The 72,089-nt window shown below is 37.5% G+C and overlaps 5 protein-coding genes, 1 non-coding gene and 1 pseudogene across 8 annotated transcripts; 4 read left to right on the plus strand and 3 right to left on the minus strand.

The window, feature by feature from the left end:
• Positions 1-8,149: 8,149 nt before the first annotated feature.
• Positions 8,150-13,447, plus strand: LOC137743415 (putative F-box protein At4g17780). Its single transcript, XM_068483301.1, has 4 exons — positions 8,150-8,342; positions 9,550-9,728; positions 11,749-12,923; positions 13,171-13,447. The coding sequence occupies exon 3, from the start codon at positions 11,824-11,826 to the stop codon at positions 12,670-12,672; it is 849 nt and encodes a 282-aa protein (XP_068339402.1). The 5' UTR covers positions 8,150-8,342; positions 9,550-9,728; positions 11,749-11,823; the 3' UTR covers positions 12,673-12,923; positions 13,171-13,447.
• A 2,085-nt stretch (positions 13,448-15,532) lies between these two features.
• On the plus strand, positions 15,533-21,274 carry LOC137741622 (polyubiquitin-like). 3 transcript variants are annotated; one of them, XM_068481319.1, is made up of 4 exons: positions 15,533-15,649; positions 16,446-17,356; positions 19,693-20,409; positions 20,925-21,274. In XM_068481319.1, the coding sequence occupies exons 2-4, from the start codon at positions 16,446-16,448 to the stop codon at positions 21,127-21,129; spliced, it is 1,833 nt and encodes a 610-aa protein (XP_068337420.1). In that variant the 5' UTR covers positions 15,533-15,649; the 3' UTR covers positions 21,130-21,274. The 3 variants fall into 3 exon arrangements, with proteins under 3 accessions (XP_068337420.1, XP_068337418.1, XP_068337419.1); XM_068481317.1 differs by lacking the exons at positions 16,446-17,356; positions 20,925-21,274 and having other exon boundaries at positions 15,551-15,649; positions 19,694-20,855; XM_068481318.1 differs by lacking the exons at positions 15,533-15,649; positions 16,446-17,356; positions 20,925-21,274 and adding an exon at positions 19,108-19,268 and having other exon boundaries at positions 19,694-20,855.
• LOC137743946 (small nucleolar RNA SNORD14) lies at positions 16,005-16,129 on the plus strand. Its single transcript, XR_011069552.1, has one exon. It is a non-coding gene; the product is annotated as a small nucleolar RNA SNORD14 (small nucleolar RNA).
• Positions 21,275-33,394: 12,120 nt separating the features above from the next.
• Positions 33,395-38,226, plus strand: LOC137741587 (putative multidrug resistance protein; annotated as a pseudogene).
• A 2,125-nt stretch (positions 38,227-40,351) lies between these two features.
• LOC137742578 (protein NDR1-like) lies at positions 40,352-41,904 on the minus strand. The gene has a single exon (XM_068482488.1). The coding sequence runs from the start codon at positions 41,291-41,293 to the stop codon at positions 40,649-40,651; it is 645 nt and encodes a 214-aa protein (XP_068338589.1). The 5' UTR covers positions 41,294-41,904; the 3' UTR covers positions 40,352-40,648.
• A 4,602-nt stretch (positions 41,905-46,506) lies between these two features.
• Positions 46,507-46,692, minus strand: LOC137742865 (uncharacterized). Its single transcript, XM_068482808.1, has one exon. It carries the CDS (start codon positions 46,690-46,692, stop codon positions 46,507-46,509), a length of 186 nt encoding a protein of 61 aa, XP_068338909.1.
• Positions 46,693-63,236: 16,544 nt separating this feature from the next.
• LOC137741660 (gibberellin 2-beta-dioxygenase 8-like) lies at positions 63,237-71,006 on the minus strand. The gene is made up of 3 exons (XM_068481356.1): positions 70,531-71,006; positions 64,014-64,335; positions 63,237-63,470 (listed from the first exon to the last, which is right to left on the minus strand). The coding sequence occupies exons 1-3, from the start codon at positions 70,986-70,988 to the stop codon at positions 63,237-63,239; spliced, it is 1,014 nt and encodes a 337-aa protein (XP_068337457.1). The 5' UTR covers positions 70,989-71,006.
• Between the last annotated feature and the right edge of the window lie 1,083 nt (positions 71,007-72,089).

Consider the following 72,089-nt stretch of genomic DNA (forward strand, 5'->3'; position numbering starts at 1 on the left):
ACCAACTCATCGGACCGTCCTGAAAGCAGCCTACTGTCCTTAGGAGTAAGGAGGTTCCTAGCTACTATCGTAGCTGTTGTTGCATCGGTCATCATGGAGTCTTCACCTGAAAGAGGACCATTAGAAGATAAAAAAGAAGGGCGCCATACATTACCTTGACGGAGCGCAACCGGATCGCTGCTGAGACTCAAATCTAAGCTAAGGTTCGATAAGTTAGTCATTTTTCAAAAGTGTTCAATGAGAAGGGGTGGATGGAGTTAAATTTCGAAGGGCCGGAGACGATTTTCAAGAATGGGAAATCTTCAGAGTGTGTATGTTGGCGGTGATCGATAGCTCTATAAAAAGCCAAGGCGACGCGTCCACCGATTCAAAGAGCCGGATTTTCCGGCGTAAGTTAGGCGACGCTCCCTCAGCTTTTCAGAAAACGCGTTCAACTTTGTCAAAAGATTTCTGATAAAGCTGAAAACACGTGGAGGCCATCATCGCAACTACACATCTTTAGCCGACAAGTGCAAAGTTCGGCGACGCTTTCTCTGCTTTTCAGAAGACGCGTGCAGCTTTGTCAAAAGGAGCCGCATCTACACTACCATGTGTCATTCAGAAAGCGAAGGGGCGTCGTTCAGAAATCGAAGGGGCGCCTGCTCAGAAATCGAAGAGGCGTCTTCAAAGATCGAAGAGGCGCCAATATTTCAAAAAGCCGGATTTGCAGGATCAAAACGTCTGTCGACAAGGGTAAAAGAATGGTACCACCACTTGTTATTATCTCTATATATGTTGACCTTCATCTTTTATGGCAAGGAAAACCTGAAGAAAATGCCCAACTCTCCCTCACCTCTGAGGGCGCACTCCCAGCAAAGCCTTTCGAAATACTCAATTCTTTCTTCTTCCCCAAAGATGATACCAGATGCCTGGAGTACAGATGACCCAGGAGGAAACGGCGGATTGAAGTGTGCTGATTCATTCACTGCTTCTTCAAAAGCAAAGGTATCTCATATCATCAAGGTCAAAAGCAAAAGTATCTCATATCATGCTCTTTCCCTATCTTTTTCTTTGTCCTTGTTCTTACTCGCATGGCAAAGTGAAAGAAGCAATCAGCCAGCACTTGGAGTCAGTCTTCTGTTCTGGAGCCAACTGCCTGGAATCTATTCCTGATTGCTTACCTAGCATTGCTCTCGAGTAGTCATCTTCAACGGTTGATACACTTCCAGAGAAGGGACCACTCATGCAAAGATTGAACAAAGAAACAGATAAAAGGGGTAAGCTCAAACCTTCGGGGAAGACCAAAAGAATCCTGCTGCCCAGTTCAAGATTATGTAGCACAAAGGAAAATCAACGATGGGCGGAAACCAGTTTAAGAGTAAGCCTGTGGAATCACAAAGATCAAAACCTCAATGCAATCACCAAGGAGAAGAGGGAATTTACACTCCATAACCAGATTTGCGTCCCTAAACTCTTCTCTTTGTTAATTACATTTTGCCATGTTTAGTATGTTTAAGTGCTTTTTGTGTGTTTACTTATGTTTTGTGTGAATCTATGCTTAAAACATTGAGGACAATGTTTGATTTAAGTGTGGGGGGGGTAACTATGTTGTTAATACAAATTCGTGGGATTTTATCACCCATAACTTCAAATGTTGTTCCTTGCTGTTTTAAGGTGTTTTTAAATTATTTTAGAGTGTTTTAGTGTGTTTTGTTTTATAACTCCGAAAATCACATAAAAATTTGAAAAAAAATGTTTTGAAAAGCCTAAAAAGAGTGTTTTAAGTGCTTTTTGTGTGTTTGTGTCTTAGGGTACCTTCCAACATAATGATAAGGATTTGGTTTGTAATTGCATGACGGTTAAAAAGAGTTATAAACATGGATGAAAGTTTGATTTACTCTTGGTATATGCTTGGTTATGGTTATAATGTATGACTTCACATGCAATCATAAAAAAATTAAAAAAAAAAAATTTTTGTGACATGCTTGAAGGAAGGAACTCAAACAAACGCTACAACCCTGTGAGACTCGAGCCATTACCTTCTTTGGAGAGTTATTTTCTGTGATTCTTTGTTTTCTAAAGTTGTTGCATGATCTCATTATTCCTTGCTTGGTTGCTACTTAGAATGCAATTGTATCATGATAGAACTAAATGCTAGAACTTATATCCATTTCATTCAAAGCATGACATTGAATTGCATAACATATATCAAGATAAAGTTGTGTAGTTGCCACCATAGCCAAATAGACTTACTTCCCATATTTCGTATTTGTTGTAAGTTTTAACCCCTTTGAGCCTTGTTTAGCCTATGTTCTTTAACCCATGTTATCCTTACCTAGCCTAGAATATGACCATCCATGCCTTTGTTCTTAAAGCATAGTAAGCATGACGGAAAATGAATTCCTTTTTGATTAATATGTTGCAGAAAATAAGTGTGGGGGAAGGATTATTGATGAGAGTTGTTGTGCCATAGGCACGGCTAAAAAAAAAAAAAAAAAAAAAAAAGAAAAAAAAATTGAAAAAAAAAAAATGAAAAAGAAAAGAAAAAATAAGAGTTGTTTGAATTTCCCCTATTAGTCTAAAAGTTGTTTTCCGTGCTCTAAAGGGAATTCTAAGTGCCTAATTCAATACTTTGCTCACTATTGCGTTAAGAATGTTTGTTTATCCTTCACCTTTCATTGTTAACCAATACCCTAGCCCCGTTACACCCCTTTGACTTCTATCTTGATCGTTATGTGTTCAATAATGTGGAGTTTGGATTTGATATGAGCTTATGGAATCACTGGTTCTCATTCTAAGTAGTAGCATTCCATTCATGAGATCATATTCATGTCATTATCGTAAATCCAGAAAATGCTTTCTTTGTTATAACATATGTGAGATACTAGTCTTTCATGTTTACATCAATCTCTCACATATAACTAGTGTAGGGTGTGTAGTCAGAAAATCTGTGTGAAAATAGAGTGCATTCTAGTAAGGAATTGAGTAAATTCTCTAAAGCATGTTACTACATTTGAAATGTGTTTTAATTGCTTAATTGTGAACTAGTATGTGGTGACTATGATTAAGAATGTACTTAAGTGTAAAGATGGCTAAAATCTGTGAGAATAATGATTTTTAACTTGTCATGTGCATTGGAAATCCCTAAGACGGTTGTTGGAAGGTTTAGGTTGTGTTTTACTTGTTTAGTGTCGTTTTGTTTATTTGTTATTATTTTGTTTTGCTCGAGGACTAGCAAAAGCTAAGTGTGGGGGAATTTGATAGGAGCATATTTAGGCGACTTACTTAGCTTGTTTTCGTGCATCTATGTTGTTAATTCATAGTTGTTTTAGTAGTTTAAGCCATTTTTGTGTGTTTTTAGGTTCATATAGCTAAGGAAGCAAAAAGATGCATTTTGGAGCATTTTGGAGCAAAATTGGGCTTGGAATGGATAGCATATGCTTGGAGCCAAAGTGTTGGACGAATTTGAAAGCCTTGTATGCACTTTGGACATAAAACAAAGGGCCTAGCCCAATCAAACAATCCTTTGAGCCATGCAAAACCTCTAGCCCAATCAACAACCCTTAGCCACATGCATTCACATGCATCACAACCCCAAAACCATCAAGAAACACCCATTGCCGTGCCTTGCACTTCCCCTTTCATTTTCAGCCATTCCACTTCATCATTACACCACCTTCTCCATCTTTATTCCACATGCATTCATCATAATTCACCCTAGCTACCACCATTCACACACACATGCACTTACTCTTTCATCATTGCACCACCATTCACACACACATGCACTTACTCTTTCATCATTGCACCACCAATTCAACACATGCATTTCCACCTTCCTACTTCATCATTTCAGCCACATATTCACCCACATGCACTTTAATCATTCAACACATGCATTCACACACCAACAACAACTCAATGCCGTGCACTTCCCTTGCCTTTCCACCAACAACCTAGCTCTTTTTCCATCATTATTTCATCCACATGCACTCTCAATCATAACAACCACATTCACTCTTAAACAATCACCCACATATTCTCCCATTCCCCCTATAAAAACCCATGCATTCATACACAAAAATCACATCTCATTTTCATACACAAGACACCACAAACACATCCAATCTTCCCTTTGCCGCAAGCTCCCATTCCATTTCTACACAATCTCTTCTCGGCTTCATTCCATTCCATACACTCTCCCATTTGCAGAAACTGTCCATACACTCTCCCATTCGCAGAAACCATTCAACCTTAGCCGCTCCACCTTCATTTACAACACACTTGGAGCACCAACACCGAAGGCAACTCTTAAGGGATTTCGACATCAGTTTTGCTTCAAGGGTTCTTTCTTCTTAATCCTATGTTCACTCATGTTATATATTTTTATGTCAAACCTTTTGTAAACATGAAGTGTAACTAATCTCTCTCTAGGGATTCGATGTAGCCTTGCAAGATTGCCATGTAGTTAATTCAGAATTCTCATTTAATCTATCTATTTCTTGTTTCATTCTCCGATTTAATTGTGACTTAGTGTGTTGATTTTAATGCTTGATCATCATTTGAATTAACCACAGGTTGTTTAGCCAAGATTAAAGCACACATCTTGCATAATCTTGGTGGATATGTGAATGAATGAAGGGAATGTTTTGCAAACATCTTGCCGAGTGTTCCCTTTGGTTTTGTGAAAGTTTCTTGTGCACTACATATTCTTGATTAGGAACCAAAGTTGCACATCACAATTAGGCTCATGATTAGAGACATTTGATCAAATCCACACATCATATGGTTTATCATATCTAAGTGAAACAAACTCAAGAAATAGGTAGATGGATGAGTATAATCTGATTCAACAAGCATGGCCTTGGGTTAGCAATGGTAAAATCGAATCCCTAGCTTCATCTCCATTGGTACTATCTCATTTTATTAGCTGTTGATTCATTCATTTTGTGTTTACTTCATTTCCTTATGCTTTCAAGTTACAACAACAAATCTGCCTACATTGATTAGTTTTATTTCTCTAGTAAAGAGTTCTTGCAAAACAAGTGATTATATAGGTCCAATTAGTCCCTGTGGATTCGACACCCTTACTTGTGCCATTATACTAAACCTATTTTAGCACTAGGAAGGAAAACAACAATCACCTATATAAAGGCTAGTAAAAAAATATTGTTGACCAATGTGGGACAAGAGAGTCTCAAACTCCTACACATTCGGCACCCTGAGAGCCGAATTTGATATTGAACTTCGCAGAACTAGCAGCCTCGTCTTCAGGCTCTAGAACCCGAAGGCCGAGAGGTGTTCGTTCCTCGGCCGCAATCGCTAGATCAAGAAGTCAGCAACACGCTCAACGCAACATGAACAAATTGTACTCCTTGGCCAGGCTCGGCCAACGAGTTGGCACGCTCCGCATCAACCGAAGGACGTAGTTAGCTCATTAGTTACTTGACTTGCGCGCCACGTAGACTTTGTAATTTTTAGAGTCAACACAAACACGCCAATGTTCGTGTTCACGAAATCTTCCTGTGACATTAATTGAATTTCGCGAACCAGATAATACACAATAGAGAAGGATCTCTCCCCTTCTCTTTCCATCCCTTCTTCTCACATTTTCTATTTTGTCTTTTTTTATTTATAAAAAATTAATATAAGATGTTAACGTAACTTAACTGTGACCGTTCAAATAAAAGAAAAGGGAAGTTAGGAGAAAAAAAAGGGGAAATAATGTTATTCCATGAACTACACCAGAAGCCTTGCTAAATCTAACCATCACAATCCATTTGGAAAATCAGACTTTCAAAGTCATGAGCTGCATTAACTTTGTGATGTTGATAGTCATAATTGCTAACGCGTTTGTGGGAGTAACCAAAGAAAGGAAAACACCAAAATAAGCCTAAATTGTACGCCCATCAATCATGACCACTATTTAATGCAAGAGAAATGTTATTGACATTTCAAAAATTTTATTCCACACTCCTCATAAATGTATTTTTCTTTCTAAATATAGAAAGTTTGAAGTATAGAATGAGAAATTTGGAGTGCTAATAACAATGCCCTTGATGTAATTGTAATTTTTGTTTATTTCTTTTGATACAAGCTATATTCTAACTAAATTCATTAGAACTACAGGAATAAGGATTTGAACAGGTGTGCAAAGACGAGAACACATTGTTTTAGTTAATCTAGCTAAATCCATGTCTTAATTTAGTTGTAAGTTTTATACTCTTTTTCTCGACATTCATATTAACAGCAGTGTATATATAAAATAATAATAATCCGACTGAAGATAAATGGATCTATTAAAATAAAGGAAAACTAATGAAAAAGGTTTGAAAACTTTGAGTTTTAATGAGATGTTGACGTGGTTTAACCATGACCGTTCAAATAGGAGAAGAAAGAAGGAAAGAGAAAAAAAGAGGGAAGAAAATCCTAATCAAATTTTGAGAGCCTTTCATGTTCCTTTTTCTATGTTGTTCTTGTTTTTAAGTCTCTGTGTTTGTTTTGCTTCTATCACATCAGTAGTCAGCTTGCGACTTCCAGGCCTACTTCTCATTTTCTTCTTCTTTTGAAGATCAACAGGATCCTCTCCGGATCATTTTAGTGAAAATTTTAGAAATTTGTAAATTATGTCCATTCATCGTATATTGTACGATTATTTTTTACCAGGTACGGTTTGTATTTAATTTTAAATAAAAATATTTAAAATGATTTATTATCATATAGTGTACAATAAACAGATATGATTTATAAATCTCCTGAATTCTCACAAAGAGAATCAGACGAGAAAACGAATTCTATCGAATAAGCAGATCTTTCCCCTTTTAAGTGTTATTTTTTCTCCTTTTTGACTCTGGTTCTTCTCCTATTTCTATTTGACTGCCTCTTCTCTCCACGATTTGCGTATTATTGAGCGACCAAAAGTTGACTCTGGTTCTTCTCCTATTTCTATTTGACTGCCTCTTCTCTCCACGATTTGCGTATTATTGAGCGACCAAAAGCCTATCAATTCAAAGCGTCCACTTCACTTCGTGCATATAAGTAATAACATCAAGGAAGTTGATTTTTACATTTTTTTAGCCGTCTTTCTAGCATTTGGAATGAATAAAGTGAAAGATGAAATATTTGTTTGGATCTAAAAAAATAATTTGGGCAAGAATGGATTACTTTGAGTTAAAAAGCCATGATTCTCGACGCAGTAGTGATTTTCAAGCTAGTGGGCTTTCAGCCCACAAGAAGACTGATACGACCTAGTCCTTTCAATACAAATAGTTTCTGAAATTGTCTAAAAACTTCATTTTTGTTCCTTAATTTCAAAATCAATCAATGTCATTCTTGAAATTTACTATTTGACATCAACTTTGTTCTTATGTTAGGATTCGGTCAACTATATGATTAGTGTGTTGGCATTGCATACATGTGGAATCTACAAGTCAAATGATATGTTAACACATGGATTACAAATAAAAGTAATGAATTCTTTCAAATTCTAAAATTTATAAAAATAAAATAAAAAGCAAAAAGAATCCTTAATCTTCCTCCACCTCCAATCCTTAATCTGCCACGTGAATACACTAACAACATAGCTGACAAAATCCTACCAGAAGGATCAAATTGATGTCAAGTTATAAACTACAAAAAATACTAAATTACATATCAAAAATCCCGAAAATGAAAGTAAAAATTCGTCCAAATTACACACCAAAATCATAATTTAAACACAAACCACTTGTTTAATTGGATTGTTTTAACTTTTGACCCACAAAAACCAACCCTCATGCTCACTTTTTTTGTTTGGGTTGAAATTTTTTTTATCATTGTATTTATACTTAAAATCTTTTTTTTTTTTTTTTTTGTCAAACAATAAATTTTGTTATATGTATGTTAAATTAGTATCGACGAAATTTAAACTCACGTCGTCATATAAGGGTTTACCACGTTTTTACCACTGTAATAAAAGACCACTTGTTACTTAAAATCTATTTTGATCATCATGTTTTACTGTACAAAATTCACACAGTGGTCAAAGACTCAAAGCGTGGTCCAAATTAAAACTAACCCAAAATCAGGTTGACCCGATCCAATAACTAAAGGACCGGGTTCGGACCGAGGGAAAACCCAACCCAATGGTGTTAACAATGGTGTTTTCAATTGTTTCTGGGCAGCGGCGGCAGCAGCAGCAGCCGCAGCCTCCTGCAGCTGCAGATACTGCTATTTGTCTGCTACCTCCAATGTATGTCTCCTTCTCCACCTTTTTTCAGTAAATTCAATGCTTCAGTTCTATGCCTATCAAAATTCTCTGTGGTGCCCTCCATGGCAATTTTGTACAGGCCAGGGGATACCATTTTCACCTTTTCTTTGCACAGGTAAATTCAAAATTCAATTTATTTTTTACCATTTTTACCTGCCGTTTCTTCAGTTACTGCAAAATTCTGCTTTTTTGTGAAACGGGGAAGGTCTAAACTTTATATTGTTTCTCAATTTAAATTTATTTTTTTGAATTTGATATTTCTTGTAATGTATATTGATCTTGTATGATCGTCCAAAGCAGAAAATTGGAAAGAGAACAAATATATGAACAATGGGAACCCACAAAGTTTAGAAATTTTTTACCATTATTAAATTTAATGGCAGTGTTTAATTCATATGAATGGATTATACCCATTTTTCTTATTTCAGTTGGGTCTGTTTCTAAATTCTACAGGATAAGAGGATTCGGTTTTGGTTGAGTTAAGAGGCTAGTTATTTGGTTCCTAAGTTGAAAAGACATATAGGGAATGAAACAGAAAGTCATTTAGAGTAAAGAAATGGATTTTTGTTAGGTTGGATGAAAATTAAAGGATTCGATTCAAACTTCCCTTTTTGAAGAAAATGTACATTCAAAGTCCTTATCTTTTTTATAATCTATCATCCAGTCTAACCGCGGGATTCACTTGACTGTGGAAGGCTTTATGAGGTAGCGATGTAACATGTAATTGCGTTTGAATGAGTCCTGTTGATTTCTGTGACGCGTCGATGAGTTTATGAGTTATAAGCCATGGATGTCAATCTTACTACTAGCAGAAACCCCTTCGCTACTTTATAGTCATGATTTGATGCCTCTCCTACTATGACTTCAATTGGCTCATGCCAAGTGAATCGTATATTTATCATGAGCAGTTGATTTGTTGTAAGCAACCATGTATGAACAGAAGCATTTATTTCATCAATTTTGTTTCTAGGGTTTGTGAAAAACTGATCATTGTCTTTTATAGGAGGCGAATAAGAATTGATCCATGTTTGATTACCTAATTTCGGTACATCATTACAAAAGATATGCCTGTTACTAACATGAATGGTCATTTTTCTTTTGTTCTTTACAAGGATGTAGAGAAATTTTTTGTTATCCCAAATTTTTCATGGAGAGATATTTCAATGGTGGCAACCTCTCCATGTTTATTTCATCTGTTCTATAGGTCATTGCATATGGACATTCCTTTCAATGATATGTTCGGCCTTGTGGTGTGTGGTCTTTTGTTAGGTGAGGCCAATGGTGGAATAATTTTTTTTGTTGAATTTGTTTTATTTCTGTAGAAATGAAGGAAATAAAAGAAAGTTAAAAGAATGTGACTTGCAATGGCTTATGAAGGCAATGATCACGACAGAAAAGTTCTCTATGTGATTTGTGTGAATACTAAATATGAAGATGACAGAAAAGTTGAAATTCAAGTGAAAACATCAGCATAAGCCCATGTCCAACCAGGAAGTGAATGGTAATGTTAGAACTTTGTCAATAAAAAATTAATTTAGCAATGAACATAGCTTACAAGCATTTCATTTCTTAGCAGAAATTATCTCGACCTTGGCATTGGTAAAACCATGCTAAGATATAAGTATTAGTTACACAGTATAAACAAGCATTGCATTTCTTATACATAATACTTGAATGAATAACTATTACAAAATATGTTTTTGCACAATGTTAAAGTATTCATCGTATTTAGAGTAATTTGTTGGATATATTAGTCACTATTATCACAAAAGGTAACAAGTTATTTACTGGGTAAATATTACAACTAGGTTAAGAAAAGAATCCAAAAGATTGGCTCATTATGGGAGCGGGATAAATGAGTAATATGGAAATGTATCAGTACCCTTTATTTTCTCGGGATTCTCACTACATAATCGGCTAATCTTGTTTCACCTACCACTTGTTGCAATGCATGAAAGCTTCGATTGCCAGGTAGTGAGAAACTTTGTTGGTTGATGTGCTTTATAAGTTATCTGCTTCTTTCTCCCTTGCTCAGGAAAACAAATTTTCCCGTCTCTTTGCAAAAAGTGGCCTGAAGGGTTATTGTTATTGGCGAGTTCTTTCTAGATCTATCATTACTTTTACATTGTTTTAATTATTTTCACTTCATCCAGCAAGCAAGATTATTACTTATGAGTCAACAAAAGATTTATTCTGAAAGAGGGAAAAATTCCAAGGAATTTCATAATGTAATTGCGAAATTGTGTCGTCTGAAAAATGATTTCCATTCCTTCACATTTTTATTAGAATGCATAATTTCAAGCTACAATCAGACTTGATGTTGGTATGGAACGAGGGTGCTCTGATTTCGTTGTTGATCCCCTTTACCTATGAGTGCTGTGATCTTCCAAATTTGTGCATGAGGTCATACCTTTTCTTGCACCAATTTAAGAGGGATTTGTATCATATGTTTGTTTCTGATGTAACTATCTCTTCGTAAACACTGTCCAGCTCTTGGAATTAAAATTGTCAGTTTCATATTCTCTAGATATCTGAATTGTTGTATGATTATAATTGGATCTGGTTGACCACATGAATGTTCTTAACGCATTGGTAAAGAAAATTTCAGCGTTTGATGTTTATGTCCATTTGTATTAGTTTTACCCTTCCTTTTTTCGTTTGTGATAGAGTTCCCGGTTACTTTGTTTTCTTTTGACCTTTTTTGTCTGTCAATATAAAGCTAGGAAAAGTTGAAATAATTATCAAAACATCTACAAAAAATTAAAGGAAATAAGTGGAAATGCTTCTGAAACCATAACCGGCTGATAAAACAAGCAACTGAGGACATGGTCAGGGATTTAACCCAGGTTGTTCCCTTGGAAAGCAAAGGTACCACAGAGCTGTGCTCACAGCCTCACAGGTTCTTCCTGCGGATGTTTGTATCCTTGTAGCAACAAATCAATCTCACCTAATAGCTGGAGTTCAAGCTACTGTAGTTAAACTAGGTATATATCTGGATATGTCAACAGATAATTGCAAGAATTTTTCAAATCAATGGTCATTTCCTGAATTCCAAGTTTTGGTAAATATTATATGATAAAATTGTTGACTCTGAGAATGATATGTACAACCAGGAGAATAACTTGCAAGATGCAGTTCTACATGGCACTATGGCTTGCTCAATTTGATAGTTTAAAATGACTATTCGTTACTGTGAATTTGTAAGTGAGAATTGGAACGGGTTTCCCAAGATGAAATATGGTATTATTTTTGTCATTTGTAAAGACTGATATTACTGTAAAAAGACAAATGTTTGTTAACAATTTTTGTTAAGAGATACTACTATCAAAATTTTGAGATGCTCTCCATGTATAGTGTGTTTATTTTTTGGTCCAGATTTTGCAATTGCTTTTGAAATAGAAGTTTGGACAAATAAATAACTTAGCTGAAGTATATCTCTCTGTTTTTCTGAGCTTCGGATGTTGTCATTGTTTCTCCATGATAAACATATGAAACAAAAGATTGCCCTATTCATGCTGCAGACGGGCTCATTTGGAAAACTGTCCAGGTGGTATAGTTTATTACTCTTGAAACAAAAGCCCTGAGAGCAGACTGAAATGGATAGAGCTGTTGCACAACGTACCTCAAATGTTCTGCTGAGAAATCACAGTGCTTGGTCTCATGTGGAATGTCTGGAAGAATTTTTCAGGGACATTCTGTCAAGGCTTCCTGTTCATTGCCTCTTAAGTTCCAAGTTTGTTTCTAGACATTGGCGTGGACTGATTCACAGAGCACAATTGGCTGAATTGCATTTTAGCCGATCAGCAGAAGATGTGCTCTATATAGTTTATTCTTGTACGGATGCTGTGAAAACTTTGCATTTGATTGATGGTAATGGGGTAATCACTGAAGTAATAACTCTTCCTCATTCTGAAAATCTGTCATCTCTTAGAATGATTTGTTCCTATAATGGGTTGACATGTTTCACCAACTATCCCTGGTATATTCACTCGAGAAGGATTCAATGCAATCCTGCGACTCATGAAACTAGGGCACTTACAATAGGTAGTCCATCAGAAGCGGAACTAGGCATGGGGGTTGCCTTTGGCCAAGGAGTCAGTAAGTACAAAGTATTTCACTTTTTCTCCTCCAACTTTGACGACGATGACAAAGAAGAACTCAACCCTGAGTGTGAGATATTTTCATCAAGCACTGGAGCCTGGAGAGGCATAGGTCGTGTTCAGCAAAGTCCTCTTGGTGCACATCACATAATTTGTAATGGAAAAGTTTACTGGTTTATGGCTGAAGAGGAAGACCGCGAAACTGTTGAAGACGTTCTTTCAGTGGATATGGAGGGGAATTTTAAAACTATCGAACTTCCGGATGATACAACTGACTGGTCCTACCTAATTGATCTTGATGGTTGCTTATCATTTGTTGTTGTAAACTGCGATGATCGTCTGTAGATGAAGGTATGGATTTTAAAGGATGAAAATGAGTGTTTGGGAGTTGAAGTGCTGGGATTATACTCCATTCGCAGATGATTATGAGTTGCTCAACTCTGTAGCTGCTAGAAAAAATGAAATTATTTTCATGACTACAATTTATTGTTACATTCTTAACACCGACAGGACTACCTGGAAGCGAATTTATTTTGCTGAGTTCGTTGAATGGGATTTTTTTATTGTCTTTCCATACAAGAAAAGCCTTCTCCTTTGTAAGTACTCTAACTGCTTTCAATTTATATGTTTTTGGAATAGTTATTCATTGATTTTTGTGTCTCTTCTGCTTTAAATTAGTGGGTGTTTATCGAAAAGTATTTTGAATTGCGATCTTTACCCAGTAGAATCCTATCTTGAATTGAACCAACTATTTACTTGTAGTGCAACCATTTTGATAGCTTGGGCTTGGCTTAAACCAAGCAGTTTTTGATATCTATTACTTGTGAACTTTTCTTAAAACAGGTAACTGATTCTACATTCATCAAGAGGAGATGGAAATAAAGCGAGAAGCATGATGCTCGCTCTGGTGGGTTTCTTTTCAGTTTGAAAACATTTCTGGTGGGACTCTTATTCTCCAGTTTTAAAAGTTTATTTTACTTTGGTTATTTTAGTTTCCCTGCTCTGTACTCGAGGAGTAACAGTTGTTTATGTATTTCTTTTGTTGCATATCCTGGATATGTTGAGCGTTTTAACTTTATCCCATATGAACCCGTAGAGTAACAGTTATGTATTTCTTTTGTTGCATATCCTGGTTGTGTTGAGTGTTTTAACATTATTGTCTTACCCTTATAATTCTACCTTGTGTTTGATTGCTGTCTTCCCATTGCTGTCTTCATTGGTTTCACAACATAGTTTTACATGAGCCATAGGCTGTTCTTCAAGAATCTTTTCCACAATTATAATAGTATACATCATTCTAGCACTGACTACTAGTAATTCAAGTTCACTTGTTTCTCTATGATCCCGTGAACTTCATGGAAAACTGACTCTTCTTTTACACATCGATGCTTCTTGCCTGTAGTCGTTTGACGTTTCCAGTCCGTTGTACCAAATTTACATCTCCTTTGTTGCATTGTCTAAAAGCTCACCCTCCTCTTGTTGTTTTCACATCAACAATCTCATTGAACATCTGAATGCACTTCCTAATATGTTTCCTCTTGATTACATTCAAAGCGTATATCGAATGGAGCTCGGTTTTGGAGAAAGAGGCGAACTCTGGGCGTTTTCTTCTTGATCTTATTGCTCTTTTATTTGATCTGCCTTCCAACAGCTCCTCACCTTTCCACTCTCAATTTATCTTTCTTTTGGCCAAACCTTGTTCTCTCTCTTATCTCTCTGCCTTAATGATTCGATCTCATTAGATAAAGGTTCCGCTCGTCCCATTTCTCCTCCTGCACACTCTTGTTTATTATTGTCCGTTGATTTCTCCGTTAGCTTATCTATCAAAAGGCTACAAACAAGGTGTGCAGGGAGAGAAGCATGGTGTGCGCAAATTACTTCGCTAGAAAAAATCATTAAAATGTTCAATGTTAGTCAAAACTAGGGAACATTTATCGAGTAGTATTCGACATTAGCTAGTGTTGTTGGAGATGCGCTATGATATTTGGAGGGACTACTTTGTTTCTTGGTGCTTGATTATTCGACTTATATATACAATATAACTCGAGTTAGCTGTCAATCTTCTTTTTATTCCAAACTTGAGTTTTGTTCTGCCTTCTCAATGTTGAATTCAATTTATGGGTTTTAAGAATAGACAGACGTACAAATGTTCAATCTATGTAGTGAAAAAAATGCAAGCTGTTCTTGTGCAACTAAGCGTAGACTTCGTTTGTTTCTTTCACAAGCCAAATTTTAATGAGTCAAAAATAAGTCGAATCCGATACAAACTCGAGTTGTTTTGAGCAGTCAAACATGATAAAATCATAATTTACAATGAATACTTTTCTAACGGAAATTAAAAGAAAAAAGGTGAGATAAATTGCTTGAATTTGTGTAATCGACTAAGAACAAAAATTGTACTTAATGGCTAATGGATTCTTGGTACGTTATCATGGCAATTTCCAAATAAATTGTAAATCAATACATGTTTGACCTATATATGTATCTTTTCTTAAAACAAATGTATTATTGGAAGAAAATTTAGATTTAGTCAAGTTGGATAGAGCAGTGCGATCCACTTTATGCATTCAAGTTTGAATCTCTTTGCATTTAGTTGACATAAATTTAGTGAAATTATCATATTGTTTGTGAAAAAAAGAAAAACGTTGTGTATTGTTGAAAAAACTATCCGACTAAAATTTAAAGAAAGATTAAATTCTTGGAGATGGCACTTTACGTAATGTCGGAATGTAATTATGTTTATGCACCTTGTTACGGATTTAATCTTCATTGATTCTCCTCCTCACTAACAGCTAATTACTAAAAACAAAATTCTCAAGTGCAAAATTAGGAAAAAAGTAAAAATATATTTATTTTTATTGCTTTTTATGTAAATTTATTTTGTTTGTTAATTACTTTTGCCAAGTAAAGGGAAAAAGAAATCCCCTCTAAATCTGTCCCATCAAATCCTAAAAATCTGGATCCTTGAAATTTGATCAAATGACTACAAACAGGTGCCCCTCTAAAAGTTATAATAATTGTAGTCGTTTGATCAAATTTCAAGGGTTCGGATCTTCGGATCTCTAAGATTTGGTAGAAGAGATCCGGAGATAATATCTTCCCATACTATTTGACTAATCCTGGCGTGCAAGAATAATCCCAACACGTGGCGGTGTTCCATTGGATTAGTCCTCGAAGGAATCCCTAATTAAGTCGGTAATCGCTCTATAAAAACACGACTGCCCCGGTCCTCATGCGCTCCATCGTTGAGAATTCAGAGAAAAATCAGACGCACGCCAATTCCTTCAACCTCTTCAAACTACTCTCTCGATTCGCTTCCTAGGTTCGTATTCTGTTATCTTAAATTCCTTTTCGCTTTTCTTTTTGCTGTTGATATACTATTTGCGGATGAAAGTTCTGATTTAGGGATGCTATTAACCGAAATCTGCTTGAAATTATTGTTTAATTTGCCGAGAATCCACGAGTCTGTAGGGAATCCTTTGATTTAATTATTTATGTTTTTGTTTGATTATTTGCCGCAATCCAAATTTGTTTGTATGAATTCCAAGAAATACTACGGATTATCGACCGATGTTGGATGGAATTCGGTCAATTTTGTCTAGATTTCCCAAGGTTTTGATTATTCTGTTGTGATTTGAGATTTTATTGTGAATTAAATTGTGTTTTTTCATATATATTATCGATGATGATGAAATCTAAGGCTTGTTTCTCAAGAACATTCGCAGTGGCCGCCTAAGAGCTTTCGCCTTTTGCCAGGCTTGAGAGCTAATGCTGCTTGACTCTTCCTTGGATGTCTGCGATTTTTTAAAATTTAATGCTAATCTGTTTTGAGTCTATTAGTATGATGATTTTTGTTGATTTAGATCTTAAAATATACGGTGTGGAATTTTGGGTTTTGATTTGTGTTCTGCTATTTACTATTGTTTTAGTCATTCTTTAGTTTTTGATGCTCGCGTACTGGTATTCATCAAATTTTGAAAGGAACTCTTTAGGATCTTCAACATCTTTATGAATTTTTTTTTTGATTAAATATTTGTGTGATTAAATCAGTTATATTTGGACATTCAGTTTTGCTTCAAGAATGAACACTGATTTTTAGGGATGTTATATGTGAACAGATGCAGATCTTTGTGAAAACCCTCACAGGCAAGACGATCACCCTCGAGGTTGAAAGCTCTGACACAATTGATAATGTCAAAGCCAAGATTCAAGACAAGGAAGGCATTCCCCCAGACCAGCAGAGGCTGATCTTTGCTGGCAAGCAGCTTGAAGATGGCCGCACACTCGCTGACTACAACATCCAGAAGGAGTCCACTCTCCACCTGGTGCTTCGTCTCCGTGGTGGCATGCAAATCTTTGTCAAGACACTTACCGGAAAGACCATCACCTTGGAAGTTGAAAGCTCGGATACCATTGATAATGTGAAGGCAAAGATCCAGGACAAGGAGGGTATTCCCCCAGACCAGCAGAGGCTCATCTTCGCTGGTAAGCAGCTGGAGGATGGTCGCACGCTTGCCGATTATAACATTCAAAAGGAATCGACTCTCCACTTGGTTCTCCGACTGCGTGGTGGTATGCAAATCTTCGTGAAGACCTTGACCGGGAAGACCATCACTCTGGAAGTTGAAAGTTCTGATACAATTGACAATGTGAAGACCAAAATCCAGGATAAGGAGGGCATTCCCCCAGACCAGCAGCGGTTGATCTTTGCAGGTAAGCAGCTCGAGGATGGAAGGACACTTGCTGATTACAACATTCAAAAGGAGTCCACCCTGCACCTGGTACTTCGTCTGCGTGGTGGGATGCAGATCTTTGTGAAGACATTGACTGGGAAGACGATAACGTTGGAGGTAGAGAGTTCTGATACCATTGATAATGTGAAGGCAAAGATCCAGGACAAGGAGGGCATTCCTCCGGACCAGCAGAGACTCATCTTTGCCGGTAAGCAGCTGGAGGACGGAAGGACTCTTGCGGATTACAACATCCAAAAGGAGTCTACCCTTCACCTTGTCCTTCGCCTCCGCGGTGGTTTCTGAATTCTGAATGATGCTTGTGATCTCAACCTGCACCGAACAGGGAAGAGTTTAATTTTGGGATCTTCAACATCTTTGTGATTCGTACTCCAACTTTGACCAATGGATGGATCACCCTAATACTACGTAGTTAATGAATAAAAGTAGTTTTATATGCATCTACTGGGTTTCCGTTTCCGTTTGCATTAGAAATTTCTATTTTACGTGCCTCTGTATTGCTCCTTGATCTTGTGTTTGGGTGTTTGGAACTGAAGATGTCGATACCTCTTCACTTTTCCTGCCGGTCCTGAGAATTTGGGGCCCTAGGCGAGCTTTCGAAGTGGGACCCTTAAATTCTCTGATTTTCGGTTATTTGTATATTGATTTGTATAAAAAAGAATTCGCTAAATACATAAAAGGTTCTATTTTTCACATCAAATGTCATTAAAAATTAATATCAATAGAAGATAAATATACAAACATTATTTAAATATTACACGATTCACGTTTTTAGACACAAATGTACTAAATGTTTGAAGTCAATTGTTTAAGATTGAGAGTGAAAAACAATAAAACTTGATTGACGAGTGTAATAAATTCAACGCCAATTGTTTCTCTTGTGTTTTTTTTCTTCTTCTAAAATCAACATCACACTAACGAATTGAATATTAAAATAATTCATTGAATAAAAACTTATTGAAAAGAAAAATATATAATTCAAAGTTTTGATTACCTTAAAGTACAATATTTAAGACCATATGATAGTTGGTTTAAACATACAATAGAAATGGAAAGAATGAGAAGTTGGTTTAAACATTCGATAGAAATGGAGAGAATGTTGAAAGAAAAAAGATTTCAAAAGACTTGAGTTTTATAACTTTATATGCATTTGGACAGATGAATTGACAGTAAATTTGAAAAACAAGAAAAATTAAGAAAAATCTAGTGATTGAAAGGCAGCTTCGTGCTTCGAACTCAACGTTTCCACTGCACTAGTAAATGAATTATGATATTTCTTACTTTTTTTAATATTTATATATTAATTACAGGATATAAATTTTTTTTTGAGGCCCTTCCGAAGTGGGGGCCCTAGGCAGGCGCCAACTTGGGCTACCCTCAGAGCCGACCCTGTTCCTACGTGACAGCAGATGATTTCATTTGGGATCTGCACAAGTTGTTTGCCAATATTCTTTCAAGTATCTGTTGTTCTACTTGGACCTTGGTGTTTGCTTGTACATTTCATTAAAAATAACGTAGTTTAGTAGACGAAAACAGTAGACGAAAACGTTGTGTATTATTAAAAAAAACCATGCGACTAAAAGTTAATGAAAGATTAAATTCTCAAAGATGACTCTTTACGTAATGTCGAAAACTTGTACATTTCATTAAAAAAAACCGTGCCTCTGTATTGCACCTTGGTACATATTTAATCTCCACTGATCTCCTCCTCACCAACAGCTAATTACTATAAATAAATTTAAAAAAAAAAAATTCTCAAATGCAAAATTAAGAAAAAGTAAAAATATATTTATTTTTATTGCTTTTTATGTAAATTTATTTTGTTTGTTAATTACTTTTGCCCAGTAAAGGGCTACTATTTGACTAATCTTGGCGTGCAAGAAATATCCCAACACGTGGTGGTGTTCCATTGAATTAGTCCTCGTAGGATTCCCTAATGTGTAGAGACTTTTAAAAAGTATTTGTAATCCTCAATACATCTAAACTTTTATAAAACCTTTTAAATTTCTAACTGAATACCCTGAAATTATTAAATCCTTGAAACACCCTCAGAATCTCAGTCGGTAATCGCTCTGTAAAAACACGACTGCCCCCGTCCTCAACCCCTCCATCGTTCAGAATTCAGAGAAAAATCAGACGCACGCCCATTCCTTCAACCTCTTCAAACTTCTCTCTCGGTTCGCTTCCAAGGTTCGTATTCTGTTATCTTGAATTCCTTCAACCCCTACATCTAAGAGCTTTCGCCTTTCGCCGGGCTTGAGAGCTAGTGCTGCTTTATCCTTCCTTGGATGTCTGAGATTTTGTTAAAATTCGAGGCTAATCTGTTCTGACTCTACTACCACCTGGATTTTGTGTTGATTTAGATGTAGAAATATATCGGATGGTATTTTTGGTTTTGGTTTGTGTTTTGGATTGCTTGTATGTCTATGTGTTTTCACTTTTCACTCAGTTGTTTAGTAGTGGATGAAATTGTTAGTATACTCGTATCAAAGTTGAACAAAACTCTTTAGAATCTTCAGTCTGTCTTAAATAATTTATATTAAGAAGCTAAAGCTGATGCGATTCGAGAATCTTCAACTTCTGAAGCATTCCCTAGGGATTTTTTATGTGAACAGATGCAGATCTTTGTGAAAACCCTCACAGGCAAGACCATCACCCTCGAGGTTGAAAGCTCTGACACAATTGATAATGTCAAAGCCAAGATTCAAGACAAGGAAGGCATCCCCCCAGACCAGCAGAGGCTCATCTTTGCTGGCAAGCAGCTTGAAGACGGCCGCACACTCGCTGACTACAACATCCAGAAGGAGTCCACTCTCCACCTGGTGCTTCGTCTCCGTGGTGGCATGCAAATCTTTGTCAAGATGCTGACTGGAAAGACCATCACCTTGGAAGTTGAAAGCTCGGATACCATTGATAATGTGAAGGCAAAGATCCAGGACAAGGAGGGTATTTCCCCAGACCATCAGAGGCTCATCTTCGCTTGTAAGCAGCTTGAGCTTGGGGATGGTCTCACGCTTGCCGATTATAACATTCAAAAGGAATCGACTCTCCACTTGGTGCTCCGACTGCGTGGTGGTATGCAAATCTTCGTGAAGACCTTGACTGGAAAGACCATCACTCTGGAAGTTGAAAGTTGTGATACAATTGATAATGTGAAGGCCAAAATCCAGGATAAGGAGGGCATTCCCCCAGACCAGCAGCGGTTGATCTTTGCAGGCAAGCAGCTTGAAGACGGCCGCACAATCGCTGACTACAACATTCAAAAGGAGTCCACCCTGCACCTGGTACTTCGTCTGCGTGGTGGGATACATATCTTTGTGAACACATTGATGTTGAAGATCAACACCAGCCCATTTGGTGTTTGGATTCTAGAAGATTCTAGCAGCAAGTCTTCCATAAGGCTGCAATGGATCTAGATTTTTCTAGTTCAAATATGCATGGAAGGTGGTCAGTGAAGAAGCATTAAATATAGAACTATCTAAGCTAAGTAGTCCTTTGTAGAAAGGACTAGAAGGTTGTTTCTTAAGTCGGTGGAAGGGTGTGTGCATGATCAATGCACTAGCAAATTCTAGGATAGTATAAGTCGGCAAACATGCCTTATAAATATGTATGCATGAGTGTTGTAACGCAACCAAGTAGCCTACAAGTGAGAGTAGTCTTGTGAAGAGTGTGAGTGGTCTGGAGTGTCTCTAAAAAGAGAGTGTCATAGCTTCTAAGTTGTGTCTTTGAGAGTTCTTGAGTTGTAATATTTTGTGAGTGTAATATAAATGATTTGTTTACTTGTTTTGTCTTTCCAACGCTTGTGTGAGAGTTGTGTACTCAAATTTTTCCTCAACAATTGACTAGGAAGACGATAACGTTGGAGGTCGAGAGTAGTGATACCATTGATAATGCGAAAGCAAAGATCCAGGACAAGGAGGGCATTCCTCCGGACCAGCAGAGACTCATCTATGCCGGTAAGCAGCTGGAGGACGGAAGGACTCTTGCGGATTACAACATCCAAAAGGAGTCTACCCTTCACCTTGTCCTTCGCCTCCGTGGGGGTTTCTGAATTCGGAATGATGCTTGTGATCTCATCCTTCACTGAACAGGGAATAGTTTAATTTTGGTTTTGGATTTTCGTCCTCCAACTTCGACCAATGGATGGGTCACCCTAATACTATATAGTTAATGAATAGAAGTACTTTCATATGCATCTGCTGGGTTTCCGATTCCGTTTGCATTTGAAATTTCTATTTTACGTGCCTTTGTATTGCTCTTTGATCTTGTGTTTGGATGTTTGGGACTGAAGATGTCGATACCTCGTCACTTTTCCTGCGTGACTGCAGATGGATTCATTTGGGAGTGTTTGTTAATATTCTTTCAAGTATCTGTTGTTCTACTTGGACCTTGGTGTTTGCCTGTACATTTCATTAAAAATAACTTTGTTTAGTAGACGAAAACAAAAAGGCTTGTTTGGTATCCTATCCAAAAGCGTTCATCATTTCTCAAGAACCCATTTGGTTTAAAATGTTAGTCTACTTAACATTACTATTGAAAGAAATAGAAAGAAGAGAACAGCTCCACGAGCACAAGTCCAAGAAAAGCAAATTAATTTTGAGTTTTTCGGAGTAGGTATTCTTTGTCTCCAATTTAGGACGATCATATGTTGTTCCAATAGACTCTAAAAAGACCGTCTTGCACTTCAATTGATTTTTTTTTTTTCCTTTTAATTTTTGCACATAAAGAGTGCACCAATGACCTTTTAGGACACCAATTGTAACATCCCGTCCCGAAACTAACGAAACGTACGTGTGAATTTACAATTTTACCCCCTAGCTGTTATTTTACGTGTATTTTTGTGTTGTGTGGTGTTGTAGGACCACACACAATCATACATTTTCTTTTTCTTCCCGGGATTCCCTCCCTCATTCCCTCACTCTGTCTTTCTCTGTCTCTCTCTCTCTCTCTCTCTCTCCCCGAGTCCATCTTCTTCTTCTTCTCTTCTCAACATAAGGATATACACACAAACACATTCAAATCTTCACCAATCGAGAAACCAAGACCACCCTCGTGCTCGTGAGGCTGAGAGGAGTCCAGTGGTGCCAATTCCAGGTAAGAACTTTGACGTTTTCACGTCGTTTCGATGAGGTCCGATTTGAACACTGTTCATGCAAACCTAAACTAGCTTGTTTTTGCAATTTCTAAGCTTGTAGATGTGTTTGTGAGGTCCCAAGGAGCCTCGGAGTGGTTCGTTGGACGAGTTTGGACGTCGGGATCGTCCTGTGCAAAGTTGGCCGAGTTTTGACCTTGAAGACAGGTGAGATTCCTTAATTTTTAGGCCTTAAAACTAGTCTAACGTTGTTCTACTAGTCCTAAGCTTCATTTTGGTATAAAGAACGTGAAAAATGGTTGAAAAACGAAGGAGAAAACTTAGTTTGAAAATTACCCAGTTTTCCGGCGCCGGAGTCTCGCCGGAGAAGACAGGGGAATATTCCGTTAAGTTTAACGGAATATTCTTAACGGCAGTGACGGAATCTGGTTAGATTTAACAGAATATTCCGTCAGTTTGACGGAATATTCCTGACGGCGTCTGTTGACACCGTCAGTGTGCAGTGCACGTGGCCGCGCGTGGGGGCACGTAGGTCCGTGCCTGTTCAGGCGCGTGGGGGCGCGTGCGTGGTCCAAAAATTATTTTAAAAATATGGGTGTGATCCTGAGGTTGTGTAGGTCACGTTGGTATATTCAATTGTCCAATTTGAGCAATGTATGAGAAGTTATTACGAGAAGTTGCTTAGGTGCTTTTAAATTAACGTTTTCGTAACTTTGTCGCGTTTAGGTGATTCGTATTCCGAGGACGAGCGTACACACTCGAGGCAGGGGGGCTACGACCCTTCTAATTATCAGTGAGTGGGCTTTTGTTTTCCGTATATACCTATATGCATATTAATTCCCAGAAATAGATTAAAAAGAATAATTGTTTTATGCCATACATTTTATTATTAATACTTATGCATCATCACATGCATTAGTAACGGCATACATTTATATATGTGTATTGGTGCTGTGGACGCACAGGTAAGTGCCAGGTAAGTGGTATTTATGTTTGTATGCAATAGTAGTTTGAGATGCTTAGAGAGCTCATAATCTGCACCCCCGGTGTTAGTGCTCCCGCCCAGAGAGGGGCAGAGTCCTTCACGTGATGTTCACCCGCACCACACGCTCGCCTTGGATCCAAGTTAGGTGCAAGCCTTGTCGTGCAGACCACATTAGGTGGTTCCGACTCGTAGGTGACCCGCGATTATTCGCATAGTCTTCACGTGATCGTAGCACTAGAGCGTATGTATTACACCCAGTCCTGTCGTACAGACCACGTTAGGTGGTGCCGACTCGTGTGCAGATTCAGATGTTGAGTTGAGATTGGAGCTCTATAGGCAGCGGTACATGTCACGTTAGGTGACTCCCGGCTGCCAGATTATATGTTATTGATGTGAATTTACGCTTGAGCATTCATATTTGATTATGAGATTCTGTTGTGGCATATTCTCAAGCATGAATGGCATATTGTGAGCATGAATGGCATATTGCAGAGCATGATTGACATATCTATACATACGTATATATGTTCATTTTCTGGGAAGTATACAGGTTTTACGGCGAGGGGTTAGAATGTATTTTGCTAAAGAGTTTTCAAAGAACTTTGTTTTTGCCCACTCACGCTTTTGTTTTTGCGCCCCTCCAGGTTCTAGTGGTCTAGCAAGTTCGGTGGTTTATCCCAGAGGGCGTCCCGGCATTTCTGACAGACATTCACCATTGTAGGGTCACCTTCGGGTGTATATATGTCGTATCTTTCCTTTTCGACTGCTGTAGACTTGCTCTGAATTGTGTCTCACATACACTAGTACTTTGTATGCTATTAGGATTTTAATTATTAGTACTTTTATATTACCTTCTCATTAGCTTCCGCACGCGCACATGGCTACGTCACCTTCGTGCGACGGCCAGCACGCCCTGATCTCGGTCGGGGTGTGTCGGCTTGGTATCAGAGCCTAGGTTTGGCAGTCCTGTGTCTTTGTGAGTATTCTAATAGTTGGTGTCTTCTGTCAGAATCATGCCGCCTCGTCGGGAACCACGTCGCTCAGATGAGTCTAGTTTCCCCGATCTTACTCAGTTGGGGGAAGTGATTGCCACAACCCTTCAAACAGTGATGCGCCCTCCCCAGAGGACTCCTCTGGAAACTATTTATAACCTGAAGTTAGAAAAGTTTAAAGGTAATGAGGGTCACGAAGGCGCAGAGCGTTGGTTGGAACACATAGAGAAGACTTTCCGTGTGTTGCATAACCAGGGGAACCTTCCGATGGAAAGGTGGGTTGAGACAACCTCTTGGTTTCTGGAGATGGAGTCTGCAGCTTGGTGGGAGCAAGAACTTCGTAGGTTGACTCCAGCTCAGAGGACCGATTGGAATGTTTTCAAGGACGTGTTTCAGAGGAGATTTGTACCCCCTGAGTATATCGATCGTAAGAAACAGGAATTCACTGAGTTGAAACAGCGAAAGATGACGGCTAACGAGTATTATCGTAAGTTCACTGATTTGTCTCGTTACTATCCTGATGTCGCTGGTAATCCGGCGGAGATGCTTCGTCGTTTTCGCTTGGGCACTAGAAAGAGATGGCGTTCTATGGCCACTACTACTCACTGTGAGTCCTACCAGGAGTTCTATGAGATACTGTTGAGGGTAGAGGACTCAGAGAATATGTCGAGTGACAGTGATGAAAAGAAAGATGACAAAGGGAAAAGTCAAGTGTCGCTTGGGCCTCGCCAAACTCAGAACTTCAAAAGGGGTGGTGCCAGTTCGAGTTCGTCTAGTGGTGGTTTCAGTGCCTCTGGACAAAGACGTGGAGGTAGGTTTTATGGAGGTGCTCGAGGCCAGAGACAAGGTGATGGTGGTCGAAATCGAGTTCCATTTTGCCGTAGGTGTAATAACCGACACTTCGGCGAGTGCAGGCAGATTAGCGGTAGTTGTTTCACATGTGGACAGGTGGGACATAGAGCGGTGAATTGTCCCCAGGGTCAGCAGCAGAAGCCGCAGCAGACCTTTATGCCGCCACCTGCACCGATTCGACAAATCCAAGGTCCGAGTAATTATGGTCAAGCAGGTAGAGGTGGTGCCTATCACTATCAGGGTGATGTTGTTCCCTATGCTCCGGGACCGTATCAGTACCCCCAGGACCCGTATTCACAAGGTGGTTATCCCCCGTATTCCAACAACTACATGCCGTATCCTCCAGCTCCAACGGGTGGTTCTCAGTGGTACCAAGGATGACAGTATCAGCAGGGTGAGATTGCCACTAGTAGTGCAGGGTCTTCGAGACAGATGGGTCAGCACAGTCAGGGGCGTGGAGCTCAAGGTCGCGGTGTTCAAGCGAGCAGAGGTCGTGGCGGACGACAGCAGGGCCAGGGGCGTATTCACAATATTTCCCTGCAAGATGCTCAGAACAACCCGGACTTGATAATGGGTACGTTAAACATTCTTGGTTATTTTGCTAGAGTCTTAATTGATTGTGGAGCTACACATTCCGTTATTTCTCATACATTTGCTCAAGTAACGCAACCTCGCCCCACACCTCTAGGGTACGATTTAGAGTTCGCTATGCCTAGAGGAGAGAGATGTGTTGTAGATTGTATGTACCCAGGATGTCCAGTGATAGTAGAGGGTGTTGTTATGCCCGCGGATCTTATCCCGTTAGATATTGTCGATTTTGATGTGATTTTGGGCAACGATTGGTTGCACTTCTATCGTGCCAACATTGATTGTTACGGGAAAGTAGTTACGTTTCACCGTCCTGGATTACCTGAGGTTACTTTTGTGGGTGAGCAGAGTGGAGTAAGACATGGTGTTATTTCGGCTTTGCGAGCAAAGAAGTTGTCTAAAGGTTGTCAGGGATATCTAGCTCATGTGGTGCTAGAGGAGGCCGTTCCTAGCAGAATTGAGGATGTGAGAGTGGTTAGACACTTCCCTGATGTTTTTCCTGAAGATTTACCTGGTTTACCCCCAGATCGAGATGTGGATTTCACTATTGAGTTACTTCCAGGTACTAATCCTATTTCATTAACTCCTTATCGTATGGCTCCTGCTGAGTTAAGGGAATTGAAAGTGCAGTTACAGGAATTAGTGGATAAGGGATTTATTCAGCCTAGTACTTCACCTTGGGGCGCTCCAGTGTTGTTTGTGAAAAAGAAAGATGGGACTTTGAGGCTATGTATCGACTACAGGCAATTGAATCGGGTGACGATTAAAAACCGTTATCCATTGCCTCGTATCGATGATTTGTTTGATCAGCTGAGAGGTTCTTGTGTATTTTCTAAAATAGACTTGAGGTCTGGGTACTATCAGCTGAAGATTAGTAGGGATGATGTTCCTAAGACGGCGTTCAGGACTCGTTACGGTCATTACGAGTTTCTGGTTATGCCGTTTGGGTTGACGAATGCACCAGCAGCTTTTATGGATTTAATGAACCGGGTATTCCAGCCTTACTTGGATAGATTTGTTATTGTCTTCATTGACGATATTCTGGTGTATTCTAAGTCCAAAGCAGAACATGTCTGACATCTTACTTTGGTGTTGAAGAGGTTGAGAGAACACCAATTGTATGCTAAGTTTAGCAAGTGCCAGTTCTGGTTAGATCAAGTTGCATTTTTGGGGCACATCATTTCTGCTCAAGGTATTCTTGTTGATCCTCAGAAGGTTGCAGCTGTGGAGAGTTGGGAGCAACCACGAACTGTCACTGAGGTGAGAAGTTTCATTGGTTTGGCGGGATATTATCGGAGGTTCGTTAGGGATTTTTCAGTAATTGCCTTGCCACTGACGAGGTTAACAAGGAAAGACGTTAAGTTTGAGTGGAATGATAAGTGTGAGCAGAGTTTCCAGCAATTAAAGCATTGTCTCACTCATGCACCTGTTTTGACACTCCCGGACGATAGTGGTGATTTCGAGGTTTATAGTGATGCTTCCTTGAATGGTCTGGGATGTGTATTAATGCAGCATGGTAGGGTGATTGTTTATGCTTCGCGGCAGTTGAAAACCCATGAGATGAATTACCCTACACATGATTTGGAGTTGGCTGCTATCATCTTTGCGTTGAAGTTGTGGAGACATTATCTTTACGGAGAGAAGTGTAGGATCTTCACAGATCACAAGAGTCTTCAGTATCTCTTCACCCAGAAGGAACTTAATCTTCGTCAACGGAGGTGGTTGGAGTTGCTCAGCGATTACGATTGCACGATTGACTATCATCCTGGTCGTGCGAACGTAGTAGCCGATGCACTTAGCAGGAAGTCACATGGCCGTATCAATGCGTTGTACGCTAGTCGTGTTCCTCTTTTGGTGGACTTGCGTGCTACGGGAGTAAGGTTAGAAGCAGAAGATCGAGAAGTGGCATTGCTTGCTAATTTTCAAGTTAGGCCAATCTTAGTTGATCGGGTGCTTGAAGCTCAGGTAGCTGATGAACAGATTCAAGAACTAATTCGAGCTCGAGATCAAGGAAGGAGGCGAGATCTCAGAGTTCGTGATTCTGATGGCATGTTGATGTTAAAGGGTAGAATGTACGTGCCTAGTAATGCGGATTTGAAGAAGGAAATTCTCGATGAAGCACATATCTCGGCTTATGCCATGCACCCAGGGGCAACTAAAATGTATCATACTATTCGACCATTTTACTATTGGCCGGGTATAAAAAGGGAGATAGCCGAGTATGTGAGCAGTTGTGCTGTTTGTCAGCAGGTTAAAGCAGAAAGAAGGAAACCGTTTGGGTTGTTGCAGCCGCTTCCCGTTCCAGAGTGGAAATGGGAAAATATCACTATGGATTTTGTGTACAAGTTGCCGCGTACACATAATGGCTTTGATGGCATTTGGGTGATCGTTGATCGGCTCACTAAATCGGCACATTTCATTCCAGTGAGAGAGAAGTACTCTTTGAGCCGGTTAGTGGAATTGTTTATCTCAAAGGTTGTGAAATACCATGGTGTCCCTGTAAGTATCGTCTCAGATCGTGATCCACGGTTCACATCGAAGTTTTGGGTAGCTTTTCAGGAAGCTTTGGGTACGAGACTACTTTACAGTACAGCATATCATCCACAGACGGACGGACAGTCCGAGAGAACTATTCAGACCTTGGAAGATATGCTACGAGCATCAGTGTTACAGTTCAGTGATGCTTGGCACCAGCGGTTAGATTTGATGGAATTTTCTCACAACAACAGTTTCCATTCGAGCATTGGCATGGCACCATTTGAAGTCTTGTATGGTAGATCTTGTCGCACTCCGTTATGTTGGTCAGAGGTTGGCGAAAGAGTCTTAGTAGGTCCGGAGATTGTCGAGGAGACTACTCAAAACGTTCAGGTAATTAGGTCTAACCTGAAAGCAGCTCAGGACAGGCAGAAAAGTTTAGCAGATCGACATGCTACGGACAGAACGTATGAGGTCGGAGATTGGGTATTTCTGAAGCTTTCACCGTGGAGAGGTGTTGTGCGGTTTGGAAAGAAGGGGAAGTTGAGTCCCAGGTACATCGGACCGTACATAGTCACAGAAAGAGTTGGTGAGGTAGCTTACAGGTTGGAGTTGCCTCCGGAGTTGGCTAAAGTGCATAACGTTTTTCACGTGTCTATGCTCCGACATTATGTTGCGGATTCGTCGCATGTGATACCTCCTCAACCGTTAGAGATAAATCCAGATTTGACGTACGACGAGGAACCGTTAACGATCTTGGATTGGAAAGAAAAGGTTCTGGGGAACAAAACGGTGAATTTGGTGAAAGTTCTGTGGAGGAATCACTCGGTTGAAGAAGCGACATGGGAGACAGAAAATAGAATGAGGGATTTGTATCCTAGATTGTTCTTTGACCGTTAGGGGTGTAATTAGTTATTTTGAATTTCGGGACGAAAATCTATTAAGGTGGGTAGGTTGTAACATCCCGTCCCGAAACTAACGAAACGTACGTGTGAATTTACAATTTTACCCCCTAGCTGTTATTTTACGTGTATTTTTGTGTTGTGTGGTGTTGTAGGACCACACACAATCATACATTTTCTTTTTCTTCCCGGGATTCACTCCCTCATTCCCTCACTCTGTCTTTCTCTGTCTCTCTCTCTCTCTCTCTCCCCGAGTCCATCTTCTTCTTCTTCTCTTCTCAACATACGGATATACACACAAACACATTCAAATCTTCACCAATCGAGAAACCAAGACCACCCTCGTGCTCGTGAGGCTGAGAGGAGTCCAGTGGTGCCAATTCCAGGTAAGAACTTTGACGTTTTCACGTCGTTTCGATGAGGTCCGATTTGAACACTGTTCATGCAAACCTAAACTAGCTTGTTTTTGCAATTTCTAAGCTTGTAGATGTGTTTGTGAGGTCCCAAGGAGCCTCGGAGTGGTTCGTTGGACGAGTTTGGACGTCGGGATCGTCCTGTGCAAAGTTGGCCGAGTTTTGACCTTGAAGACAGGTGAGATTCCTTAATTTTTAGGCCTTAAAACTAGTCTAACGTTGTTCTACTAGTCCTAAGCTTCATTTTGGTATAAAGAACGTGAAAAATGGTTGAAAAACGAAGGAGAAAACTTAGTTTGAAAATTACCCAGTTTTCCGGCGCCGGAGAAGACAGGGGAATATTCCGTTAAGTTTAACGGAATATTCTTAACGGCAGTGACGGAATCTGGTTAGATTTAACGGAATATTCCGTCAGTTTGACGGAATATTCCTGACGGCGTCTGTTGACACCGTCAGTGTGCAGTGCACGTGGCCGCGCGTGGGGGCACGTAGGTCCGTGCCTGTTCAGGCGCGTGGGGGCGCGTGCGTGGTCCAAAAATTATTTTAAAAATATGGGTGTGATCCTGAGGTTGTGTAGGTCACGTTGGTATATTCAATTGTCCAATTTGAGCAATGTATGAGAAGTTATTACGAGAAGTTGCTTAGGTGCTTTTAAATTAACGTTTTCGTAACTTTGTCGCGTTTAGGTGATTCGTATTCCGAGGACGAGCGTACACACTCGAGGCAGGGGGGCTATGACCCTTCTAATTATCAGTGAGTGGGCTTTTGTTTTCCGTATATACCTATATACATATTAATTCCCAGAAATAGATTAAAAAGAATAATTGTTTTATGCCATACATTTTATTATTAATACTTATGCATCATCACATGCATTAGTAACGGCATACATTTATATATGTGTATTGGTGCTGTGGACGCACAGGTAAGTGCCAGGTAAGTGGTATTTATGTTTGTATGCAATAGTAGTTTGAGATGCTTAGAGAGCTCATAATCTGCACCCCCGGTGTTAGTGCTCCCGCCCAGAGAGGGGCAGAGTCCTTCACGTGATGTTCACCCGCACCACACGCTCGCCTTGGATCCAAGTTAGGTGCAAGCCTTGTCGTGCAGACCACATTAGGTGGTTCCGACTCGTAGGTGACCCGCGATTATTCGCATAGTCTTCACGTGATCGTAGCACTAGAGCGTATGTATTACACCCAGTCCTGTCGTACAGACCACGTTAGGTGGTGCCGACTCGTGTGCAGATTCAGATGTTGAGTTGAGATTGGAGCTCTATAGGCAGCGGTACATGTCACGTTAGGTGACTCCCGGCTGCCAGATTATATGTTATTGATGTGAATTTACGCTTGAGCATTCATATTTGATTATGAGATTCTGTTGTGGCATATTCTCAAGCATGAATGGCATATTGTGAGCATGAATGGCATATTGCAGAGCATGATTGACATATCTATACATACGTATATATGTTCATTTTCTGGGAAGTATACAGGTTTTACGGCGAGGGGTTAGAATGTATTTTGCTAAAGAGTTTTCAAAGAACTTTGTTTTTGCCCACTCACGCTTTTGTTTTTGCGCCCCTCCAGGTTCTAGTGGTCTAGCAAGTTCGGTGGTTTATCCCAGAGGGCGTCCCGGCATTTCTGACAGACATTCACCATTGTAGGGTCACCTTCGGGTGTATATATGTCGTATCTTTCCTTTTCGACTGCTGTAGACTTGCTCTGAATTGTGTCTCACATACACTAGTACTTTGTATGCTATTAGGATTTTAATTATTAGTACTTTTATATTACCTTCTCATTAGCTTCCGCACGCGCACATGGCTACGTCACCTTCGTGCGACGGCCAGCACGCCCTGATCTCGGTCGGGGTGTGTCACCAATAGCAGCTCCCTTAACAAAAGAGAAACTCTAAAATTCGAAAGATGCTAGCTTTTATTAAGTGTAAAATTCTTCCACCCCAAGAGATACAATTTTAATAATAAACGTGTACACTATCACATAACATTCCGTATTAACCAAATAAAAATATATATAACATTGCATCAATATATTTTATTATCATATAACACTGTCATGAGTTGTACCAGTGTCCTGGAAGCCATTCTCTTATCGACATTTGCTATGTGAAAGGAATGGTAAAGACTCATTATCGAGCACAAATGTCCTAAAGACTGAGATACAAGGGCAACATTCGTCCGACCCACCTTTGAGAATTACAGCAAAGAAAAAAAAATAAAGGGAATTGTTATTAACACGCTAAAAATCTCATTTAGCACTCCAAACTTTCTATAATTAGAAAGAAAAACACATTTGTAAGAAGTGTAAAATAAAATTTTTAGAGTGCTAATAACAATTTCCAGAACAAAACAATGAGATCGCAGATTATTTATTTTAATAATAATTGGGTTGCTTTTACAAAGGGTAATCTTACAATTAATAAAAGAATCTAAAGTCGAAAACAAATTGAATGGACTTCGTGAATGAGAGATCTTTTTCAATGTCAACGGAATACTAGGTAGTACATCATGTATTATTATATAAATATTGAGATATGTGTGTTAAAAAGTTAATAATTTGAAAATTATAATTTCTCACCACTTATATAAAAACACGTGATGTACCATCTATGTTCCAGTTACAATAAAAAATTTCTTGTCTTTAACCTAATATTTGAGATTTGGATTCCATCCGGATTCTCTTTGTGAGGATCCCTAGATTATTATATCTTATCCATTTATCGTACATTGTACGGTCATAAATCATTTTGAATATTTTTTACTTAAAATTAAACACAAACAGCACCTAATGATTTTTTGCCGCACGATATATGATAAACGCATAGAATGTGAGGATCTCTATGATGGAGAGAATTCTTATCCTAATATTTGGACTTAATTAATTTGAAAATTGTAGACTTTGGTATCTAATGATTGAAAAAGAAAACAAACCATATAGTTGTTGTTAACCGAATTGAAGTGTGTGACTTTTATACCCATTTGTAATAATGCAAAAGGCAAAAGAATGTTACAAAAAACGATCGAAATCCTTACTTATTGTTAATTGGTTTGTTACTAGATGTGATGCAGATACATAAGTTGGCCAATTAAACTTTTGCTCCTTGTCGATTAGAGAATCTTTAACTTTGGTTCTCGTGGTTTCGACTTTAGAAAATTTAATCATGTAGTTTGCTTACTTTTACAGTTATGATCCATAATGGTTTACCCCAATAGAATTGAAGACAGAAATATGATGTTCTACCACGTGACCATTTTCAACATTTCAAGTGTGTTGTTCCATGTTAGAAAACAGAGAATTTTATGCTCATAACGTGAAGCTTTCTGGAATGATGGTTCAAGCATGTTCTCACAAAGTCTTTGTATTTTAAAAGGGGATAACTGGTGATAAATCACGATTATCTACTTTTTTTGAGGGTCGAGAAAACTCACAGAGGTATTTCAGTCTTCCCTGGTGCACTTCAAAATTTCAAAGATGCTCATACACGACACACACACATCTTGTCACATCAAACTTTCGTCGTCGATTCTAAAGGAGTTAACGGTTGGGACCGAAATTGTAAAGTAAGCAAACTATATGACCAAAATTTAAAAAATAAGTAGACTATAGGGCCATAGTTGGTCAAATTGAAAACTCCGGGGAACAAAAGTCTAGTATGTCATTTTCAAATTCAGCAACTCTAAAGTGGAATATTTCTTATCATATTGAATGAATGCATGAAGACAAATTAAGCCTTGGATTATGAACTAATTGGAATTATACCAACAAACATTCATTGCTTACCAACGTACAGGATGGGACTGCCGGCTTGTTTAAAAAATAAAAAAAATATAACAGATAACAAGCTGCCGATATTCTGCCAAATTAAATTACTAAAATACACATTATATTACGCATTATAAATCTTTCTTCTTTATATCTGTGGTTAAATAGGTGATGAAGTTGTATAAAACTCGATGGCCTTGAAAGTTCTAACGTTTCAAATCCTACAACAAAAATGGGGCTCAAAAACAGCATGTTTCGATACGCCGATGGCACCGATAAGTTGTTGATGTTCTTCGGGACGTTAGGCAGCATCGGTGACGGGTTGCAGAACCCTCTCATGATGTATGTTCTTAGTGAGGTTATTAATTCTTATGGAAAGAGTCAGGTGACAAATGCAGATGTGGACAAGGTAATTAAGCATGGTAAATTTTCTCAGCAACTCTTTCAGTACAAGGCATTTCACTGTGTTGAATATTTGCAGCACTTGCTACTTTCGATTTTTTTTTTTTTTCTTCCAGTTTGCACTCAGGTTATTCTATGTTGCAATTGGAGTTGGATTAGCAGCATTTGTTGGTACGTAAATTCGAACTTTTGTTAGTAATTACTACTTTTCGGGTTATCTGCAACTTTTTCCAATAATCTGTCTTGAGTTTTCTTGCTTGAAGGAAAGAATGAAAGATTGAACCTAATGCTCTTGTGGTGATTACTATTTCTGCAGAAGGGTTATGTTGGACACGAACGGCGGAGAGGCAGACTTCTAAAATGAGAATGGAATATCTGAAATCTGTTCTTAGACAAGAAGTTTCCTTCTTTGACACTCAGACTGCTGGTTCTTCAACAGCATTCCAAGTTATCTCAATCATCTCCTGTGATGCCACCGCAGTCCACGTTTCCCTGTGCGAGAAGGTAAGAGTTAATTTCATCATAAATCCAACTAAAAATTAAAAACTCTATGAAAACTACATTTTCCTGCACCGAATTGAAGAAAATGCGCATGAAGCTGGGGATAAATTAAATGTTTGATGTTTTCTTTGATGCAGATACCTGACTGCTTGACTTACATGTCAACTTTCTTCTTCTGCCATATTTTTGCCTTCAAGCTGTCATGGAGGCTGACATTGGCAGCTATGCCTCTTTCAGTCATGTCCGTAGCTCCGGGACTTATATTCGGAAAGATCCTGATGGGGTTGGTAATGAAGAGGATTGAAGCTCATGGAGTTGCTGGGGGACTTGCTGAACAAGCAATTTCTTCAGCAAGAACCGTGTACTCATACGTTGGAGACAACCAAACGCTAAATAGGTTCAGCACTGCACTTCAGACAGTTACTGAACTTGGAATAAATGTAGGTTTGGTAAAGGGATTGCTGATGGGAAGCATGGGAATCATCTATATCCGTTGGGGTTTTCAGGCCTGGGTCGGGACTTATTTGGTTACTCAGAAAGGCGAAGATGGCGGTCATGTTTTTGTAGCCGGGTTCAATGTCCTCATGGGAGGCCTGTGAGTTAATTTAACACAGCATTTCATTTCAATAGTTCACTTTTGATCTTGAACTTATAATCTAGCTTTGCTATGGCAGGAGTATTTTAAGTGCACTCCCAAACTTAACTGCCATCACGGTGGCATTAGCAGCTACAACTCAAATCCTTGAAATGATTGATCGAGTTCCTAGTATTGACACTGAAGATAAAAAAGGGAAGGCTTTGTCACATGTCAGATGAGAAATAGAATTCCAGGACATTTATTTCAGTTACCCGTCGAGACCTGATACCCCGTCTTACAAGGCTTGATGAGTCAAGATTCCGGCTGGTAAGAGTGCAGGTCTAGTTGGGGGCAGTGGTTCTGGAAAGTCAACCACCATTGCATTGCTTGAAAGATTTTATGACCCCATTGAAGGAGAAATTCTTCTGGATGGACACAAAATTCGAAGACTTCAGGCAAAATGGTTGAGATCTCAGGTCAGTCTAGTTAATCAAGAACCTGTTCTGTTTGCAACTTCCTTGAAAGAGAACATACTTTTCGGAAAGGAAGTGGCATCAATGGAAGAAGTAATAATCGCAGCTAAAGCTGCAAACGCACATGACTTCATTGTTAAGTTACCAGACGGATATGAAACTCAAGTATGCTATCTTCCATTCTTGGAATCTATTTTGGTTTCCATGCTTAGTTCTTAAACCTTGAATTATATTTCAAAAATGTTATCGTAATAAAAAAAAAAAAAAAAAAAAACTGTACAAATTGACCTGATATGAACTTTGAAACTGATCTCATTGTTAGACGAAGTCAGTATTGGAAGAAGGACAGCAGGCCAAACTGTACAGACAGCACAGCAAGCATTTGCTGACTCATGAACAGCAAGTATTCCCATGCGTGCTTGGTTACTGCTAAAGCTTTTTCCCATGTGTGCTGTCAGAAGACAGCAGATGGTGCTGCTGCATGTGTGTGTAGTTTAATATGTAAAGGTGTATAGATGGTGGTGAGGCATGGGTGTGCATGCTGTCACCTAGTAGTTTAATATGTAAAGATGTTGTTGTAATGTACATATAAAAGCCTTCCCGTAAGGCTTGGAACTGCGTGAGATTTTGAAGTATTATAATTGAGATCAGAAATTCTTTCACTCATCACATGATTACTGCTCATAACATCATTTTTATGGTTTCCCCAGGCTGGTCAATTTGGATTCCAACTGTCTGGTGGGCAAAAGCAGCGAATTGCCATTGCGGTTGCTCTGCTTAGGGATCCAAAAATCCTGCTTCTTGATGAGGCAACTAGTGCACTGGATGCGTAGTCCGAAAGAGTAGTGCAGGAGGCAATTGATCAGGCATCAAAAGAGAGGACAACAATCATCATTGCCCACCGCCTGTCTACAATCCAAACAGCAGACTTGATTTTTGTTCTTCAAGCTGGGAAAGTAATTGAGTCAGGCTCACACAATCAGCTAATGCAAAAGAAGGGACAACAGGGAGGCGAATACTTCAAGATGGTACAAATGCAGCAGACAGTGGCCCAAAACGAGGCTTCTGATGATTCCAGTTCTCAAATATATGAAAAGCCTCGCCGTAGGAGGAGTGTTGCACCAAGCCCCATTAGTTTCAGATCGGTTACTCCTTCTCCAGCCTTCAACCCCACAACAATGTCTATGTCCATGGGAACACCCTACTCATTCTCTGTCCAATATAATCCTGATGACAAAAGTGACGATGAAGACACCAAGCGCCCCAATTATCCTCCTCCATCCCAATGGCGCCTGCTGAAAATGAATGCACCAGAATGGGGACAAGCCTTGCTCGGATGCTTGGGTGCAATAGGTTCCGGGGCATTGCAACCTATAAACGCCTACTGTGTTTGATCACTTATATCAGTCTACTTCCTCCAGGACAAATCTGAAATTAAGAGACAATCCAGAGTCTTGTCCCTCGTTTTCTTAGGAATCGGTGTTTTCAACTTCTTCACCAATCTCCTCCAACATTACAATTTTGCGGTCATGGGAGAAAAGTTGACGACAAGAGTAAGAGAGCAACTGCTTGAAAAGTTGCTGACTTTTGAGATCGGGTGGTTTGATCAAGATGAGAATACAAGTGCAGCTATTTGTGCAAGGTTCGCCACCGAAGTAAACACGGTTCGATCTCTTGTTGCCTTGTTGGGGACCGGATGTCATTGCTGGTCCAAGCAGTTTTCGGGGCTTGTTTTGCTTATGCAGTAGGACTTTTGCTGACATGGAGGCTAGCATGATAGCAGTGCAGCCACTAGTCATCGGGAGCTTTTACGCAAGAAGCATCTTAATGAAGAGTGGTGGTGAGAACGTACAAATAGCTGAAAAGCAAGGAAGCCAATTGGTGAGCGAAGCTGTCATTAACCACAGAACTATAACCGCCTTGTCTTCTCAGAAAAGAATTCTGGGGCTGTTTGGTGCAACCTTGAAAGGTCCGATGAAGGAGAGCATCAAACAGTCCTATGTTTTGGGTGCTGGCTTGTTTAGCTCCCAACTCTTCAACACTGCTGCTACAGCTTTAGCATACAGGTATGGTGGACGAGCTGATAACTCCAAAGGAACTTTTCCAGGCATTTTTGATACTGCTATTCACCGCTTATATCATTGCAGATGCCAGAAGCATGACTTCTGATCTATCTAAAGGAAACAGTGCCATTCAATCAGTTTTTGCAATGGTAGACAGGAAAAGTGAGATTGATCCGAATAACCAATGGGGTTTGGAAATCAAGAGGAGGATAAAGGGTCGGGTTGAGTTCAGAAATGTTTTCTTTTCGTATCCAACAAGACCTGACCAGATGATCCTTAAGGGATTGACCCTCAGAATTGACGCAGGTAAGACAGTGGCGTTAGCTGGGGGGAGGGGTTCTAGAAAATCCACCGAGAGGTTTTACGATCCAATGAAAGGAACGGTATAAAAAGATGAGCAGGATGTCAAGAACTATAACTTAAGGATATTGAGGTCACATATTGCATTGGTCAGTCAGGCGCCTACTCCTTTCGCTGGAACTGTCTGTGAAAATATTGCATACGGTAAACAGAATACAAAAGAATCTGAGATAAAGAGGACTGCAAGACTGGCTAATGCTCATGAATTCATCAGGTATGAAATTACAGCTGACATTTACATACGAAAAAATATTGTGTCGTTTTGCAGTTTCATAATATGCTGACATTTCTCTCTTTTCATATATTTTGCAGTGGAATGGACAATGGTTATGATACGTATTGTGGAGAGAGAGGAGTTCAGCAATCAGGAGGTCAGAAACAAAGGATTGCAATAGCTCGGGCAATACTCAAGGACCCGTCAATCCTTCTACTGGACGAAGCTACCAGTGCGATTGACAGCATGTCGGAAAAGGCAGTTCAAGAAGCGCTTGAAAAGATGATGGCTAGCAGAACATGCATCGTCATCGCTCACCGGTTATCTACAATACAGAAGGCCAACTCCATTGCCGTGATCCAGAACGGGAAGGTTGCGGAACAGGGTTCACATAACGAATTGATTTCTTTAGGGAGCAATGGAGCCTACTACAATCTGATAAAACTACAAACTGGTAGCTCACCTCCTAGGTGAACCAGAGAAATGGTGACATAATATTTAAGGATGTTGCATTGTGATATTATGCAGATTTGCTTTGAATTAGTTACCTCATTTTTTGTTAAATATGAGAAGGAATTTGATTGTAGGTTGTAATTTTTAAGGTTTAACATGGCAGATGGAGATTAATATATATAGGCTTTGATATAAGAAATCCTATTGCAATTAGTATATGTGTTACGGGGAATTATACTAAACTTAAACCTGACCCATTAACTTATCGTGTTCAAATATGTAAATACAAACTCATTTGCAAGTTTAAAGCGTCGTGTCTCGTTTGACCATTTTCTTTCTTATTAACTAAACTAAATAATATCAAGTTCAGTATAAAATAAAATAAAAATCTTACAATACTAAAGACTTACAGTACTGGTGTAACACATTACATAACCAAATATCCGAACATATTCCACAAAAGAAATGCGTCCAAAAAATTGGAAGTATATACAACATAGAGATGGGGGACAAGGGAGTCGTTCTATTGGGAAGCTAGCCCTTTCTAATCACTCTGAGTGGGAAGTAAGTAGCCTACTTTTATAGTTCAGCAAGCCTTATGGGTAGTTCGACTCTCCTAATCCTTCAACGTCCTCATTAATAAAAAAAAACTGTTAAAAAAAAATGTGACTATCGTGCGGAACCGTGTCAACCCATCACAAAATTGACTCGTTTAACTCAACTATTTTCCATGTGTATTTGTATCATATTAAATTATTAAACGTGACCATAACTAAATTCGCTCCAATTAAACAGCTTTTGATGGACTCTCTCTAAAAAGTCTTCCCTTTTCTCTCTCTAATTTTCTCTTTGTGAAAACCTCCTACCAACTTCGCCGCCAGCCCTAGCCTTTGGCTTGGGTGCCGGAGGCATCCTCCTTTCCTCCCTCCCTTCCTTTCTTTCTTCTTTTCCTTGCTCTTCTCCTTTTCCTTCTGAGTTTTCTCAAATTCTCCTTCCCTTGCCCTTTCCCTATTTTCCTTCCCCCCTCTTCTCCTTTGCTCCTCCCCCATCCCTGCTTCCCTCCTCATCTTTCTTCATCTTTTCCAATTTTCTCCCTTCCTTTTTAATTATCGGTTCTCCCCTGGGTTTATTCTTTGTTTTCCTTAAGCTGAGTCTCAACTATATGGGGCTGCTTGCCTCTTTTCTAGCTTTTTTTCGCCTACTTTTACTGCTTTTCGGTCTTTTATTTCCCTTCCTCCCTTCTCTTAGTTATGATACTTCATCCCCATCCCACCATGTACTTGGATCGGCAAGCTCTAATAAGAAATTGGATATTAGATCCACTTCCCTCCCTCACTTTCCCTCTCCCAACCGGCATGCTGGATCCCCATCGAGGCCGTGTTGGGTATCTTACATACCCGTTAGCCTCATCCTCTTCCCATATGTTACTTTCTTTGTATATATTTGTGGGGGTTCGTGAAGGGGATTTGGATCTAATGTTTACTCTCTGTTTAGAGTTTGGCTTCTTCTGAGGATATGATGGCAAGGGCGATGCGGTCTTTGCGGCTAGAGATTAGGGTTTTTTATTGTATATTTTTGTTGCCTTTGAGCCTAAACTTTGTGGGCCTCCCTTTGTATGTTGAGTTGCTGCTCTTCCCAATCATTTTTGGACCTTGTATTAGTTTTTATTGTAATAAAAGTTGTCTTGTGATAAAAAAAAAGATTAAAAAAAAATTAAAAATTGGAAGTGTCATGATTTTGCCAGATCCACTAACAAGAACATAAATTCATGGTCTAATGCCAATCTAATCTTGATACTACCATTTCAAGTATTTTAGGCTAATAAAGTGGTCCAATGGCTCCATGTCACAGCCTTTACAGCCTCAATTGAAATCTGATTCCGAAAGCATCAGAATTGGTCGCCAATTGAAATCCAACCACGTTTTTTTTGTGGGACTACCTACTTTTGCAAAACCGTACCAGGAGTTCTTCAAAAATGTATTTTTCTTCGTGGCATCATTATTTCCAACCCGTTTAATTTTCCCACCCACACACACCACTCATCAACTCCAAAATTTAAAATAAATGGTATATAAAGAGAGGCAAATTTGATGGTGCGGTCGCAGATTTGGGTTAGGCCGATTAGTCAAGTCAGTGTGTTTGAAAAATAAACGTCACGGTGTGAAATTTTCGGTCCTTAGGCAAGCGGAATTGTGATTTGACTAATATTACATTGTCTACAGTCCATCTAAACAACTGCCAAAAAATTTGAAATGCAAATAACAAGAATGAATATCCAATAATTTAGGCAACCCAAATAAATAGACACCAAAAATTTGAAATTCCAATTCAAGTAGAAAATATTTTGGGCACAAAAAGTTAGCACTAATTTCTTCCCAAGTTAAAGAATAGCACTAAATGCAAATCAACATATGGAATTATAAAATAAGAAAATATAAAAAAATTACAGAAAAATAAGGAAAATCAAAACCAAGAAATTGGACAAAACCCCCACCCGTCCGGAAAAGAATCCAATCAGGTGATGATCTGGTGCAGCAGAGAGCTTGATATCCTTCCTGTTGACTTTTCCACCAGAGTCATTGACCAGCACATCAGCCCCAACGTCCAGCCTATGCCTCTTGGTCCTCCAAAACATGATCTTGAACCTCACAGCAGTGGCCAAATCCACCCTAAAAATCACACTCCCATTGGCGTAGACCCCACTGGACACCGCCGTCCAGTTAAGCCACTCTTGGGGCCCCACGACCGCTGGCTTTGTGGCCGTCTTCTTGTGCCCCTGGTAGAACTGGGGCACAGCATAAGTTGCCACCGGTATGCCGGTGGCGTTGGGCTGCAGCCGGAAGGTGAGGTTGACGGCGTCGTAGTAAACGCCCTTGTCCTTGTTGGTGTTTCCGAGCCGGAGGGTGACGACGAGGGTGTTGTTTTTGGTGTCGTTTAGGGTCCGGTTGAGGGCAGGAAGGTAAAACGAGCGGATGGTGCACTTGGGGTTGGAGGTGCGGAGGCTCAGCCACACGAAGAGGGCTGTGAGGCCGAGGGTGAATATGAAGCTAAAGCAGCACCTGCAGCACCCGCCTGGTTGATCCGGCATGTTTGATTTCCACACTTTTTTTTAGAGAGAGAAATGTGAATAGGGTTAGAGTGAGAAAATGTGCGTGCGAAGGAAATGATTGGAAAAGACATTATTGATGTTCTTATTTAATATTAATTGAAGTCTTGGCACTGTTTTGGTTTTTGGATGCTTTTACTTTTCTTTGAATGGTTGGTGCCTTCAGAATACTCTCCACTATGTTGTAACTTATTAGAATTTACGGTATCCGATGTACATGCTCTTGTATCAATCTCACTCGTTACATAGACGAGTGAGATTGACACAACAGAGCATTAACTTGAATCTCGAGTGTGATAAAATCTGTGGTATCCGATGTATGTGCTCTTAATCAATCTCACTCGTTACAGAGAGGCAAGTGAGATTGATACAACAAATCATTGACCTGAAGTCTTGAGTGTGATAAAATATCCGAGTAAGATTGACACAAAAGAGCATTGACTTGAATTCTTAAAGTCATTGAACGTAAAAACTTGGCAATTTGCTTTCTCTATTGGACGTTTTATTCAAATCTCCCATTATTTTGAAGGAAATAGCTACTTCCACCAAAATTCTTGGAACCTTCCTTTAATCTTTTTTTTTTTTTTTTTTTTTTCCTTTCTTCCGAAGTCCTTTAATCCTGTTTTTAATTCACTCCAAAACATCCAAGTACTATTTGATATTTTATTTGAACCTAAAAACAATTCTCTAAATTTCCTATAAACTAAAAAAAAAAAAAATAGAAGAATGTAATAATTTCTTATAAAGAATAGGAAGGTGTGAGTCGCGTTATGAACATTTTTTGTGAAGCTTCTCTAAGGTTTCACATGAAGCGTCTAATTTGTTGGAGACTTAAAAAGCACCGAGTTTAGTTTCTATGGGGAGAATCCAAACGAGCACTGACGATGAAAATAATGCACGATGAATATTGAACATTGTTTTTCACAGTAAGGGTTACCTTGTCCTTGGCTACATTATTGCACAAATAAAGGATCAAACCTTTGATGCCACGCTTGCTTCAGCCTCTATTGACCTTTTTCCTCCTCAAACTTGTTTATAGCCACTTGTAGTTCATCTGTGCCTCCAACAGCTCTCATGGTGTAGAAATATACTACGAAAGCAAAAGCTGACAAGCCCCCTGCAACGATAGCATTCTTTGTTTTAGGTGCAAGGCTCCTAAATCCCGAAATCCCAGCCATTTACAGCTAAATTCTGCATCAACTTCTGCTTTATGCTTCCATCTGCAAATCCGAAAAGAGAAAGAGAAGACTAAACTAAATTTGTCTGCCCTCTGAAAGAAAGATGTTGTTCAGGCTAAAGAAAACACTGTAGTGCAGTACCCTGTTCTTTTTCTGTTAAGTATGGAAGAATGATTCCGCCGAGCAATTGAAAAGGCAGAGAAAATATAGACACATCAAATATCAAACGGTTGGGAACATTACATACAGCAGCCCAAATTACTCCCTTATACCCCATTGCTAATAAGAAACCCAAAACAAGAAATTAAGATTAAAGGGGCGCAAATAATGATCAATATCAAGCACACTGAAAATATATTTTCGAATGACTAATGCAAGGAAAATGTAATGAAGGATCTAATGGATATGCACTTTCAAGGCCTATGTTTGTGAGTCAAAGTGATTTTATGAACATAATGCTCAATGATCCAAAAGACGGGATAGAATAGCTAAAAAACTTTTGAACTATCCTTTAGCTCATAAAGTTAAACAACTTTCAACCTAGACTTCCACAGTTTTCCAACGCTTCAGGAAACTGGTTGAGGAAGGGCTGGACCTCTCTTGGTTAACCGAAGGCCCTACTTCTCTTCCCGAGCTCATGGACTGTTCATGGAGGGTAATAGGCAACCGCGAAGTCACAAAATGAATTGCCAAAAGAATGTTTCACATTCCATACCACTGGAAAAAGATGGAGCACGGGGAACAAGTATTTGACTGCCCCAAAGGCTGCTATGGCCTTCTTGCCATGGTTAGTTAGCGCTTGCGCGAATGAACAAAGAATAGATAGGGTTGACGACAGAATGATCAACTCCTACCCTACTAATTTAGTGTATAGAAGGTGAGCGAGTTAGCATCTTACTTGGATGAAGAAAGACATAGCTCTTTAGCAAAGACGTGTCGAAAACCCCCTGGGATTATTGAACGTTAACCCATCACTCTTGGAGGGCGGTGCAAAAGCTCTAATGAGGGGAAATCTCCTATTTATATCTATTGATGAGACAAAATGAATGCACGTAGGTAAACAGCAGGGAGTTGTCAAACAGAAGTCATGTTGCTTCCTCATCCACTAATAATAACATTCTTTTGAAGCTTTAGACCACATAACAAAGCATGGAATCTGGCTTTCATGGAGTGGTAGTAGGTATCAGCCAAAAATCATACCAAAATTTAAAAACACAAAAAATATTATATGCAAGTTCATTCATAGCCTTGTTAATATAAGCCAGACTTTCTCTACCCAAGTCCTTTATTGTGTTTACGGTGTTTACAGAACATAAGAACAAAATGCAATATCCTTATAGCATAAGCTTAACCAGAAGTGGAACTTTACATAGATATTTCTACTTATATCCCTTTTCTTTCAGTTTCTACAAGCTTAAAGGATAGTAGTTTGTTAAAAAAAAAAAAAAAAAAACTACCAAGAACACCTAACTTCTTGTGACATTCTTAGCTCATGCTTCTGCCGAAACAATAAAGGGATTCTCATTCAAAAAACAAGAAAAAAAAAACACTATATTATCAAATTCCAAAACCTAGTTGCGATTTGCCTAACTCGTGCTTTTGTGGAAACAGTAAAGGAAATCTTATATTTATATAACAAGAAACGAACATCTAGCTTTTATCTGCAAGAACAATTATAAGCATAAACCCTGTATGGTTTGCTAAGTCCATAAATCCAGTTTGATCCAACTTGAACAGATAGAAGAAGCACTTCAAACCCAACTTCCAAAAACTCCCAAGAATCGAAGACTTAATGACAACAACAAGAATTCAACTTGCCCATGATTACATTTACTTTCACCAAAAAGCAATCAAATTTTGCAAATGAGGATTGAAACCTTCACTTTTAATGCCAAGTGTCAAATTTTCAGACAAACAGGCAAAGATTTCTAACAATATTGATCACCATTTTCAAAATTGATTCAAACCCAAAATTTGAAATCAACACAACTAGAGAGAGAGAGAGAGAGAGAGGGAGAGTACCTGAAAGTAAAATCGACCCAGATGGGGAGAGAGGAAATGAGAATGTCTTTCTGCTGTGTTCTTGTTTTAGGTTCTTTGGTTTTGTATAGTGTGGTTTTCCATTTCGAATTTGGGCTTTTCATCTTCGGTTTCCATTTGGGCCCGTTTTAGTTCCTTACGTTTGGGCCCTGTCAAGAAAATAAATCCCTAAACAAAAATTAGAAAAAGATAAAATGAACTATCATGTAGTAGACTAGTAGTACGATTTTACACAAAATTTTCCCTTTTTCCGCACTTAAAACCAAAAGTATCACGAAAAAGCGGGCTTTTTTTTCACGGTTAAATATAGAACGATTACTGTCAAAGCCTCCATGACCAATGTTTCTTAGCGATTAAAACTAAAAGGATCACGACAGAACCATCACTGCAATTTTTTTTTATTTTTTATTTTTTTTTTTTTTATCAGCACTTGGGTTTTAGAGATGTTGGAAGATTTCTATTTTGGACCTGAGGCATCCACAACAAGACGTCAAACTGGACTCGATGATTAAGAGTTGTTTCATACTTTTCTACATTGTGGTTTTGCCTTGATTAGTTAATGGAGATCAGAATCTTTGTCAGTTACTTAATTCTCAAGCTAATCAGTGTTTGGACTTAACTGTTTGGTTTCGATAATTATTTAGTCTGATAAATTAAATAAAAAGGTGGACTTTACTGTGCGTGCGAGTGTTTTATGTTTTTATACAACAATGTAAGTAGTGGGAGAATAAATGGGTTGCAAATTTATCATTCACGAGATTCAAATTTAAGGTTTCTTACTTACAAATAAACAAAAATATCATTAGACCGCTATAGTCAATGGCGCGTGCATGTGTTTATAAGAAATGTAAAAAGATAACAATAGCTATTTTTCTGAACATATTGGATTTGAGGTAGGAACGTCCATGTTCAATACCTCCAAGGAGTTTCTATAAATGCATGCTTGTTGCAATTTTTGTTTCATAATCATGAAATTTTTTAACTTTACGAAACTTCATTTTATGATAAAATATTATTGTTATACAAAAATATTATTGCTAAGGATGAGGAATTGCACTAAGCCACACTGTGGACAAATAATAATTTGTTATCGAACTAGTCAATCGTATGAATCGAACATAGAACGTCACACTCATAAGTGGCAAAGAATACTACTAGATTGTTTGAATAATTGAAGAAATTATAGGTAATAATTTGCAACACCTTATTATGTTATATTTTACATGAAACTAATGCACACAAATGCATAGGAAAATGGAATCCTTTAACTTCTACCGTTAAAAAGCCCAATGAAAGAAGTGGGAGAAATGACCACATTCAATAGATTCAAGAGGTACCCTTTCAGTTTGGAGTTTTCCAACCATGGGAAAACAAATGAAATTCAGAATAGATTACAAACACTGGATCTTGAGAGATAAATGCTCCTTATTTCTTGAGTTACAAGTCCCCTGCGATCGGTATATATACTTCATTGCTTACCAAACAATAAACTAACTTGGTCAACTCATGTGACTAGAGTTGATTTTTTAGTACAATCGGAGGTATTAGTTGAATGTATGATCACATGTATTGTCAGATTTTCTTGATCACTAGAAAAAAATAATAATAATAATAATCAAAAGCAAACACGAGACTAATTGAATAGCCATCAAAGTTGAAACTTATTATATTTCAGTTAGACAGAGAGCAGGAACTATCATCAAGATAAAATAGACAATACCAATAACCATTGCAAGCTCTTAGGAGTTAGGTCTACCTTTAAACAAAGTGCTTACAGGGAACAAAAGAAAGGTGGACATTAACGAGTACATTAATAATATTGCACTCGAAACTTGCTCATTTCATTTTGGGAGGTGATTTTATGCACTTTTTCTAGTTTCTCACACACCCTCTTTATTTATTGCAATCAATCGAAGAAATCAAAAGAAAACAATGGACAGGATTAAACATGAATGTTTGAAAAGGTAGAAAGAGTGTTTATCGTTTTGCGTTCATTTTTGCTTCTCTAAATAGAACATGACGATTTACCCGAGGGTCATATTTTCGGAACTCAAGCGCCTCTTGCAGCCTTTTCGGCTTCTTCTTGACATAGTAAAATCCAGTGTCAGCCGCTAAGAGAAGTCGGATGAAAAAGTGGGTAGCCTTCTTCTTTTTCTCACTCATTCCTAATTTAAACAACAGAAAGAGAAAACCAATAAAAATGACAGAAAACGCAATGTTTCACTACACAATAAGGATGAAAAGATGTGTCCAACTAAAGTTGTGCATCTTAAGGGAAACGTGAAACTCCTACCTAGATTTTGCTCTTCACATGAGATCTACAAAAACACATAAGAGGAATTTTGCAAATGACTGCATGGAATGCATCATTTACCAATCTCATATACATGAGTTGTAATGTTCATGAAGTGCATTTCTAATCACTTTAGTTGACTATTTCTTCCTTATCCAAAATTTCTTGGGAGTTGGTACTTGGAAGCCCCTCAAAAGTATGGTAAATGTGATCACATAATTTCATAACTCTAAATAACATCCGAAAAGTATGTTGTTATATTATGTAACTTGCCTCAACTGGTATGAAATTTTATATTTTGAAATTATGATCATATGATGCTTACCTCTAAACAAATGCACTACTACCAACTATAAATCAAAGACAGACGTTGATTCTGTAACAAAAAAATAAATGCTCAAATGGTTTCCCACCCAAATTTCACAATTTATTAGGAACTGTAAATTTACGAAAATAGAAAAAAATGACATCTTCAACAAGCCGGATGCAAAAAATGATGGTTCAGTTTTTCTATCTTCCATCAGTACACACCACCATCCAATTACAGTTACTTTCAGTAAAAAAACAATCATCTAATTAATTTTGGAAATCAGGATTGGAACCTTCACTTTGGATGCCAAAGTTCCAAATTTTCCAACAGAGGAAAGATTTCTAAGAATACTTCAAAACCCTAAACCCTAAACCTGTTGAAAACAACAGTAGACATCCCAGTAAGAGAGACAGCATACTTGAAAGTAAAATCGACAGTGATTGAGAGAGAGAGGTAGTGAGAATGTCTTTCTACTGTTCTTGTTTAGGTCGTTTGTTTTTGTATTGTGTGATTGTTTGGCGTGAAAGAAATCCAATAAAAAAGAAAGAGGCGATAAAATATTTGGAGAGTTTTTTCTTGGCATCCAAGTCAAAGAATGTCCTAATAATCCAATAAAAAAGAAAGAGGCGATAAAATATTTGGAGAGTTTTTTCTTGGCATCCAAGTCAGAGAATGTCCTAATACGGACTAAATAATCTCAGCAAAAATCTGCACTATCGGCTAGCTATTTAATTATTTGATTTGCCCGCAAGGTAAATCGTCTTGCCTTGCAAGTAAAGCTAAGTCCACGAAATTCGAATAATTAAAGAGTCACGACTAATGTGCCAGATGCTGTCAAGCCCCATGAATTTCTAGGGGATGGTACCCCGCCAAAATTGAACCAAATTCACTTTGAACCGGTGCTCTCTTTTGCTCCTCCATGCCAAGAAAGAAAACGTCAGCTTTCTTCGTTTCCGCAAGCTGGATTCTACAAGAGAGATAGGGTTTGAATATCCTATGCGCAGAAGCTGTTCAGAAGAGACTGTCTTCTCTGTTCCTGTCGAGCCTCCGCAGTCAGAAGCTTATTTTCGTTCGTCAAATCCGTTGCAAACCTGGTTGTTGAGAAAGTCAAAGATTATATGAAGATACTCGTATCAATTAGTATTATAGGGCAAGTATTTTGTATTGATTACCTTCCTATCATGTAATATAGCAAATCAATTAGCTAGTCTTTAGGAGCTTTCCAAAATTTACATGGCATCAGAGCCCCTCCTGGGTTCTTAGTTTTTTTCCTTCTCTTTTTTTTTTTTAAGGCTATGGGAAGGATTCTACGTCTGAATACATTTCCAGCGTTGAATAAAAATCAACGATGTTCAAGCCTCTAATAGTGATCCCACCAGGCTCTGATACCATGTAAAACTTAACCACTTGTAATATTCACTTCAATTGCATACCCAAACAATGGTGGGATGCATGTATTTATAATAGTTTCATGATTACAGACTGGGTTTGAAAACCCTAGATACAAGGAAAGGATTACAATCAGAAAACTAAGGAAAAGGATTACAACCACACGTTCAGAGAATACAACAGAAGAACAAATACTAAACAGCCCTAGAAACTAGGAACGGCTGGAACGATAAGAGTTTGAACGAAGTCAAACTCCACAAGTTTCGGCAATAAGCTTAGCATGCTGATCCTGTCTAACACTACATTCATCATTCCGATCACTTGGTGCCGCTCTATGTCTATTGCATTAAGTGTGAAGAACAAATTCGGGTTTGTTGATGGAAGTATTGAACAACCATCCGCAGAGAAGAAGCCCAAAGAATCTGCTATTTGGCAACGGTGCAACGACATGATCCTTATGTGGATTCACAATGCGCTTTGCGGAGACCTCGCCACCAGTGTGGTGTACATGAAGACAGCCAAGGCGGTTTGGGATGATCTCCGAGAACGTTTTTCTCAAAACAAAACGTGTCTTGTCTCTTTGAAATTCAGCGTGACCTTGCACGCCTTTTACAAAACCAACAGCCCATCAACGTGTATTTTACCAAGCTTAAGAGTTTGTGGGATGAGATGGATTCCTACCAAACGTTTGAGCATTGTTCTTGTGGAGCCGCCAAGTCCAACCATGAGCGGGCTGAGAGAACCAAGGTGTTGCAGATTTTGATGGGATTACACGATTCATATTCAGCGTTTCGTGGCCAAATATTGTTGATCCAACCTCTCTCTTCCATAAGGTTTGTTTATTCCATGCTCACGCAGGAGGAGAAACAACGGTGTATGGCTGCTGGGCAGGGCCGATCCTGAAATTTTGAAGGCCATGTGCGAGACTCAAACGGGGGCCTTACATGATTTAAAATTTTGATTGCTAAATTTTCTTTTATATTTTATATTATGTATACATTGATATAAGGCAAAAAGAAAAAAAAAAAAAAAAAAAACATGAAGCATAGTGTGGTGGTATGCACCTATCTGGAATCCTATATTTTTTTTTGTTCAAAACTCCTTACTTTTTAAATACAAAAAGCATGAAGTGATGGCCATATAGTTATCATATCACCGTACAAATACCATAATGATAACCATTAATGCTCTTTATTATCATCTAGAGTTCATCTCATGAAAAATTTGTGTTAAATGAATCACTGGTTATATTGATAGCATCTTATAATGAAGTGTTATTTTTTAGGGGTGTGATATCCACACACCCCATTTTACTTCTCACACACCTTCCTCATTTTCGGCCATCAGATCGGATGAATTGAAGAAGATCAACGGACATAAATTAACAAGAGGTGTGTGAGGAGTAATTTGGGATGTGTAGATAGCACATCCCATTTTTTATTGCATTTTTGCTCATGCCCCAAAGCAAGGATTATTCTCACCACCCCCCTCGGTTAACTCCTGTTAGATTAGTTGAAAATTCAAGATTCGTGACTTCAACAATTAAACCAAATAATCTAATGGGAATCAGGATCCTCTTTGTGAGGATCCTGGGGATTTGTGAATCATATCCATTCATCGTACACCGTACGATCAGAAATCATTTTAAATATTTTTTATTTAAAATTAAATACAAATAGGTACCTGACAAAAACTAACCGCACGATGTACGATGAATGGACACGATTTACAGATCCCCAGAATCCTCACCAAAACGATCCGGAGAGGATCCTGTTGGATCTAACGATAGGTATAAGCAAAGTTGTATTATAATTTTCTTTTGATATATGGAAGACTAAAGTCTTCAAATGGATGAAAATTATAATTAGATAACTTTTAAACGGTGACCAAAAGAATAAACGATTCTTATTATTACATGTATTCTATTAAATGATGTCATATAAGAAAATGAGCTTTTAAAGATGATATTTTTAGACTTTTAAGAATTTTAATTTATTATGATATTCCTAATTACAGGTTTATTAGCAAAAGTTATGTTATATAATCAAAGAAATGTGTTTTTTTTTTTTTTTTGAACAAACCTAATAAATGACAGTATCCGGGCTTGACAAATAAATATGAGCATGTGAGGATTCGAACCCGTGCGTTAGTAAATGACAGTATCCGCACTTGACAACTCTGCCTAGAAAGCATTGTAGTCATGTCTACACTTTTACGTGTGTATATATAAAGTTTATTAGAATTTGAGGGCCCCAAAAAATCAGGGGCTTATGCAGTTGCACACTTTGCACCCCCTTAGGGCCGGCCCTGCTACTGGGCCAAGTCTCCTCGAACCCGCGACCATGGTTGTCCAAATTGGACACGGTAACAAGAGCGGGAAAAGCCAATCCTCTGAGAAGAAACCAATGTACTGTTCGTATTGTGATCGTGACTACCACACCATCGAAACATGCTGGAAACTTCCTGGCTATCCACCGGAGCATCGCCTTCATGGGAAATTAAATGGTTTTGGAGGTTTTGGAGGACGAGAGAAGAAGGATGGCAAAAAGCCTAATCTCACGGCAGGTCAATTTCAACAACTTTTATCCCTGATGAGTCAAAAATTACAAGTTGATGCTAAGGCCAATGTTACAGGTGGGTCTCTTACAAGTTCTCCTCAATGGGTGATAGATAGTGGTGCCGCTGACCACATATCTTGTCTCATGTTGACTTATGCCATCACAAATCCGCCTTTGCAGCCAATGGCATTGCCTAATGAGACCGGGGTTCCTATCAATTTTATTGGAACTTATCATTTTGGATCCAAAATACCACTTTACAATGTTCTCATGATAGCTTCATTTTTTATCAATTTAATTTCCATTAGTTGGATAACCCAATCACTACGATGTTTAATAACCTTTTATCCTGATTTTTGTATTTTATAGGACCTGGAAACGAGGACGATGATTGGTTGGGGGTGACAACGTAATGGGCTCTATTATATGGTGGATTCTAAAGGACGCACGTCATCTCCAACTACCTCACAACCCAAGGTATTCTCAGTTACTTGGCACCGCTGACTTGGCCACCCTTCATCTTTGTAACTACAATTGTTAGCTAAGTTTTCCATAAATTTCTCATTCATCAAATAAACCTTGTGATGTTTGCCCTTTGGCAAAGCAAACTCGATTGTCCTTTGGATTAAGTCGTATTAATACAAAGCATGCTTTTGAACTTATACATTGTGACACTTAAGGGCCACATAAAATTCCATCTCTTTCTGGTGCCCCTTATTTCCTTACTATTGTTGATGATTTTACATGTTGTGCTTGGATCTATCCTATGCATCATAAATTAGATACCTAAACATTACTTAAGTCTTGTATTGCCTATGCCGAAACACAATTCCACCACCAAATTAAAACAATTCGAAGTGATAATGGGAGTGAGTTTGTTTCCATGCATGCTTTTTTTTTAGTGATAAGGGTATCATTTTTCAAGTTCTTGTGTTTCCACTCCTCAACAAAATGGGGCCGTGGAACGTAAGTATCGACATATTCTTCAAACCGCACGGGCTTTACTTTTCAATCTCATATACCTTTGCACTTTTAGGATGAATGTATTCTTGCAGCTGTGTACCATATAAATCGCATTCCTACCCCACTATTGTCAGGCCAAGCCTCATGAGAAATTATTTGGACATCGTCCTTCATATAAACATCTACGTACTTTTGGGTGTTTAGCTTATGCTACTAATCTTCACCCTACACACAAATTTGATATATGGGCTACAAAATGTGTTTTCATTGGTTATCTTTTCAGACAAAAAGCATATAAATTATATGATCTTAATTCCAAACAAGCTTTTACAACGAGATGTCACATTTCATGAGCATATTTTTCCCTAACCTTAACCAGATCCCCTCCATTAGCTCAAACACCAACCCAACCAAATCATTTTCCTAATTGAGCAGCAATGCCTATAATTGCTCCATCTAGCACCTTTAATAGCCCAACACCACTCCAAATGTCAACCCTGCCTGCTGCACCTGCTAACCTTTCCACTGACCCTCCTGATCAATGCATGTTGCCTTCACTGATCAGTGCACTGCAACTAATCTTACTGCTACAAATGATCAGAGCACTGTTGCTGATTTTTCTCCAGCACCTTTGCGTCATTCTAGTCGCATTAGAGTCCTGCCAGCTAAACTGCAAGACTATATTTGGTCCAATAATACGTTGCCCCGACTACTGCATCGCCCTTCTGCCCTAGTACAAGGTATCCCCATTCCAATTACTTATCTTCTAAAGGACTCTCAACTCAATATCAATCTTTCATTGCACAATTATCTTTTGTTCCTGAACCTATCAGTTATGGAGAAGCTATTAAACATCATCAATGGCGATAAACCATGCATGAGGAAATTCAAGCTCTTGAAGCCAACAACACTTGGACCCTGTCTTCATTAGCTCCCGACAAGGTGCCTATTAGTTGTAAATGGGTCTATAAGATACAACGAAAATTCGATGTTAGTATTGAGCGCTACAAAAATCGTTTGGTGGCTAAGGGTTACACTCAATTGTAAGGCATTGACTACCATGACACTTTTTTCCCAATGGCCAAACTTGTTACTTTTCCGCTGCTTGCTCTTGTTGTTGCTTACTCATGGTCTCTTTATCAGCTTGATGTCCATAACGCTTTCCTTTATGGTGGTATCATGAAGGAATTTTATATGCTCCCACCGCCTGGTCTTCGGTGACAGGGGGAGGATCTAGTTTGTCGCCTTAACAAGTCACTTTATGGATTGAAACAAGCTTCCTGACAATGGTTCTTAAAGTTTTCACAAGTTATCCAGTCCACCGGGTATGTTCAGTCCAAAGCAGACTACTCGTTTTTTACTAAGCGAAAAGGAAAGTCATTTATTGTGCTTCTTATTTATGTCGATGACATTTTAATAACAGAAAATGATTTGGTAGCCATTAATGATCTCAAAGATTTTTTAAATACCAAGTTTTGTATCAAAGATTTTGGTAATTTAAAATATTTTTTGGGAATCGAAGTGGCACAATCAAAGCACGGTATTTTCATTTTGCAACGAAAAGATGTACTGGACATTTTGAATGATGTGGGGTTTTTGGGTTCACGAAATGTAAGTTTTCCAATGGAGCAAAATCTTAAATGCTTCCAGATGATGTTGATGCACTAGATGATCTAGCCAAGTATCGACGATTGGTTGGCCATTTGATATATCTTACCATTACACGACCGGATATTACGTAGTTCATTCATTTATTAAGTAGATTCATGCAATCTCTGTCACATCCCGGCCCGGGGGACCACTTCCCGGGCCCGGTCCACCACCGTAGCACGATATTGTCCACTTTGGGCCCTAACCACGCCCTCACGGTTTTGTTTTTGGGAACTCACACGAGAACTTCCCGATGGGTCACCCATCCTGGGAATGCTCTCGCGCGCTACTCGCTTAACTTCGGAGTTTCCATGGAACCCGAAGCCAATGACCTCCCAAAATGCCCCGTGCTAGGTAGGGATGGGAATATACATTTAAGGATCACTCCCCTGGGCGATGTGGGATGTCACAATCTCCCCGAAAACCTCACTACAAAGCAGCCTTATGTATTTTGAAGTATTTGAAAGGTACACCGGGGCAAGGTATGATGTTTCCATCTCATTATTCATTAAAATTAAAGGCATATTGTGATTCAGATTAGGCAGATTGTCTTACTACACGATGCTCAACAACTGGCTATTGTGTTTTCCTTAGAAATTGTCTCATTTCATTGAAAAGCAAACATCAAAAGATGATATCTTTATCCTTCATTGAAGCTGAATATAGATCAATTGCAGTAGCTTGTTGTGAACTCACATGGTTACAAAGTCTTTTTCGTGATTTACACATTCAAGACAAAAGGCCAACCACCTTGTTTCGCGACAATCAAGCCATTCTTCATATAACAGCAAATCCAGTAGTTCATGAACGTACAAGACATATTGAGATTGATTGTCATTTTGTTTGTGATAAGATTATGGAAGTAAAGGTTATAACAGGATTTGTTCCATCTATTTCTCAACTAGCTGACTTGTTCACCAAGGCTCTTGGAAATGAGAGATTTCATTCTTTGCTCGGCAAGTTGGGTGTTCACAATATTCACTCACCAACTTGAGAGGGAGTGTTGAGAAAGTCAAAGATTATGTGAAAATACTCGTATCAATTAGTATTATAGGGCAAGTATTTTGTATTGATTACTTTCTTATCATGTAATATAGCAAATCAATTAGCTAGTTTGTAGGAGTTGATTGTATAGTCTTACAACTATTTATACTTGTAGTTTGTAGAAAGAAAATTATCAGTTAATGAGAGGAAATATTCACTCAAAGCTTTTCAAAATTTACACTGGTCCCTGTAAAAAGGCAACCAGGGAGTAACTGGAGCGAACAACCAAAGCTCTATGTCGGAACAGCCAGGGAGCAAGCGGAAAACAGTAAAAGAAAATAAAGAAGCTGCAAAAACAAAGTGACCTCTAGGAGATGTCATTTTACAAACAATTCCTTCAAAAAGTCCACAATTTTGAACGAGGAAGCACTAACAAAGGCACCAGATCCAAGTTAACCTGTCAACAGTGGTATTCCATTTCGATTTGGGTTTTGATCTTCTGGACTTTTATTCATTCTCATTCTTCAATTCCCAATTGGATCCATTTCTGATCCTTGCATTCAGGTTTATGAAGAAAAAGAAAACCCTAAACAATACAAAGTCTATGCTCCATCATCCTCAACCTTAATATCACTAAACCATAGTACTAAGTGAGAGTTTTTAGTCCATTACTAGTAAATACAGCTTGCCCTACAATATTTTGCGTGATGGAAGAAATTCTTTCAAGTCAAAAACCTTTACGTGATGGATGTTTGAGTTGTTAGGGTGAAGACGGTTAACATTTAGAGTTTAATGAAAATCTTTAAGTAATGGCACACCGTTGTTGGGCAAGTAATACGTCGTCGGGCAAACTTTTAGCACAAAGATGGAAAACTTTTGCCCGACGATGTGGGGAAATGTTGGCTAAGAAAAATTTGCCCAACAAAACAGTTCGTCGGCTAAGTGTAATGTCGGAAATAAAAAAAAGTCTAAAAATGGTGGTGTGTAATAAATATCCTTTGACAAAACTTTTGCTCAACTCTTACCTATTCCTTGCCCAACGGAGGGTTCATCGAGCAAGCCCTTATGCATAAATTTATAAGTCTGTGCCTCCCTATTTATGTTTCTCCCTTCTCCTGTTCTTATTTGCTTCAATACCCTCTACGTCATGAAAAACACCAGCAACAAAAGCATGACTATTGTGGCCAAAGGTTTAGGAAGTAAATGGAGATGATAGTAGGATACCACCGTAGTGTCAAAGAAGGTGGTGAGCAAAAGTTACTCGGATATATTGCATATGGAGTGTTGGAAATATTTGGCGATATGAATGCTACTTCTCCTACAATAACACATAAAATAAATATTAGTACATAGTAATTTATAATATTGCCACAACTGATTAGATAAAACAAACAAATACTTATCTTTTATAGGGTAGAAACAGCTCTTCATCAATACTTGATTAGAACAAGATTTTAGGTTGAGGCGTGCAAGTTCACTATCATTACGAGTAGATTTCACCCCTTATGGCGCCCTACCCTCCAAGTTAAAACAACATGTAATTCTTGTAAGCATACACTCACAAGACTTGGGTCGAGTGAACAACTTGATTCCTCAATTGGTACAAAATAATTGAATACATATCAACATTTGAAAGAATGAGGAATCCATAGACAAGAAATGAGAGAATTCTAGAGAAAGAGAAATAGATGATAACAAATATAAGAAATAAAAAAATAAAAAAAAGTTCTAATATAGGATAATGGGTAATTAAATATTAGACATATAATTACAAATTGAATGAGGAAAACGTTACTATATAATTGCCCAATAATGAGTTAATCAGTGGCATCTTTAAAGACAAAATGTAGTTAAAGCCCTAACATTATAACCCTTTTAACGCATCAATTTTGGTTTGCAAACAAAACTGAAATTCAGATTAAAAGAAATCATTAAGAATGATATTAAGTTATTAACATGATCAATGAGGAGTTGTATTTTGAAATACCTAATTAAAATTCCAAAACTCACATATTACAAATTACAAATCGAATCATCAAAAGGGAATTGGAGTAACACAAGTTTAAAGAGGACAATGAAGTACCAAATGAGAGTGAGAATCCAATGCATCAGGTAGCCCGAATTGCCCAGGTAGCCACCGACGTGCCACTACGACCGAGTCAGCCATCGACGTGCGTTCGTCTGTGCCATTGCCCAGGTAGCCCGAATTGCCAGGAGACTCCACAGCAATCGTCGCCACTAACCGCCCCCACCATCCGCCTCGATCACTTTCCACCCTTCCCAGGATAGGGTAGAGATCGAATCAATGCCCGTGGAGGAGGAAGGGCACCTCCCTACAGACTAAGGAGTAACAAGGCTTGAGGCATTTGTTAGGGCTTGAAGACAAACCGAATCACTTGGACCACGCAATAAAGGATTCGGATTGTATACCTCCCTAACCACCGTCGAGCAAGTGCCAATGTTAACAGTTTGTTGACTCATGACTACAGTGCCCTCATTTGCAACAAATGCCCCATAGACACCGAATCATGGATTACGCTTAGGGATGAGGTTTGTAAGGAGATGAACCGCCAACTTTTGGTAAGTGTACTATTACTTGCTTAATTTAATATTATTTTTTCTTTAATTTATTTTATGTGGTTTTAAACTAACCATTTATTTTTTTTAGAAATTGCAATCTGACTTCGACTTGAACAAACAGGACAAAGGTTGTGTCGATTACATCAAATCTGACGCCTTAGGCAACGCTGGCAGAACTACCCAAGGAGATTGTGGAGAAGATGCCGAGTGGGAGTGGCTGTGTACTCATTTTGAGAGTGAAAAGTATCAGGTAATCAAATTTAATTGAATTTATATTGTTTTTTACTTAAGTTAAACTATATATTTGTAATAAACAGAAAAAAACGGCGGCAAATAAAGGAAATCAAGACAACAAGTTGTAAGATCACCACTCCAATTCTTGACCTCTATCTTACCGAGTTGAGGAACAATATGAGACTGGGGAGAAGTTCCCAGAAGTTGTGGTTTGGGTGGAGACGCACGTGATTATAGTAACGAGGTCACAGACGGAGTTTATATAAGTATTTACTCTTATTTTTCAATTATAATTTTCATTACAATAATTATGGTTTGACTTAATATTGATATCCCTTGTTTATATGGTACAGAAGAAGGACGAGTAACTCGCCAACCTCTCCTAGCAGCATCTAAACGTTCCTATAGAAAAGCTGACACTAGGCTTGGCAAATGGGTTGTGTTTGTCGTGTTTGTCGTGTTCGTGTCGTTTTCGTGTAACACATGTTATCTTAACGGTTCCTTAACAGGTCCGGTCACTTTACCCACCTGACCCGTTAAGAAAAAAAAAAAAAAATCTTAAATTTGCACTTGCCATACACTGCCACATAAAAATATTGCTTCAAAATATTATAACACATTTGTTGTTTAAGTACTACATCTACACTGGAAAATAAGAGTCTAATAAACAAACATCCAAACACTACTAGTCTATTACAAAATATTAAATGTGCAAGGATATGCAAAATGAAAGAGTTTTTGTTTTCAAGGTTGTGAAGCCTTACTCAAAAGTTTAAACCTTGCCAATGGAACTCAAAACTTGCATGTTATTCCTTTTACAAAATCCTCAATTTTCATCGAACATCATGACATAAGATTTTGTGGTATCCACTAGTATAAATATTTTAAATTGAAGATCGAATTTATTCATTATATTCATACAGGGTCAAGGAGTGTAGCTGTAAAAAAAATCATCAAAATCGGAGTTAAAATAACCGTTAAATCGTAATTTTTCATTGATAACCGTCGAAATGTTTTGTCCCGTTACTTGATCTCTGAATATTTGTTTTTGTGATTTTTGGTGTATGTGATCTTGAAGTATATACAAACAAGTTTGACAGTTGGATCGTTGAAATTAGTTTCATAGAATGCGTATCCCATCAAAACGATAGATTCACTAACACTTAGTGTTTATTTATACTTTCATTAAGTATAACATAAGATTTTATGGTATTCATTAGTGTAAATATTTTAAATTGGAGATCAAATTCATTCATTATATTCATATAGGGTCAAGGAGTGTAGCTATAAAAAATCATTAAAATCGGAGTTAAAATAATCGTTAAATTGTGATTTTTCGTTGATAACCGTCGAAACGTTTTGTCCGTTACTTGATCTCTTAAAGTTTGTTTTTTGCAATTTTTTGCGTATGCAATCTTGAAGCATATACAAACAAGTTTGATGGTTAGATCGTTAAAATTAGTTTTGTAGAATGCGTATTCCATCAAAATGATAGATTCACTAACACTTAGAGTTTATTCGTATTTTCACTAAGTATAACATAAGATTTTGTGGTATCCACTTGTGTAAATATTTTAAATTGAAGATCGAGTTCATTCATTGTATTCATATAGGGTCAAGGAGTGTAGCTATAAAAAAAATCATCAAAATCGGAGTTCAAATAACCGTTAAATCATGATTTTTCGTTGATAACCGTCTAAAAGTTTTGTCCTATTACTTGATCTTTGAATGTTTGTTTTTTATGATTTTTAGTGTATGCAATCTCGAAGTATATACAAACAAGGTTGATGGTTGGATCGTTGAAATTAGTTTCGTCGAATGCGTATTCTACCAAAACGATAGATTCACTAACATTTAAAAGTTTATTCATACTTTCATTAAGTATAACATAAGATTTTATGGTATCCACTAGTGTAAATATTTTAAATTGAAGATCGAGTTCATTCATTGTATTCATATATGGTCAAGGAGTGTAGCTGTAAAAAATCATTAAAATCGGAGTTAAAATAACCGTTAAATCATGATTTTTCGTTGATAACCATCGCAAAGTTTGGTCCTGTTACTTGATCTTTGAATGTTTGTCTTTTGCGATTTTTGGCGTGTGCGATCTTGAAGCATATACAAACAAACTTGACGGTTGGATCGTTGAAATTAGTTTCGTAGAATGCGTATCCCATCAAACGATAAATTAGCTAACACTTATGAGTTTATTCATACTTTCATTAAGTATAACATAAGATTTTTGTGGTATCCACTAGTGTAATTATTTTAAATTGAAGATCGAATTCATTCATTGTATTCATATAAGGTTAAGGAGTGTAGTTGAAAAAAATCATCAAAATCGGAGTTAAAATAACCGTTAAATCGTGATTTTTCGTTTATAACCGTTGAAAAGTTTTGTCCCGTTACTTGATCTCTGAATGTTTCTTTTTTGCGATTTTTGGCATATGTGATCTCAAAGCATATACAAACAAGTTTGACGGTTGGATCGTTGAAATTAGTTTCGTAGAATGCGTATCCCATCAAAACGATAGATCCATTAACACTTGGAGTTTATTTATACTTTCATTAAGTATAACATAAGATTTGTGTGGTATCCACTAGTGTAAATATTTTAAATTGAAGATTGAATTCATTCATTGTATTCATATAGGGTCAAGGAGTGTAGCTGTAAAAAATCATCAAAATCGTAGTTAAAATAACCGTTAAATCTTGATTTTTCGTTTACAACCGTCGAAAAGTTTTGTCCCGTTACTTAATCTCTGAATGTTTGTTTTTTGCAATTTTTGGTGTATGCGATCTCGAAGTATATACAAACATGTTTCACGGTTGGATCGTTGAAACTAGTTTTGTAGAATACGTATCCCATCAAAACAATAGATTTACTAACACTTATGAGTTTATTCATACTTTCATTAAGTATAACATAAGATTTTGTGGTATCCACTAGTGTAAATGTTTTAAATTGAAGATGAGCTCATTCATTGTATTCATATAGAGTCAAGGAGTGTAGCTGTAAAAATTCATCAAAATCGAAATTAAAATAACCGTTAAATCGTGATTTTTCGTTGATAACTGTCGAAAAGTTTTGTCCTGTTACTTGATCTCTGAATGTTTTTTTTTTTTTTTTTTTTTTTTTTTTGTGATTTTTTGTTGATGTGATCTCGAAGCATATACAAACAAGTTTGACGGTTGAATCGTTGAAATTAGTTTCGTAGAATTCGTATCCCATCAAGTTCAATGGTGTGTGTGTGTGTATATATATATATTTATTTATTAAGTAGATTTAAATTTATTTATTTTGTACGTATAACACTTAAGAAATTGAATGGTATGTATAATTAAGCCGATCCAATGGTCACCAATTTTTAATATTTAATTTAATATATATATATATAATTACTATAGTTTTTAGGCGTATAAAATTATTAAATTAATGTATATAATTATTATAGTATTTTTTTAGGGTTATAAAATTATAAAATTAATATTTTGCTTATCGTGTATCATGTTACCCACGTGTATACCCAAACCAACCCATTATCTTAATAGGTTCTTATCGGGTTACCCGGTAACGACCTAATTCGTTATCGTGTCGACTAGAACACCTGTTAATTTCGTGTCGTGTCATGTTTGGTTATTGGGTCGTGTCAGGAATTGTCAGGCCTAGCTGACACCTGAGCCAAAGGTGTCTCTCCAGATGCTGATAGACGGGGTTGGACGAAGGAAGGGCAAGAAAGTTAGCAGCCTAGGAGTATGTCGGGTTCGGGAAGTCGGGCCTTCTTCTTCATCCAGCTCTACTCCATCGACCGAGACTGATTCTAAACTTCAGCATGTGGAGATGGAGCTGGTGCGCCAAAAGGAATTAGTGTGCTTGTACTTCATTGCCATATCCCAGTCTTAGTCAGCTTCTGGGATTATGATTACCGGGCAACCATACTAGGAGCCCCCTAGCAATAGTATCAAGAGCTGTCCTAAAAGCCGCCTCAACAGTCACGGGACCCCCTAACACAATAGTTTACTATTTCCTTTTTTTAATTTTTCTATATTATAATTGTACGAACAATTGTTTTTGGCTGTAAATATTAATTTTCATTTTTACAATTTTTTTTTTAAAATATTCGAATGTAATATTTTTTTTTCTTTCTATTTTTGTACTTATTACTTTTTTTCATTCTTTTAAAATATTTCCAAGTTTTATAGACTTTTGGCCAATGGAGCTGTTATCGCTCAAAACCTTCTTTTACTTGACGACCCCTCCGTCGGGATAAGCTCACCCCATTATTTAATTATGTTCTAGTGGACGAGGTATATTTCGTCAGTTAAACACGCTATTGCCCGACAACGCATTTCGTTGGTTAAACCACCACTTAATCAACGAACTTGTTCATCCGTTATTTAAGTCAACGCGCAACAAGTTTTACCCGACTACTCTTTTTCAACGAACGTCCGTTGATTAAGATTTATGGCGACGAATTTTTCATTTTAGCCGACGAATTTCTTCCGTCTGGTAATTAATGTGTTTTTTTTTTTGTAGTGGTCATTCGTATGTGTCGAATAAATCGATATTTATGGTAATAAGTAGCATCGTCATAATGAACTAATAATTTCTTTGATTCATATGGATGACTAAACGGTTTTCAACTCAAATGAATTTTCTTAGAAATGATCTTTGAATGATAATAAAATTAAAATAAAAAGATTATCTCTAGGAAAATTCATTGAGTTAATTAGTGGCATACACTCTTCATTTTGTTAGAGAAGGATGAGAAGATCTTCAAATTCAACAGGAAGACAGTTGACACTTATTAATGAACTAGCCTTCATGCATTTGCTTACGCGTGTGCAAAAGTATTTTTATAATCACTATGTGTTACGCTCGACTTACACATTTTAAATGTATTTATATGCGTGAATTGCTTCAATATTTTTATTTTTTTATGACAAAAAGAAAGTCAAATATTTGGACTGAATGAATAATATTAGACCATACTAGAAGAAACCTCTCATAAACCAATCAAAGCAGTCAAATCCACATAATAAAATTGGTCTTTCAATTTGCATCTACATTCTATTGAATTTACATTAAAAATAGAGAATAATATTTAACAAACAACTGATTGAATCACATTATTGTGCGCGCACGAAAGACCTTTTTTGTAACATCCCACATCGACCAACGGAGAAGAGGTGATGTGCCTTATATGTACATGTCCACCTCCGTATAGCACGAGGCTTTTTGGGGACTCACTGGCTTCGGGTTCCATCGGAACTCTGAAGTTAAGCGAGTTCGGGCGAGAGCAAGCCCAGGATGGGTGACCCACCGGGAAGTTCTCGTGTGAGTTCCCAGAAACAAAACTGTGAGGGCGTGGCCGGGGCCCAAAGCGAACATTATCGTGCTACGGTGGAGTCGAGCCCGAGATGTGATGGAGCCCGGGTCGGGATGTGACATTTTTTATCACCGACGCTACACACCTTTTAAGATACTTTGAATGTATTTGCAAATAGAGAAAATAATATTGAATAGGCCTTTTGATGTTATATTTGGTGAAGCCATGTCCTCAAAAGGGGCTGCTGGCTTTATATATAAAAGATAAAAGATAGAAAAAATGATTCACATCACATATATACCATACTTCGTCAGTTTATGATTATTGTCCTCTTTTACATATATCAAGTAGAAAGATAATATATATATATATATATATATATAATTTTAATTGCCATCAGCTTTGAGATATGTTTTTCAAAGGAGAAATCTTGAGAGCCCTACTTTCTCACCAGTTTCCTGAACGTCAATTTGAGTTTGGAGTTTATACTCCCTCAAAGTGAACTGCCTATAAGTTGATGGTTCATCACCGCAGCTTCGGACCACTACATCGTAGGAGGGGCAGTAGAAATATGCCACAGAAAACCTCTCAACTTCTTGTCCGGTAACCACTCGGTGTTTGATGCTCTTGTATATGCCATTGCTCAAGGCCTGCGTTATGTGACACATACGAATACACATATATTAGGGTATATGTTTTCCAAGAGACATTTTTTGAAGCTGGAATTGGAACATATGTAGTACATATTTATGACACTATTTCCCCAATATGTATGAGAAATACCCATATATATATTCGAAAAATTGATATGTTGAATTTTAATCTATATCAAAGTTCCTATTTAACTATAAAAAAATAAAAAAAATTGAGTCAAACCTAATCCCAATATCTAAAATCCGATTATACACTTATTTATTCTTTTTTTTTTTTTTTAATAAAAGTAAGGGTAATGCTAGAGAAACTAAAATTTTAAATTAAATTTGCAAACTAAATGATGTGCCACCAATAAGACATAAACACATTAAAATCAACATTTCAATAATAATTCAATTATCAACAACCACATCATTTAGTTTTTAATATCCTTCAACAATCATCCTTGTTAAAACCCTACTAAAACTGAAACTTTCACCCCTCTTAAGTTATACAAAGTATAATTTGTACAATATAACTTAAAGATATATGAATATTACCTCAAACAAGTCCCCAATGTTGACAATGAGAGCTTCAGGATTGGGTTTAACAGCCATCCATCTTCCATCTTTAAATATTTCCAGACCTCCTACTTGGTCCTGGTGAACTATAGTTAGGAAATCGGTATCAGTGTGCGAGACGAGGCCAAACACTTGCGAAGGAAACGGACGTGGAGCGTATCTATTCAGTCGAAGATAACTACTTCTTGGTGGGCAATTCTCTTCAAAGTAAATCGATTGGACACCCAAAGGCTGTGCCAGAATTTCAGCTAAGTTTTTAGCCAAACCAGATACCACCTTCACGAATGCTTCAATTGTTGACCTATAAGACGGTAATTAACCAAACATGGAAAATAATTGGGGGGAAATAATAAACTAAGGTCGTTTGATAACCATTTCGTCTACAATTTTTGCTTTTTTGACTACTGAAAACCAAAAACTTTTGGTTAATGTTTTCAATTTTTATTCCAATGAACAGAAACAAAAAACTGAAAGATATTTTTTTTAAGCTTTCAAAATTTATATAGTTTGGTTTTGATTTTCAATTTTCTCTTTTAAAAAAAAAAAAACTAAAAATAATTACCAAATAAGTTTTCAAATAAAAATTAAAATAATTATCAAACGCACCATAAATAATTTACTAGTCTATGATCATAAACATATTGCGGTGACAAAATACTTGGGGTAGGAGCACAGCATTTTCACGTGGTTTTGTTAGCTCATGTGATATAGTTACGGTTGAGAAACATATGAATTTTTTTTAGCAGGTGACGCTAGCTTTTATCACACTGACAAAAGGCAATTACAACTATGCACTTCGATTCCCGTTAGTTGTCGTCCTTCTTAACAACTAACTATTTAACTCACAAACGTTATTGGTATCTTAAACAAACACACGACCTTTTGTTTTAAGCCATGATATCAATCAATAAAACAAAGACATGTTTATAATATTTGTTGATGAAATTATCACAGTAACAAAAACACGGATTATAATATTTGTGAATGACAAGTAGGTTATGCAAGCAACATAAAATACAAATATTCGTACTTTACATCGCTTGCATATATACCCGATTAAAATTAGGACAATTTTTTTAAACACGTATTTCTCAAGCTAAGTAAAGTATGAATATTCGAATTTGTGAATGACCTCTATTGAAATTTACCCAAAGCCTGTCGGGCCAAAGACATTCATGCATGTTATGCATATGTGGTAATCACGTGATAACGACTGATCCATGCATGTGGCAGGCCAGGCAATGGATGGTGCCTGCCTGCAAGAACGTAGTAGGGTTAGACGTCCCCCTGCTGGATTGACAAATGACAACATGTCTCCCTTCAAGTACGAAATGCGACATATTCAGGTACCCTACAATCCCCATCCATATAATGCAGATGGATTCTAAAAAAACGTACTTTATCCATCCACATATAGGCTATAGCTAACAATGAGTCCTCATACCCAGCTAATGAAATGTTTCTTCACTGGCCGAGGTATAAAGGGACCAAGATGATCCCAGACCTAACATGAATTTGAAAAAAAATAAGATTAGTATACACCTATTTCTATTGCTTTGCAAACCCTTTTATTAGGCAATGCTTGAAACAAATTCAATCTTTCTCTCTTTTTTCATTCCAATACATCTTCCTCCTATTGCAGAATTAAGTATATTTTATCAGTACTGCTCTCCTAAAGTTCTCATTTTGAAGACTTATGAAGTCCAAGTGCATACTAGTTACAAGATTATATTAGTTTAAATTTAAAGGCTTGAAATATTTATCAACTTAATAAACCAAAACCAACTTAAAATCTATGAACCAATGGAAAACTCAATTTTTTGTTTTGGTTTAAGTTGCCAAATATTTTAAGCTATTGAATCTAAACTAATATAGTCTTGTTGCTATTACGCATTTAGTCCTCACAAGTCCTCAAATGAGGACCTTAACAGAGCAGGACTCATATTTTATATGATCATTTATCATATATCATCAATAACCTATAAATTAAAACCCATCATTCAGTTTTAATTAAAAAAAATTCTTCCTTCACAATCTAATCTCTTTCATGATGCACTGCTGACGATTCCCCCTCTTCTTTTGAAATTTGATATGCATTTTACCATTCCAAATTCTAAATCTATTAAATAAGCAAACAATAAGGTTTGTAAAACTCTGTTATTTTCTATAAACTTTTATATGTTTCTACTCTACTCTACTCTACTCTATCTCTTACTTTGAGTACTAGGATTTGTAAATTTTTATTAACTATCCTTATTGAGTTTACTAATTCTTTCAATAGTATAGATGACATCATGTAATAGTTTCAAAATATGAAAACTCGTCTAGAATAGTTATGATTATTTTAAATAGATAAGATTGTTGATGAGATGTTAACTTTAACTTTTAATTACTTTGGATGGATATTATGGTATTTTGGTTAGTAATTTTGTAAATACTATTCCTTTTTTTTTTATCTAACCCTCTCACATGATACCCTATGAGTCTATATATTCTCCAATGACCAATTGTGAAATCTTGTCCTCGGATTTCAGTATTTAAAATTACATATTTTGTATTCTTAGTTTCGACGCATTTATAATTACGGCGTATAGTTTTTTTTTTTTTTTTGATAAGTAAAAAGACGAAAACGCCCTTAATGAACAAAACAGACTTTTCGAGGACATATTTAATTCCTATATGTTTTGTCATTTTTATTTACATATTTGGATAAAGCTTGACCTCACAAGTGCGTAGATGAAAACCGTTCGTGAAACAAAGTTTTAACGAAGGAGAAATTAGCGGTTAAATGTAGGGGTAAAATAGTAATTAACCACTAATCTGAAGGCTCCAATTTTGCTAGAGCAGCAATCTAGGTGCCACGTGTACGACTGAGTTGGGAAGAAGAGAAGAGAAAGGAAGGACAGGAGGGGAGAAATTGGCAAACCAAAAAGGAGAGAAATAAAGGAAATGAAATGAGGGAGGAACCAGCCAGACCCAGACCCCCTTCGACCTGCCGACCAGACCTAACCGTATCTTCCTATTTTGGCCATCGTTGACTATGGGCCAGTGCCATATTGATCCTCACTTCGAATCCAGTTGATCCCTATTCCATTTTCACCCAAACTCGACAAAGATTGGCTTTCTTTTCTCAAAGAATAACGTCGGTGGTGCCGAGAAGTCTATGGCGGTGATTCACCATTCCTGGAAGTATTACAGTCAATTACCACCATCAATCAACTCCTTTCAACCCCAGGAACAATGCCCATAGTTTGGTTGAGGCGTCAGAGCTTGTTTTGGAGTCGAATCTAGGGTTCTGACGGATCGAGGTTAGTTTCAAGTATTTCCCGGCCGAATTGAACTTCAACCCATGTATAAAAGTTCTTCCCCTTGGTGTGTTCTACAATTCTGTAAAAGTTGGTAATTTTTGGAGTTTGTCGGAAAATTGGGTTTCCATTCGCCGGAAACTGGCACATGCAGCGACGCATGGCCAGTGGGCCGACGATGCCTTTTTAAGTTAAATTAGATGTCCTAATTTCATATTTGATATCCATTTGATGTGATTTGATTGTTTGAACCTAGTTTCATTATGGTACGCCACTTTATCATTATATGAATCGACGATTCGACCGCTGGATCGACATAAAATTTGACGTACAGATCTTGATGAATTGAATTACTGGGGTTGACTTTGATCCAAATGTTTTTAACCATCCTTAAGTTCTAAAATTAGTATTACTAGAGACTCAATGAGGCTTTGCGGACCTATCTCGATGAGTGAATTTAATATATATGATATGGTTATTACCTTGATTTTGTATTTAGTATCCTTTGTGGATATGACTTGGTTTTATAAATGTGATTTCTATTAAAATGTGATTTTTAATAATTAGCCATCGATCTAGTATTATGAAATGTGATTTGACTTACGCATTGGGAATATTTGTGAAATGTGATTGAAACGCATGTTGGATTGTTTGTTAAATGTGAAGGCTAGCAGTGGACCGTTAACCTATTGTCATGGGGATTCGTTGCTTCAATATCGTTTCATTTCTTACTTATTTGGTCCGTTCTAAATTTAGTACTTGTGCTTGTTTCATTTCGTTGAGCCTTCGTGAATTGAGTAACTTGATTCATGTCTTGTTTCTTCGAGCCGTTGTTATGTTTCTTGGACTTCTGCTTGATTCCATTGAGTGGTCTGGAACTGGGTTCTATTGAGTGGTCTGGTTCCCTGCTCCGCCTGGATTCCATTGAGTGGTCCGAAATTGTATCCTGCTTTGGAATTTCGTTGAGTGGTTTGATATCCATTGTACTCCGCAATTTCGTTGAGTGGTCTGATATCCATTGTACTTTGCAATTCCGTTAAGTGGTCCGGAATCGTATCCACTCGGATTTCATTGAGAAGTCCGAAATCCCTTCTACTCCGCAATTCCGTTGAGTGGTCCAGAATTGTATACTGGTTTGAATTCCGTTTAGTGGTCCAAAATCCCACTTAGTATTTTGGTTTCATTGAGTGGTCTAAAACCTGATGTTGTTGGATTCGTTGAGTGGTTCAAAATCACATCATTGACTTCATTGATTCGTTGGATTTGGTCTAAATTGAGAAAACTTCATAGATGTAGGCTTTGGCCGAAGTGTGTCGCTCTAGGTGTATTGTATGGATTATTAATTGACGTGATTGTGGAATGGTGTTGGAAAACATATGTGTGTTTGAATGGCAAGATGACAACTTTTGTTTGGCCTATGGTTGATGTGTAGTGTGGTACTCTATGTTTTCTGCTAGAAAGTGTTTTACGAAACGTTCAGAGTTTAACAAATGGTGAACTACGAATGGCTTGATCCCGTCAGAGGGTACATAGGCAGTCTAACAAAGAGGTTAGATGCAGCCATAGAGTAAACAAAAAAAATTACTATGCAATTCAAATCTTGAGTTGTGCTTTGTCCATATCCCGGGGGTGGGGTATGTTAGATATACGGGTACTTGGTGACATCACGTGTCGATCCTGACGTACATCGGGATCAGGACGTGACACCAATACATTGATCTGAAGATAATTCACACAAAAATACATAAAATTAAACTCCTAAGATTACCACAAATACAAACACCTCCATACTATAGCGCAAGCACCACGATACAAATCCACCACAAAGACCACAAACATAACAGTAGATATGCTGCAGTAGGGGTTGGGATTTTTCTCATTTTCCTTGGTCACTGGTCAGTTGTCTTGCAAATGTAGATATTATGAAATCTTAGAAAAATACTCACGCAAGAAGTTTAGTTTAGAGTTCAATAATATTGCTAAAAATAACTAATTTTACTAACCAATGAAAATATATATGGTCCAATTGGTAATGCGTATGCTTTTAGGTCCTTCAAGACTAAAAGTTTTTATGTGTAATAGTTCCACTGGTATGTTAAGCAAATGATTCATGTTATAAGCAATTTATTAATTTCATATTCTACATTCACAGTATATCAATTATGTCTTTCACGCATATTATAATATGCCAATAAATAATACATTACGATAATGTCGCATTAAAATTTAATTCAATCGGTATGTTGTTACTTGATAATAACCAAGATCATCTGTCCTATATTTTCCAATAGGTTAATCCAAAACTTCCCATGTTATTAATTGTTACGACATGTAGCATTGTAAAAATGAATATAAATATACCTACTAAAAGCATATGAATCTAAATATATACATCGTCTACTTGGTTTTTATAAAGCGTTTATGTATACGTACATGATATATATTAAATAGTTTAAACTAATTTTAAGGGAGTGATTTTTTATTTCAAGGGATTTAAGGCAAACGAGAAAGAATGTACTACAAAACATTAATTGGATATGAGAGATAAGAAATGCACTATATGATTATTACAAAGATATGTAAAAGGCATTTGCAAATGACTCCTTTTAAGTGGTCAATTGTAAATCTCTCTTGTGTATATTTGTAATGCTCATGTGGTGCATTCTAACTTCTCCTATCAATATTTTCTGATCCATTTCTTGCTAATTTGGCCACAATCTCAGGGACCTAATAAAAATCCTTAATCACAGAAGTAAACTTAAGATTTATAGTTCAAACTTCGAAGTTTATGATGATTTAGTACTCAGATTATTGCAGTACTCAGATTATTGCAGTACAAGAAAGTGACTATTTAGTCACAACACGTTAATCTTTTAATGAAACTTCTTGTAACTAAATACATATTAGTCGACAATTTTAAAAACATGAGTCGCATTCTTAATTTTAACAAGATATCATTATCAAGGGTATATGCTTATTCTATACATAAACAAAGTACCATTCTTACATTATCCACGTCATCTTCATTCTCGGAAATTTAAGTAAGCATCTAATCTGCTATTGTGTTTCTTAGTCATAAGCCTGGCTAATTAATTAACAAATATATTATCATATATTTTTGTTCCTTTTTCTTTTCAGAATGTATTAAGGTGAAAAGAAAATTTTAAAGGTGAAATAGTAAAAGTACGTACTTGAGACTCTTGTGAAGATCATTCATTGTTGGAATTTCGTTGAGTGATATATGAAATGCTTCTGACCATAAGAACTGCCTCAAACAAGTAGCTTGTGGATTTCCCCAGCGGTAACAGTTGCTGGATAAATTCAAGAAATTCTTTTCAACCTTTTCTGCAAAGGGCATGTGAAATAGCCTCTTTTGCTCATATTGCATGCTCTTTATAACTTTTTGTGAAACTCCATGATTCACAACTTGGAAGAAACCCCATTGGTTTGCAGCTTGAGCGATATCATTCATACACTTGTCTCTCTCTAAGTGACCCAAATTTAGATGGCTAAGATCTATCATAGGCAACTCACATTCCTCAGCAAGAGAAAGCTTGTCATAATCATGACTTGTTAATAATGCTTCATGGCTGGAATTCTGTAAGAGTGTTGCCTTCCAGGTTTGTTGGAATGGAGGTTCGAAATCCATTAGTACTGCCTTGGAATCTGAAACATGCTTTTAAACCCTCAGAATTTGAAATATTTGAACCCTAAGAATAAGGATGTAATTAATTGAATACATCCCACGAAATTAGAAACATTATGAAATTAAGCCATATGCACAAACTTACTATTTAATATGAAGCACAAGCAAATGATTTATAGCTCAGTTATATATTAAGAGCACACACTCTTACTTATGTCTTCTGATATCGCTTGTATCACATAAAAGCAGCACATCCACAACTTTTACAATCCTATATTACCTTTGTGTTCACAATATATAGGGTCAGGTATATATACCATCACATAGGAAAGGGTAACATTATACAGTTGAGTTTCCAAAAGAATAAAGTTTTTTTTTTTTTTTTAATTTTATAATTTTTTTAACAAATGTTGCAGTTGTAAGGTTACTCCACAATGCAATTTAATGATCGGAAAACGTTAAAATGTATTTAGTTCTTTCAAGGATTATCCTTGTAAAATCATCAAGCTAGATTAGAAAACGAGAAAATTAGAATTAGATGCTTCGTTTTAGACTTTTGTAGACTAAACATTTATGCTTTTTGAGTTTTTGATTAAGCTTTTGAAACATTTGATTAAGATATTCAGACTTGAACTACTTCAGATTAATTGAAATTAATTTACATTTAAATATATGCTATATATTTTAAATAATTTCAACTATATTTAAATCTAAAAATTTAAACTTTTCGAATCTAAATGTACACCCACGCCAAATGGAAACGTACCAACATTAAATGAAAACGTACCAACGTCAAACGAAAACGTACCAACCCCGAATTAAAACATACCCAATTATAAACTATATTAAAATGAATATTCATCTTTTTGGAATGTTTAAAAATATGTTTGATTCATACACAATGCTCTAGATAGTCTTGTTTTTTGGTAGATAAGTCTCTGGAATAAATTTTAGTTGATTAGAGATAAATCCTTATTATTGTAGATAATGCTAAACAATAACAATAAATCATATAATTTTGTATTAACAAAAAGGCTATTGTCCGTTAATTAATGACTTTTTCTATAAAAAAAATAATTAATTAAAGTAATTTAAACTTTTACA

Source organism: Pyrus communis, chromosome 8 (assembly GCF_963583255.1).
Source record: "Pyrus communis chromosome 8, drPyrComm1.1, whole genome shotgun sequence".
Taxonomy (NCBI): Eukaryota; Viridiplantae; Streptophyta; class Magnoliopsida; order Rosales; family Rosaceae; genus Pyrus; species Pyrus communis.

Bases quoted from the DNA above. Each gene is read 5' to 3' on its own strand.
- LOC137743415 (XM_068483301.1), top strand. From the start codon at position 11,824: ATGGATAGAGCTGTTGCACAACGTACCTCAAATGTTCTGCTGAGAAAT.
- LOC137741622 (XM_068481319.1), top strand. From the start codon at position 16,446: ATGCAGATCTTTGTGAAAACCCTCACAGGCAAGACGATCACCCTCGAG. The intron at 17,357-19,692 runs TTTCTGAATTCT...TTTATGTGAACA, and splicing joins GTCCTTCGCCTCCGCGGTGG to GATGCAGATCTTTGTGAAAA. The intron at 20,410-20,924 runs GTTGAAGATCAA...ACAATTGACTAG, and splicing joins ATCTTTGTGAACACATTGAT to GAAGACGATAACGTTGGAGG.
- LOC137742578 (XM_068482488.1), bottom strand. From the start codon at position 41,293: ATGCCGGATCAACCAGGCGGGTGCTGCAGGTGCTGCTTTAGCTTCATA.
- LOC137742865 (XM_068482808.1), bottom strand. From the start codon at position 46,692: ATGAGTGAGAAAAAGAAGAAGGCTACCCACTTTTTCATCCGACTTCTC.
- LOC137741660 (XM_068481356.1), bottom strand. From the start codon at position 70,988: ATGGATTTCGAACCTCCATTCCAACAAACCTGGAAGGCAACACTCTTA. The intron at 64,336-70,530 runs GTACGTACTTTT...ACCGTCTTATAG, and splicing joins GATCTTCACAAGAGTCTCAA to GTCAACAATTGAAGCATTCG. The intron at 63,471-64,013 runs GTAATATTCATA...CACATAACGCAG, and splicing joins ACATTGGGGACTTGTTTGAG to GCCTTGAGCAATGGCATATA.